The sequence below is a fragment of the Ictidomys tridecemlineatus genome, unplaced genomic scaffold (genome assembly GCF_052094955.1).
Source record: "Ictidomys tridecemlineatus isolate mIctTri1 unplaced genomic scaffold, mIctTri1.hap1 Scaffold_67, whole genome shotgun sequence".
In the NCBI taxonomy this organism is placed as follows: domain Eukaryota; kingdom Metazoa; phylum Chordata; class Mammalia; order Rodentia; family Sciuridae; genus Ictidomys; species Ictidomys tridecemlineatus.
In genome coordinates, this window is record NW_027524711.1 from 661487 (window position 1) to 733575 (window position 72089).

Consider the following 72089-nt stretch of genomic DNA (forward strand, 5'->3'; position numbering starts at 1 on the left):
AGGATGCTATAGCCCCCCAGATGTTATAGTTAAAGCTTCACCCCAGGGTTTCACAAATTGACTTCCAGACCACTCTTGTATAATCGAATCAAGCCTTTTTTGCAGCACACTAGTGGCCACTTAACAGAATATAAAGCTGTTCCCCTGATCAGTCCTGAACAATTGCAAGGGTGCTACTTATAACCCTGAAAACCACAAAAGGGATGTTTGGGGGTCCAGCCAATGCAAGCAAGCCAGGTTTCAGAAGCGGAAGAGTGCAGTCAAGTGGCAGGAAGCCTAACCAATCACAGTTGGCTCAGTCACCCCAGTTACAGAAACAGAGCCCTGTTACCCTAGTTATAGAAACCATGCCCCATTAGGTAGTTCCATGTCCTTAAAGGTTTTGATAAAAAAAGGAAAAGAACATCTTGACCCAGTCATGACCCTTCTACTTGGCATGGTCGTTTTATAGAATGGATGCACAAAACAAAATGGAGTCACATTTAATTTTACTATCACAGTATTAAATGGCAGGATTTGTAAGAATATAAGAAACCTACACTGCCTTAAACATTCTCCTCTAAAAAGCAGCAGCAAGTTCTTATTGCAACTGTCTGGAACACATTATGGGTTCTTATTTTATATTGCATATTTTTTTCTCATTCAAAAAGACAGTTCCTGAACTTTGGAGGGTCCCCCTCCATGTAGATGAGAGGAATTACAGAGCATGCTGGGCCATTTATCCATGCCACAGTTTTCTCCTTTGCCACTATGGGGCCACTTTTGCAGAAATAGCTGTTTAATGGTTAAAATAGCTGCTAGGAGTCTCTTGTACACTATTTCTTTTTCTACATGTTTCCCTCATTTTGGGGATGGTGGAGCATGGGTTGTATGACATAGAACACTCTGGCATGGGGCTGTGAGTATGACACATCTGAGTTGCTGGCCAGCCAGGCTAAAGGAGCACCAGCCTTTGTGGGTTTTCATACAAAGGAAGTTGATGCATGGGGGCAATAAACAAAGTGTGCTGTGACTGGCCACCTTGATGAACATGAGCATGCCTGGCTTTGGGCTACTATCTGAGCATCACAGTTGGAGAAACAGAATCAATGAGAGAGAATGGCCTGGAGATGATTCCTCAGTCATTCATTCCTCGCTGTAGCACTCAGAGGACATAAGGAACTCGGTCTTCCCTTTGAATCAAGGCAACCAGATTGTCTGACAACAGACTTGGGTGACACTCAACATGGCTCACATTTGTGTGAGGTAGAGGGAAGTCTCATTGTTTCAAAATGGTATATTTGCCATTCAACAGAAGGATATTATTACTGCTTCCAAGGATCCATATAAAGTCAATTTTCAAGAAGGGCTGGATGCTGAACTGGGAGCATTGCAGAGAAAAAATGAAAAACCCCAAAGTTTTATGACCAAGTTGTAAGAAAAAAATGTCACCAGAGGCTCTCAATGGGCCCTCTGTGATTGAATAGACTGTGTTAAGCAAAATCTCTTCATCAAAGTAACTTCAAAATATCACCCCCCTTTTTAGACTGGGAAATACTACATTAAGGAAGGGCCAACATACCAAAGAGACATGCAAATGAAATGCCCTGGCAGAATGCCAGGCTGGACCTTGCAGGAGCACTCAAGTCTGGGAATGTGTATTGAGTATAAACCTAATAATTGAGGAATAAAATCTCAACTTCTCTTAACTCATCATTATGACTTTGGTGTAAGGGAGTGCTTTCTAAATGAAGTTGGGAAAGATCGAATGTGCCCACTTTCTCACACTGTGAGTTGGAGTTGTTATATATCACCTACATGTTACCTATCTCATTGCCTGGTCCAGTTTCTGAGTCAAAGACTGGTCAGGCTCTTATCTATAGAATGACAATCATACTCACCTGGCTTTGTCTCAATTTATATATTTGAAACCTATTCATATGTGCTGTTTGAGAAGTTGGGAATTTCTGAGCCAACACCTTTGTCTTTCTTTGGAATGTTTCTGTACTACTGCAAGGTGAGTATGGTTGAGTTCCCTCTTTTTTCTTTGGCAAAAAGAAAGTACCAGTTTAATGCCATTGGTAAAACTGCACTTCTTTTGGAGGAAGTTCCCAGCTCTCATCCTTTTTGAAACAGTGTGCAAGCTCCACGCTGAGCATGGCCAGATTTTCCCTGGGGCTCTGCTGTTAAATTTTCAAGAGCCTCAGTGGAACAGCTCAGATCTCTAGTTCATCTGCATTGGATGCTCATGATGTTGTTCAGACTTGTACATATCATAAAGGGGATGTTTAATTTGCCTTTGCACATTTCCAGGAAATTTATATTGTATTTAATATTTGATCAAAAATCTGTGAAATAGAAGACATCAAGCACATTCAAACACTCGTATTCATAACTAGATTTCATGAGTAGCTATTTAAAAATGTTCATGGATAGATTTGAGACTAAAATTTCTTGAGCAATGCAAGTATTCATAGTTTGATAATTTACACATACATAATTTCTTAATGTCTAAATTTGTGGTTATTTCTATGGCACTACTCAAGTTTTACTACTGAAGGTACATTTAGAGGATTTGAGAGATGAAACAAAAGCATTCTGCATTTTTTATTATTCTCCAAAGATAATACCCCGTCTATAAATCTTAGAAGGAAAAAATTATGAATGAGATCAGACAATTTTTATCTATGGACTTCACATAATTAAACATAAGATGAGTATTGTTTTTTCAACAAAGGCACATTTAGTGATGTCAAATGAAAAAATTATAAATGAGATCAGACAGTTTTTATCTATGGACTTCACATAATTAAACATAAGATGAGTATTGTTTTTTCAACAAAGGCACATTTAGTGATGTCAAATGAGCAGAAATTGGGTGATTTAAATATTATTAAAATTTAAGTCAACTGAATGGAATATTCCAAAAGAAATGTGAAATTGTGGCTTGCATTTGGGACTAACCTGGTTAGGTATTTGACTCAAATCTTGATTACTGGACAGAAATTCATGAGCTCAAAATTAGAGGCCAGAAAAAAGGCTACACTCTGCTCAGATTATCTCTCCCAAACACTGAGGCTTATTTATCATATTCTAATTCTAAAATTCTGAGATCTAATGACCATCTGAGAATTTCATAATTTAGCTATTTCTGCTAAAAAGGCATTATTTTCCTATTCACGTTTTTCTGTTCAACAGTATACTAGACAGGCTGTAAGATCCACATAATTGGGGGTCTCCCTGTGCATCATAAAATATCACCCCTGAAACATAGCAACAAGAAGATTTATTTTTAAGTGTTAGAAGCAAAAACTTAGAGAACTTAATTTGCTGACTCCCATGGGTAGAGTGGCATCTCCCCATCTTTTCCACATTGAGCTGGAAAACTGGAAGGTGACCCCATTTTTTCAATCCATACTTATTCTTTCTCACTTTACAACATACATGAGAATCACTGTTATGGCATTGGTGTCCCTCAGAAGCTCATGTGTGAGGCAATTGAAGAAAGTTCAGAAATAAAGTGATTGAATTCTGAAAGCCTTAATCTACTCATTACAGAATTTCCTCAGTAAGGATTAACTGGGTGTAACTGTAGGCAGGTAGGATATTGGTGGAAGAGGTGGGTCTCTGAGGGCCTGGCTTCAAGGCATACATTTTGTCCCTGGTTAGTGGAGTTTCTGTTTGCTTTCTAGTGCCATGTCCTTAACTTTTTTATTCCTTTACACTCTTCTGCCATGTTATTCTGCCTCACTGCAGACCACAGCAACATAGTAAGCCATGTATGAATTGAGACCTCTGAAATTGTGAGTCCAGTGGTTCTTGTCAGGGTCACAGTAATGAAGAAGCCAATTAAACTAATCACATCAACATGGTTAACTAAAGAGGTGATTTGTGCCTTTAATTTCCTAATTTCCCCATGATTCTAGAAGGATTAATGAAAGAAATGAAAAAGATCTGGGGAAAAATGAGTGAAGTGTCCTTGAGAATGTCCCTGGGAAACTCACTCACTTTCTCTCAGTTTTGATTTTTTCACATCCAGGTGGAAGGAATGATTCAAAGTTGGAAGGATTTCAAAAACAGTTCATGCACATGAGAAAATGATACAGAAAACTAGATTTGCTTCATATTCCTACTCAAGGACAACAAGCAAAACTGTGGCACATACCTATAGTCCCAACCACTCTGGAGGCTGAGGCAGGAGAATTGCAAATCCAGGAGTAATCTGAGGACCTTTAAGAAGATATATCTGCCATTTGTCCCAGATATCCCACTTCTCGGACTATACTCAACATAGAGAACATGGCAAAATCTTATCTCAAAGAAAAAAGAGAATAATTACTTCAATATGTACAATACTTCAAGAAAATTCAAGATTGACTCTAAATTCCCTTTTCTAATATCTCTTTTCTTTTTTTCTGTTTTGCTTTTAGATGTCTTAGTATAAGATCTTCTCTCTAATATTCCCTTTTTAGCAAGAAAGTATAGAAGGTGGCATCACCATATTAGAACTTAAACCATACTACAGAGCAATAGTAACAAAAACAGCATGGTATTGGCACCAAGATAGACTGCTAGAACAATAGTACAGAATAGAGGACACAAAGACTAACCCACATAATTGCAGTCATCTTACATTAGACAAAGGTACCCAAATAAAACAAAAAGCACCTTCTGGCAAAATACAAGCATGACCTATGGCCCACATAATCACTGGGTCTTGTCCTTTCCATTGATCAGTCTGTAAGTCCTAAAGGGCCTGTTGCTGTGGAAGAGATGTGTCACTCAGTGCAGTGTGACCTTCTGAGTCATAATTTAGAAAATTTAAAACAAATACAGCATTATTGAGGTTTTTTTGGGGAGTCATAGTCCTATATCCCCCTTTTAATTTTTGTAATTGTAGCTTAATAGATAAACGAGCTCATTCTACAATGGCTTGACCTTGAGGGAATATGGAATATTCCTTATGAAATAACTGTTTTATGGTAAATCCAAAATTCTTGGTGAAATTGTTGAAAAGAAGAGCTTACATAAGCCAGTGGATTATCAGTTTTAATCTGTATCATAGTGAGGTTCTAAGCAACTTAGGAAGACTCTGTTTCAAAATCAAAAGGACTGGGTAACAAAATCAGTAAGAAATGTTAACAGATGCATTTTACAGATCTCTCAATAATGGTGAGCAGGTCATTCCCTGAATAAGGCCAGCCCGCAGTCCCACCAGGCAAGTTAGAAAGTCACTGGCCCACATAGAGGGGCAGTGTGCAGGCTTTTCAGGCTTTTTCAACATAACCCCATGATGCACATTTTGTCCTCACTGATTAATTCTCTCAGTTATCTTTGATTTATTGGTTTTGACCTCTTTTCCTTCTTGTTTTCCTGACTATTGGAATGATTCTGATTGCAAAATGGCTGAACTCCTTTTACCTCTGACTGTCTGCTGACTCATAGAATTCAGTGAATTCACATTTAGTAATAAATAAACAAAAGGTCGTCTGTGGATTTGTGTTTACAAGCAGTTCTGCAACATTTTGTAACTGTGTTGGGAGTGTTCTGGAAGATGTGGAAAGAAATATGTAACACATGTGAGGTTGAAACATCAACCAGGTTTTTTAGAAGGTCTTTTGAACTTTCAATGGAAAATGGAATTACAAGATTTTGCTCCAGGGCCCCACTTTTTGATGGTAGTAATTAGCTATGTAACTGTATGTGATGAATTAAAATTTCTGGGGCTTAGTTGCTCTTTCATAAAATGATAATTATAGCCATACATATCTCATAGAATTGTTGGATGGGTTGTGCCAGTTAATGAAAGAGAAGTCCTTACAACAACAACAACAAAACAACAACAAAAAGGTATTAGAAAAGAAAGTAGAAGTAATTGGATGTCACTTTCCTATGTTCATATATGCATACATGACCAGAAAAAATCCACATCATGTACAACAACAAAAATGGTATTTTAATTTGAATAAGATATACTCCACGTATGTATAATGTCAAAATACAATCTTCTTTCATATATATCAAAAAACCCCAAATAAAAATTTAAAGAGTTAAAAAATAAACACTAGCTAGTTTTTCTTGAGGTAAGGGGTGTGTGGAGGTGTGGTGTACCTCTCTCTCTGCACTCCCAGTTGAGAAAACTCTCTAGACTTTAGGACTCAGAGCTTCCATGGCAGCTGTGTCTTCTTTAAGATCCTGCCTATTCTACCTTTGTGCATCATGATCATAGGATCTCTTGGTTCCTGACTGGACTGCAGGAAATTATGGACTTTAATATACAAGATAAGTAGAATAATGAAGAAGTGGTGTGTTTTATATCAATCCTGAGAGAGGCAGGCGGTCCTGAGCAAGTCCTGTGATTCAGATAACAAGACCCGCGGACATCTTAGGTCAATTCTAGCCAATATCCATCACCTACATGAGGAAAGAAGTCTAGTTACACCCAATGGCTCACACTTCCCTTCTCTTTAGTTTTGTTGATTATGCTGTTTTTATATTTTTTGAAAAATGAGTAAATTTGAAAAAGGAAAAAATGAGTGAGTCAAATCCTGCTACAAGTTTCAGTAAAGTATTCTTTAACTTCACAGAACTCATCCAAATTTGTAATTCAAAATCTATATGTGTGGGGTTTTTTTCATCTTGCTGTTTAGTGTTTAATTCCCCCAACAATGGTTAAAATTCATGAAAGCCATGTTTCTGGATAGTTCATGTGTAATGCTTGACACAGGTCCTGAACACAGTGGGCATACATCACATTCAACCTGCAGTGACTATGGGTTGAGAAACATTTTTCCTTCAGTCCAAGAGGATGTGTTCCTGGACCTGACAGTCTTCACACCACTCAAAACACAAGGCCGAGAATACTTGGCTATTCCCTCTCCCCACCACAAAGCTTAGATACTTCTGCCTCTCAAAGTTAGCAAGATGAAAATAGTACCTACTTAAAAGAAAGAGCATTTGAGAGCTGAGTTTAAAAAATCATCTTACTTTTTTTTTCTTTCATTCCATTCTATTTTTTTGCATACTTAAGATTATGACCTGTGAGTTTTGAATGTAAAACAAAAGCCAAACCTATGTGCAATTTATTTGTCAGTGGAAGTGATAACAGGCTTCTAAAAACAGATATTATGTGGACTTACGATGCACAAGAGAATGGACTGTCCCATGCCAAGAAAGAAGCTCCACCTTTAAAATTGATAAGAATTTTTTTTTTCTCATACCTCTATGATTACTTTATTTGGCATCCTACAATTGCCTGTTCATGTGTGCCCCTCTCAAATCAGCATGGTATCTGGGGCTGAGTCTGTATATAACCAAATACGTGAGCAGATCTTCATACTTAACCTATGGAACAAATGTAGGTGTCCTTCAAAAGATGAATATATAAAGAAAATGTGATACACACACACACACACACACACACACACACACAATGAAATATGACTCAACCTTAAAAAAGAATAAAATGGCATTTACTGGTAAATGGATGGAGCTGGAGAATATTATGTTAAACAAAATAAGTCAATCCCCCCAAACCAAATTTCAAATGTTTTCTCTGATATCTTGATGCTAATTCACAATAAAGTGGGGTGTAGACATGATTAAGTAGAAATATGTGAAGGGAATGAAGGGGGTTTATGAGTAGAAAGTATAGTAAAATGAATCTCTTGGTTGTACATGATGTAGATTTACCTGGATTGTGTAATCATATATGCACATAAAGTAATACTGTATTATTCATTCTATTATCCTTCCCTTTTTATATTTTATTTTGAGAGAGGGTCTATCTAAGTGTCATAGGGCCTCAATCAATTTATGAGACTGGTTTTAAACTTGCAATCCTCCTTCGTCAGCTTCCAGAGTCTTGGAGATCACAGCAAGGAATAAGTTTTTCTACTGCTCAAGATAAATTAGGAAAGACTATACCAAAATAGGTGCTGTGGGAGCTGGTTTTTGAAGGGTAAGCTGAAGTCTTTTGTGAGGCACAAAAACATTCTAGGTGCAGTAACCTGTATAGCCAAAGATTTATGGATGTAGCTTGTTTTGATGAAGGCCTCATGTATTCTCATGTCAGCAGCTATGGTGCTATGAAAAATTAAGAAAATTAAATGCTAATGGCTTTGCTTGAGTTCAAAAATAAAATATTAAATAACATTGACATTATTGATTACACAGTGATATATTGATTTTTTCACCAAACATAAACTAAGCATACTACAGAAGTTTCAGGCCAGATACAAAATCTAGGTCTGGCCACTCACCCCCAAAATCAAACGCAAAGGGTAAATGTAAAAAGCAAGTAAAGAAATATAATCTGTGTATCCACCCCAGGAAGATATATTTTTAGGCATGTCTTCAAGGTGTGGAGTTGACCTGAAGGCTTTTATATAAGAATTAGAGCAGTGGGGAAGAAGTATGCATTGTTAAGCAATCTTGCCCAAACTGTAGTCTCATGGATCACTATCTCAGTTCTAGCACTGTGAGGTAGCTCCTGAGAAGTCTTAATCACTTGAAAGGGGTAAATTTTACTTATTGCTCAGGATGTTTATCTACCAGATATTGGATACTAGAAAGGCAATGTAGATGTCATGATATGATTCCTTTTGTTGAGGGAACATTCTCTTCATAGTGATCTGTGTACAAGACTCTGCCATTCCTGAAAGGAATTGAAAAATGAATGATAAATTCTAGGTACCACTCTGGTGATCTGAAGAAAAGCTGCTTTAAAAGCTGAGGATCAGGGCTGGGGTTACAGCTCAGTTGGTAGAGTGCTTGTCTTGCATGCACAAGGCCCTGGGTTCCATCCTCAGCACCAAACAAACAAAACAAAACAAAACAAAACCCCCAAAGCTGACAATCAAATGTCCCTTCAATCTTGCCTCAATCTCCAAGATGGTATCAGATTAGGTATATTTGGGACTAAACATTCTTATTTTGCTAGTTTTTAGATAAACACTCCTTAAATGATTAACATGTCTTGTGCAAAGCTGCATAGTCACAAATATTAGGTTAGTAAAGGATACCTAATGAAGGCAGAATACCAAGATTTATTCTTCTTTTAGTTACCCATTGGACAGCTGTTGGCCTCAAAGTTAGTGAAATTACCAAAGGAAATTTGTTTAAGTCAATAGTTTAAAAGATCAAAGAGGAGAGTGCATGATTCTTTGTCAACTGCAAAGAGAACACCTGACCTCTCCAATTCCAGGAGATGCATAGGTGGCCTTTCCACTGGCTGTATGCCTGGCCCCACCTCCTTTCCTAGCACATAAATTGGCCTCACTGAATTACAGCTTGACACATTTTGGCAAAAAAAGCCCAAATAGCAAAAAAAAAAAAAAAAAAAAAAAAAAAAAAAAAAACAATTAAGAAGACAGAACTGCTGAAGAAAAGTGGTGATGGATCTGATCTCCAATTCTTCCATAGAGACCTGGGTCCTCCTGGCTATCTTCCTGGTGCTCCTATATCTGTGAGTAGCTGTCTAGTCTCCTCTCCACTGTTACCCTGGAGGTGGGGACATAATCATGTTCCTCTTTTCTTTGTCTATTTGAAAGATCAAAAGAGATTATGGAGTTGAAATTTCTATAAACACTTAAAAAGTTTCTATTGAGCATGCCTGGCCCCATCTCCTTTCCTAACACATAAATTGGCCTCACTGAATTACAAATTGACACATTTTTGGCAAAAAAGCCCACATAGTAGAAAAAAAATTCAGAAGACAGAACTGCTGAACAAATGGTGAGTTCTTGTGGATAGGGAAATTGGTGTTGAGATTTGTTTCTGGGGGTTATCTGATTGGCTCTGTGTTTCACCTAGAGGAATAAACCAGAATTCAGCATATACAGATAATTAATAACTATTATCACATGCAGTGGGAACCTCACTCCCTTTCAAACTTAGGGAATTCTGGGGAAAACTAGTTTACTTGGGTTTTGTCTCTTTATCTTCTTGGATTTCTGCCTATTGCAGAAGACATGCAAGAGGACTATCCCCTGTGCATGTGGTGACTCCTGCCCCCTCTTGCCCCCAGCACCCTCTATATAACACACCAATTTCCCCTCAGACTCCCTGGAAGGTTGACTGCACAATTCCCTCTTTTTCTCCTGGCACTTTCCTCTCTTGTAAAACTCAATTATTTCACCCTGAAATTCACAGAACTGTTTTCTTGTAAATGATAAGTGTCTAGAGCAGAGAATACCTGACAGAAATTTTAAGAAGTTTTATTCTTTCCTTTTGTATTATTTTTGCTCTCTCTGAGATATTAGCATCAGTAAAGAGACTTATTATCCCTCAATATGAAACAGTCTAGCAGCGTGAACAACATCACAAAGCCAAATTGGCTTTACTTCTTTTCCTTTACACTCCAACATAAACGCATGAATGAATATCATCTAGTAGGGAAATTGCTTTTACTAATGGGATCCTGACATCATGAAACAGAGGGAAAGAGGTTATTTTGATTGTGGGTAGGAGAGATTCCACACAGGTCACATCTGACATTTGTCTCAATTTCACTCTTAAAAATAAGGAATCAAAATAGCATGGAAAATGAAAATATAGATCTGTCTTTTATTGTCTGAAAGAAAAGGTACTACTAATTCAGGGTGTTGTGGCAACATAATCCTCTCTCTGCAGACATTCTCTAGTGAATCAATGTAGTTTAATTTTACTGTATGTAATGACAGGATTTGTACAGAGTATGTGAAAACTATACTGCCTTAAAAATTCTCCTCCAAAGAAGCAGCAAGTTCTTATTCAACTGTCTGGAACACATTATGGATTCTTATTTTATGTTGCATATTGTCTGCTCTGTCATCAGGACTGTAACTAAAATTTGGAAGGTCACCTTCTATGTAGTTAAAAGGAATTGCTGGGCATGTTGAGCTATTTAAACATGCCAGACTTTTCTCTTCTGTGCTACTATGGGGCAATCTTTGCAAGACTGGTTGTTTCGTGATTGAAGTAGCTGCCAGGAATCTCTTGTTCACCATTTTTCCTTTACCTAGTCTTTTATCTATTATCAATGCTGATAGGGGTGAAGATTTTAGGATCCAGAACCCTCAGGCATGGGGATGTGAACATGACACATCTGTGTTGCAGGTTGGCTAGCCCAAGGAAGCACCAGCCTTTGTGGGTTTTCATACAAGGAGAGTTGATGTATAGAGGCAATACAAAAATTTATTTTATGATTGACTGCCTTGGTAAACATGAGCATGCCTAACACTGTGCTGCCATCTGAGCATCACCAGTTGGAGGATCAGACTCAATGAGAGGAGGAATGGCCTGGAGATGATTCCTCAGTCATTTATTCCTCACAGTAGCACTAAAAGTCTAAGGAAACTCAGCCGTCCTTCTTGCTCAAGTCACTTAGATTGTCTGACAATGGACTTGGGTGACACTCAACTTAGCTCACGTTGGTATAAAGCCAATGGAAGTCCCAGTTTTCTTAAATGTCACATTTGTCATTCAACAGAAATAAGAATACTATGACTGCTTCCAAATATCCATGTGAAGTCAAATTTAAAGAAGGGCTGAATGCTGAACCAGAGACATGGCATAGAAAGAAGGAAAAGTATGAAAGGTTTATGACCAAATTGCAAAAAATAATGTTACCATAGGTTCTCAGTGGACACTGTGTGCTTGAATGGATTTGGTTACTCAAAATCTCATAATGAAAGGCATGTCAAAGCATTGGCCCTTTTTTACTAGGAATCTCTACGTTAAGGAAAGGTTAACATACCAAATACACATAGCAACTGTGATGCCCTGGCAGAATGCCAGCCTGACCTTCTCAGGCGCAGTCAAGGCTGGGAATGTTTATTAAGAACAAACCCAATTATTGGGGCAATGAAGACTCAAGTTCTTTTACCAAATCATTGTGCCTCTTGTGGCAGGAAGTTATCTCTAAGTGGTGTTGGAAAACAGAATGTGCCAGTTGGAGTTTTTGTTGTTATGTATCACCGACATGTTACCTATCTCACTGCTTGGTCCAGTTTCTAAGTCAGAGACTGGTCAGGACCTTATCTATAGAATGACAATCAGGGTGACCCGGCTTTCTATTTCACTTTATAGATATGGAACCTACTCTCATGGGCTATTTAAGAAGCTGGGAATACCTGGGCCAACACCTTTGCCTTTATTTGGAACTCTTCTGTACTACCGCAAGGTCAGTGTGCTTGAGCTCCCTCTATTTTATCTCCTGAGTACAAATGCCAGTTTAGTGTCATCAATAAAAATGTTTATCTTCAAGAGAAATTTAGTAGTTTTTATCCTTTGAGAAACAATGTTCAGGCCCCTCCTGGAGCATGGGCAGGTTTTCCCTGGAGCTCTGATGTCAACTCTTCAAGAGCCTCAGTGGAACAGCTTGGATCTCTCGTACATCTGCATTTGATTTTCATGATGTTGTTCAGACTTTGAATTTTTCATAAAAATGATTTTTAACTTGCTCGGTGCACATTTCCACGACGATTATATTGTGCTTAGTATTTGAGCAAAAAATCTGTGAAAGAGGGCATGGTAAACACCTTCAAACATTCCTATTCTTTGCAAGGTCTCATGAGTCCCTTTGTAAATTAAAAATGAAACTACAATTTCTGAAGTACCCCAAGCATTCATAAGTTGACAATTTGCACATACTTAATTTTTGAATATGTAAATACCCTGTGGTTATTTCCATGGCTTCACCCAAGTTTTACTTCCTGTGACATATTTGGAGAATTTAACAGATGAAACGACAGCATTCTGCATTTCTTCTTATCATTCAAAGATAGCACCCTAGCAGTGAGTCTTAGCAACAAATAAGTATGAATGAGATAAGTTAGCCCTTGTATATGGATTTCACATAATTAAACACAAGATGTGTATTGTTTTTTAACAAAGGCAGTATCACATATAAAATGAGCAGTAATCACATGATTTAAAAAAATTTAAATTTTTAAACTAAATACAAGGTAACATGTTCCACAAGAAATGTGAATTTTCATCAAGCCTTTGTCATTAACCCGTTTAGATATCTGACTCGGGGCCTGACTCTTGACAGAAATTTATGAGCTCAAAACCAGAGGCCAGAAAAAAATGCTACACTCTGCTCAGATTATCTCTTCCAAACACTGAGGCTTGTTTATCATACTCTAATTCTATAATTCTGAGCATAATTATAGACCCCCCTGAGAATTATAGGCCCCCTGACACCCTGAGAATTCCATTCTGCTATTCCTGCTGAAAAGGCATTATTTTCTATTTACGCTTTCCAGATAAACAGTATACTAGACAGGCTGTAAGATCCACATAATTGGGGATCTCCCTGTGCATCATGAAAACATCATCCCTGAAATATAGCAATAGGAAGATTTCTTTTTAAGTGTTAGAAAAAAAAAACTTAGAGCAAGTACTTAATTTGTTGACTCCCATGGGTAGGAGTTGCATCTCTCCATCTTTTCCACTTTGATCTGGAAAAACAGAAGGTGACTCCATTTTGGCAATCCTTACTTGTTCTTTCTCACTCCACAACATGCATGAGAATCACTGTTATGGTCTTGGTATCCCTCAGAAGCTCATCTATGAGGCAATGTAAGAAAGTTCAGAAATAAAGTGATTGAATCGTGAAATCCTTAATCTACTCTATACTATTTCCTCAGTAAGGATTAATTGGGGGCAACTGTAAGCAGGTAGGGTATTGTTGGAAGAGGTGGGTCACTGGGGGCCTGGCTTCAGGGCATACATTTTGTCCCTAGTTAGTGGAGTTTCTGTCTGATTCCTAATGCCACATCCTGAGCTGCTTTATTCCTTCACACTCTTCTGCAATGCTATTCTGCCTCACCACAGACCACAGCAACACAGGAAGCGATGTATGAACTGAGACCTCTGAAAATGTGAGCCCAGTAAATCTTAGTTTTCTACATGGTTCTTGTCAGAGTCACAGTAGTGAAATAGTCAGCTAAACTACTCACATCAACATGGTCAACTTAGAGGTGACTGGTGCCTTGACCTTCCTCATTTCCCCAGTATTCTACGGAGATTCATGAAAGAAATGAAAAAAGATCTGGGGATGAATGAGTGAAGTGGCCTTGAGAATATCCCTGGGAAACTCACTCACTTTTTCTCAGCTTTGATTTTTTCACATCCAGGTGGAAGGAATGACTCAAATTTGGCAGGATTTCAAAACAGTCCATGAACATGAGAAAATGATACAGAAAACTAGACTTGCTTCATATTCATACTCAAGGACAATTAGTGAAACTATATCACACACCTGTAGTCCCAACCACTCTGGAGGCTGAGGTAAGAGAATCACAAATTCAAGGTTCATAGGAAACATGGCAATACCTTGTCTAAAAAAAAAAGAGGATAATTTCTTCAATATGTACAACACTTCAAGAAAATTCAAGATGGACTCTAAATTCCCTTTTCTAATATGCTGCAGTCTGGCTGGGCACAAATTAACCAAGCCGCCACAAAGCCTTGTAGGTTCAAACAGCAACTCTTTATTCTGGAACTCTCACCAGCACTCTACATACACTTCCCAGGAACACACTCCCTCCACAGGGCTCCACGCAGTCAATTCTCTCTGAACCCCAAGAGAACTCAATGGGAACTCAAAAGTAGCGAGCACCAGAGGCAGCAGGATCCGCTCTAATCCCAGAGCCACCCTAATCTCAGAGCAGGGTCATCTTTTAACCATTCCCTTCAGCAAAATGCCAGGCATCATTCTGACTAAACTGTGGCTCTCAACACTAATATCCCATTTATTTTCTCTTCTTTGCCTTTGGATGACTTAGAATAAGAGCTTCCCTCTAACTGCCAGTTATAGACCATATTCCAGTCTGATTTCAAGGGATTCTAATTATTGGTTCCTGAATTAAAAGCAGGGTTCAATATTTTCAAAATAACAATATAAATTCTCTTGTTTCTCCACCCAGAGTTTTTGGCAGTATGATGTCCAATGTCATAAAAAGTATGGGAAAATGTGGGGGTGAGTGCCACGTCCAGCTAATGGGAACCGAGTCCGGCGAGAGACATCGAGGTTAAAAAATAAAAAAATCAAAGGACACCAAGGTTCTTCATCCAGGAGGAGGCATGTGTGCGCTTTATTGCCAAATTTGTTCTCCTTAAATATCTTTTGTAACAGGGGAAATGACTCAAAGGCGAGGAGAAAAGAGTAATAACTGTGTCCTTGGGTTATCGTCATGTCCCCTTTCAGGAGGCTCGAACAGGTCAAGCTGTTCCGAGAGACACATATGCTCGAGGTAGATAAACTGAAAACTGCAAGCCTGTATCACGGCCTTGTGAGCTGGCCACCTGCATCACGGCCTTGTGAGCTGGCCACATTGACATGCAGAACAAGGAATTGGGGGCTGGGCCCCGGGGGACAGGGAAGGCCTGCTACCAGCAGGTGAGTATTTTGGAAACTTCCCTTGAGTAGACTTATTAAATGAGGCACTCCAGGGCAAGAGGACAATGCCAGCCCAGAGCTATTACTGGGAATTGATTACATAAAGCTTTTAGAGGCTCCTCCTCCTGTCAAGAGTCCCATATTTCACCAGATGTCATGGTTCATGGACAAGAATGTCATACTTTTTACTTTTCTCAGTCTCTGATGACCCAAAAACTCTTGGCCTCACCTTCTCTCTAGTGCCCAGCCTCTACCCCCTTTTCCATTTTTTTCTTCATTAGGAGCCTTTAATACTGCATAGGAGACATTAAGTCAGACCTTCCTAAAATGTTCACCACGCATGGCTTAATCTACTTTCAAGATTGTCACATTGAATAAAAGTGACCTTTATATAAATTTTGGGGTTATTATGTACATTTGAAAGAAAAGAGGAGACAGAGATGAACAGATTGGGAAATGATTTGACCTCTGCTTTCTTTTGTTTTAACTTTCTCTGCAAGTGTGAAGTCTTGGAGATTTCATTTGTTTTTCCCTGACAATTAGGAGTTTTCACTAGAAGTATACACAGGGATTTCTCTGCCTACCTCATTCTACTGACTTTCAAGAATAGACTTCCAGTACATTTTAAACCACTGTGTTTCCATGGGCTTATGTACTTCATAATCTGCTAGGGTGAAAACAGCTAATTTCAGTAGCCATTTTCTTAATAATTCTTGATGAAAGCAGCTCCAGAGGTATTATTGTAGTTCTTGTGTTCTATAAGCAAGTGGAAGAAGGCTTTGCCTCTTCCTCCCTCTTCATTGTCTCTCATCAAGTCCTCAAAACAGCAGAGCTGGCCACATCATCCTACCTAACTGGCATGGCTCATAAAGGCCATGTTGTTGATTGGAAAGAGCACACAGGGCTGAGTCCCCACTGATACAACCTTAGCCATCTCTTGTATCTTAAGCACTTGTAAGAACTTAATAATTTACTTGTCTATTTTTCTCTAATTTAATATACTTTCACATCAGAAGAAACAATTAAAGCATAAAAAGAGAACCTTCAGAAGTGGATAAAATCTTTGCCCCCTGAACTTCATTTATGGTGTTAATATTCACAATATTAATAAGCTTAACACCAACAAAACAAATAACCCAATCAATAAATGGGCAAAATGACTGAGCAGACCCTTCTCAAAAGAAGAAATACAAATTACCAATGAATATATGAAAAAATGTTTAACATATCTCCCAATTAGAGAAGTGCAGATTAAAACTGCACTGATTATAAAATATTTTTAAATACAAAATTATTAGAGAATGAGGTAGAAAACATGTACGCACCATTTAGACATCTCTGACCAGGCTCTTCTTATAAAGAGTTTCTTTATCTTTAAATATCCCTTCCCTGCTTCAGGTACATGACCTTCATTTTATATGTCCAGAATGTTCTTGTGTGTCATTACCTAACTTGAACTTGTATCTAGTGTCACTGTGCATTCTATAGTCAGGCATACAAATTATGGAATATCAGTTTGGATTCCTGGGTGTTGCTCTAACTGAAGAATATGTCTTAGTAGGTTTAATGAGCTCTTCTTTCCCAACACAGATTGTATGATGGTCAACAGCCTGTGTTGGTTATTACGGATCCAGAGATGATCAAAACAGTGCTGGTGAAAGAATGTTATTCTGTTTTTACAAATAGGGCAGTAAGCATTAATTTTTTTAAAATTTCTTTTTTTTAATTGATTTTTTAAAAATAAATTACAGCAGAATGCATTACAATTATTATCACACATATATAACACAATTTTTCATATCTATGGTTGTATATAAAGTATGTTGACACCAATTCATGTCTTCACACATGTACTTTGGATAATGATGTGTATCACATTTCATCATTTTTGCTAACCCCCGCCCCTTCCCTTTCTCTCTAACCCCTCTGCCCTATCTAGAGTTTATACATTCCTCCCATTCAACCCCTCCCTAACCCATCATGAATCAGCTTTCTTATATCAGAGAAAACATTTGGCATTTGTTTTTTTGTGGATGGGCTAACTTCACTTAGCATTATCTTTTCCAATGCCATCCATTTATCTACAAACACCATGATTGCATTCTCTTTTATTGTGGAGTAAAATTTCATTGGGAATATATCCCCCCCCTTTTTATCCATTCATCCACTGAAGAGCATCTAGGTTGGTTCCACAGTTTTGCTATAGTGAATTGCGCTGCTATAAAACACTGATGAGGCTGTGTCCCTGTAGTATGCTGATTTTAAGTCCTTTGGGTATAAACCAAAGGCAGGGATAGCTGGGTCAAATAATGGTTCCATTTCAAGATTTCCAAGGAATCTCCATACTGCATTACATATTGGCTTCATCAATTTGCAATCCTACCAACAAAGTATGAGTATGCTGCTTTCTCCCTATGCTCGCCAATATTTATTGTTGTTTATCTTCATAATAATTGCCATTCTGACTGGAGTGACATGATAGTGGTTTTGATTTGCATTTCTCTGATTGCTAAAGATGATGAATAGATTTTAATATATTTGTTGATTGAGCTTATATCATTTTCTGTGAAGTGTATGCTAAGGTTATTTTTAAAAATACAAATATTTATTGATTAAATTTGTGTCTTGGAGTAATCACAGCTTCACAGAAATTAGCTCCAAAACTGTTCAAGGAAGTTTCATAAAACTTTTCTTCTGTTTTTCCCAATTGACATGCTTTGAATATCATATTACTTATCTCTGAATGTAGTCTATTCCTGTTATTAGAGTAACCAGAAATTGACATTGATATAATCCACAGAACTTATTTAGATTTCACCAGTTTTATGTGCCCGTGTACATAAGAGCCTATGTACATTTGGGCAAAATTGCTGCTGTGGATAAATCCATATAATCATCAGCTTTTTTGGGATATAGTGATCCCCAAGGCTCCCTCTTGCTAGTCTTTTCAAGTCCTGATGGGTCACTTGTCTTTTCCTCTTAACAGGGTCTCCATAAGAGCAAGTATTGTCTTTTATGGGGGACGCTAATACATGAAAAGCTTTGCCTCTAACTTCTGTGTTGTTCTTGTTTCTCTCCTAAAAGTTATAGACTTTACAATTTACATAAAAACCTATGATCTATGTCATGCTAATTTTAAAACAAGGTGAGGGTTCATTTGTTGTTGTTGTCTTGTTTTGTTGGTCTGTGGCTGTCCAGTTGTTTCAGTACCATCTTTAGAAAGACTGTTCTCCCTCTGATCATTCTGTTTACACCATTGCAAAGCATTCATTTGGGCTGAGAGGGTGTGTCTATTTTTCACTCTGTTTTATTTTAGTTGTGCCTGTGCTCTTCTCTCCATTGTGTTTTTTCTTGCAATGAGTTTCATTACCACTTTAAGTACCAACCTTGGGGGATGGTGACTATGTTAATAAAGCAAAGGAAAAAATATGTTATCATCTTGGGGCCAGGGTTGTGTGGTTCAGTGGTACAGTGCTTGCCTAACATGTGTAAAGGGCTGGGTTCAGTCCCCTGCACCACATAAAAAAAAATAAAATAAAAATATTGTGTCCATCTACAACTATATATATATATATAGACAAAGAAGTTACCATCTTAACTTTTCTATGCATGCATTTGCCCCTTAGTTCAAAAAAATGTGACACCTCATCTGGGGGAGTCCCTAGTATTATCATCAGAACAGGGAAGACTAGTGGCCTCTCTCAGTGGGTTTTATTGTAATGAACTGGTCTTTGCTTCTGGCTTGTTGGTTTTTCTAATGAATTCATAGCCTCAGAATGCTGAGCTGACTTCTCAAACTCCTGTCTCCTGGTGTGTTAAGTTAGCATTAGAGACTATCATACTGTTTAACTCCTTATTTTCTGTTATGTTTGTATGTGGTGCTGAGGATCAAACCTGGACTGCATGCATGTCAGGCAAGCGCGCTACCGCTTGAGCCACATCCCCAGGCCTCCCACTTTATTTATGTTGGTTTTTTAATTTTTCATACAAATTCAGAATAAGTTTGTCTGCAAAAACCCACTTGGTGAGATTTTGATAAGAATTCAATCAAATCTATAGATTACTTTGGAGAAAATCTGTATCTTTTCTGGGTTGAATCTTTCAATACATGTTATGCTTCTCCATTTCTTGAGATTTTCTTTAATATCTTTGATCAACATTTTATACTTTTCTGCATAGCAATCCTGTACTTGTGTTTATATCTGTTCCTAATGTGTTTCATTTTCTTTGGAGTGACAGTGAATAGTATTGTGTTTTTAATGTTTTTTTTTTTTTTTTTACATTTCCCTTGTTTTTATATAGCTTGTTTTTGCATGTTAATACTGTATCTTACAACCTTGGTGAACCTATTTATTAGTTCTAGAAGTTTTAAAATATTCTTTGAGATTTTTCACATTGATAATTTTGTCCCCTGAAGACAGGGTCACTTCAGGTTCTTTCATTTGCAATTTTTATGCCTTTTTAAAAACATTGTCCCATTGCTCCAGTACAAATTTAGAGTATAGTAATATTGGATAAGAATGATAAAAGTAGAAAACTATACATTCTTCCTGAACTTAGGAGAATAGATTCACCATTTCACCAGTAAATGTTATGTTACCTTAAGGTTTTGTTGTTGGTTTTGGGTTTTTTAGTATATAGAGTCTGTTTCAGATTTAAGAAGTTTTTTTTTTTTCTTCCTAGTGTTTTGAGCTTTCATCATGAATGAGAACTGGATGTGTACCATTATAAATAAAACACAGTGTTGGAAGCTGAATGACAGCTTCCAGAAGGTTGGATTGACAGGCCAGTCTCAAGCTGGGAAACATAATTATCTTTCCTTTTCCTTCTGTCCCTCCATGTTTGTGTAGTGGGAGATGATTCAACAAATGTGCTTCCATATAATTGCATAATTTTTTCAGAATTCAGAAGAAGTTCCTAATCTTTTAAGTTATTAGATACTATATTTAAGTGGCTATATCCTGGCATCCCTTGCAAGACATTTATGCTGTACATATATGGAAAAGCATAACTGGTCTAGGCAACCTAGTTTTCCAAGGTTATCTGGATGACTGTCATCAATCAGTTTTTTCCTGTGCTGCCTGTATAGGATGCCCTAGGTCATAATGCTCTCTGTACCCTGGAAGAACAGTTTACCTACCATGAGGGGTCTTTGTATTTACACAGCAGCTGTAATATAAATACTGAACATGCATCTGGTGGCTGGGTACCCCCTCTACCCTCACAAAAGAAGAGGAATTTGGGATAAAAGTTTATGGAGCATCTAACACAGGGAGAGCCCCCTAGTAGACACTCAGTAAATAACTGATTAAAAAAACTGATACCTGTTTAACAAGTTCTCTACAATGTGGAGACTTCCAAAACATACCTCATACAAAATGTCTTTTTTTGTGTGAACTTCAGGTAGTTTTGCCATTGGGATTTATGCAAAAAGCTCTATTTGCAGCAAGGGATGAAGAGTGGAAGAGATTTCGAGTCTTGCTGTCGCCAGTGTTCTCCAGTGGGAAACTCAAGCAGGTAATAAACTAAGAGGACTTTAGTTAAAAACTTAAATAAGGATTTGGGGATAGGACATGTGTGAGAACATCATCGTTTTCCAAAGAATATTTCACTAAGTTTGAAATTTCTAATTAAAAAAAACTAAAAGTAAATATCAGAAAGATCAATACAGTAGAAGGAAGGGAACAGAGGGAAGAAAGAGAGGAGAGAAAGGGGAAGTATTGGGACTGAGTTAGAACAAATTATTTTTCCATGCTTTTATAATTATGTCAAAATGAAACTTATTCTTATGGATAAATAAAAAGAACTAATTAAAAATTTCAAATGACCTATTGTTTTTATATCTAGAAGAGATATTATTTTATTCATTATAAATATCTCATACTTTATAATCCTGGGAAAACCAGAGCCTCGGGGACTCGATTCTCCTCTAACTGTGGGTGAAGTTGTGTTTTGTGCTTAGATGATCCCCATCATTAACCAATATGGAGAAGCATTGGTGAAGTACCTGAGCCAGGAAGTGAAGAAAGGCAAGCCTGTCACTGTGAAAGAGTAAGTAGCAGGCAGCTCTGTGGTTCTGAGCTGTTTTAAGACCTTCCAGCACCCTGCCAGGGAACTTAAATTACCACTGTTGAGCTACCCCCTGACCAGACAAAAGTAAGTGTGTGCTGTCACAACCACAATGGTCCACACAAGGAGGAGAGGCTCCTAGGATGAGGCAGGGTGCTGGGACATCTGTGTACAAAAACAGAATTAGTTTATCTGCTTGATCGTCAATGTGGATATTATGTAAGTCAAAACACATATTTTACAATGAAGAACATAATCACTCAGAAGTTGAGGGTAGAGCCTAGGGAATGTTGGATGGGGGGAAGTTTCTGGTACCTATTGAGCAGGGATAGAAAGATATAACACAGAGCTAGGGTTGTAGCTCAGTGGCAGAACACTTGCCTAGCATGTGTAAGGCACTGAGTTTGATCCTCATCATCACATAAAAATAAACTGATAAAATAAAGGCATGCTGTCCTCTACAACTAAAAAAAATATTTAAAAAAAATTAAAAAAGAAAAATACCATGCAGGCCATGGAACAACAAATCTCTTCATGGTTGCACTGAGAATATCAGCAAAATACAAAATATGAAATATTCTCACCACTTGTTCCTCCAGTCTCAACAGAGATAAGGTCCTGAAAAGATATGGATTACAACTACCATATCATTTGTTATATAAAATGGGTTATTTTGACCAATGAACAACCACTGATACTTGGTGAAGGTGATCCCCCACTCACTGCTTGACAGGGTCACAGTGAGAAAAAGTGTTGGAAAAGCCGCTCTCCCACTGTCTTGACAGGGTCACAGTGAGGATGAATGCTGGCAAAGCCATGCTGGTTGGTGGGTAACCGAAACCATGAGACCTTTTTTTTATGTAATTGGGACTTTGCATTTTCATGCATATGCTTCTCACAGGAGGCATGAGTATGTTAAATGCCAAACAAATTAAATCTTAGATGGCTAGAACATAAAAGGTAGTTCATGCCTTGGAGGGTGTCCTACTACCCAACATATCAAGGACAATGTAGAAGGCTATTCTTCTATCTTAGTACATTGTGGACAAACCTAATAACAGACAACAATCATCTTTTGAAAGGTCATGAGAACTAGTGCTCCTTGACTGAGAAACAAAGAAACTCTTTGAGAAAGCAGCTCAAACAGTTTTATGAGAATAAATTTAGGAATTAATTAAAATAGATTTATAAGACACAGTTTTAGAATAATGTTAGAAATATTATTTTATTTAGATTCTTAAGTTTAGAAATTCTTAAGTCTTTAGTTGTATAGGTTTTTGATATGTTTTAAGGATAATTCATAAACTTTAGGATATTTTAAATATAATATTTAAAGGGACATTTTTAGATGGGCATTTTAGATTAAAAATAAAGTACAAGTGTACTTTAGGTTAATGATTGGTTAGGAGACTTAGAGTCTGGTTACGTAGTTTGACATTAGTTAATAAGAAAATAACATATCTTGGGAAAAATAGTAAATCTTGGGAAAATCTGCAAAAGTAAATTAGTGACATATTTTATTAATGATTCTGTACTTTTAATAATTATATAACTGAAGGTCATATCCTGGAAAAATGTAAATTAATGTACCCTCAATCATGGTTAAGGAAATGTCATGTCTCGGCAAAGTTTTAAATTATATAATTAATGACGTATTGTGAATCTATAATGATGAGAAAAATTGTAATAAAAGGGGACGCAGAGAAAGCTGCTTTAGCTCTCTCTCTAGATATTGCTCGAGGGAAGGACTCCTGTCTCATCTTATCGCGGACGCAACTCATCCTTCAGGACTCCCTGGACCCCGCTAGGGCAGGACCCCGGCAGATACTGTCTTGGGAAATCTGAGAGAATATGTTCCCCACGTTGTGAGATCATCCAAGTACATTTTGAGAAAATTTTCAATGTTTTAACTGAGGATATTCTTACTCATTTCCTTTTGTGAGATTCTGCCCTTGGGGCCACTTTGGGTCCTGAAGTTCAGGACCTCTCAGGAGCTGTAGCAGTGGGTGCAGAGAAGGGGGGGCAATGTTTCTGCCTCTCAGAACAGGGTGTTGCTTTTATGTGATGTGCTAGAGAGGAATCAGCTCTGGGCACAGACTGTGCTGAGGCAGGACCTAGGTCAAGGTCACCTATATTGGATCCCCTACCAGGAGTCAATTATAACACCTTGGTTTTGCTGAAGCTCCATACTTAATCATCTTTTATCATCTGTGCTCCACTCACTGAGGTAATTTATCTGATTATGGGTGTCTGTCTCTGTGACTGAACTCCTTGAGCTCACTACCCTAGTATCCCTAACTCCCCTGGCACAGGGGCAGCTGCCTCATGGCATTTGATAGGAGCATGGACTAGTCATTTGATCAACAGATATTTCTGACAGTGTGTGAATGTGCTCATATCACTTCTTCCAGCATGTGTAGTAGGAGAGTAAAGCAGTACAGATTGAAATTTTACATTTCTTTTTCTACTCAGAATTTTGGGGAGCTACAGCATGGACGTGATCGTTAGCACATCTTTTGGAGTTAATGTCAATTCCCTCAACAATGCACAAGATCCATTTGTGAAAAAAGCCAAGAAAGCCATTGGTTCAGATGTCTTCCATCAAATTTTTCTTATAATTAGTATGTGGATCACCGTTTCTTTTTTTTTCTTTTAAAATAACAACTTCATTAAGATATTATTTACATACTATATGCTTCCTTACAATGTAAAACTCCATAATTTTTAGGATGATAAATGATATGTGCAGCCCTCACCATTGTCAAAACTCAGAAAACTCATTATCTTTTAACTGTCAGCTTTCAAAATGGTTTATGCTAAACAAACACTACTGTATTTTCTATTTCTTTAGCCTTGCATATGATGCATACATTATAAAAATGGGGACATACAATATGTGGTCTTTTGTGATGTAAGGTGATATCATTTAGTATTTTGTTTCCAAGTAAAATATATATCAGTATTTCATGTTTATGGCCAAATAATATACCATTGTATAGATATACTACAATTTAGTTATCCTTTCATCAGTTCATAGACATTTATGTTATTTCCACCTTTTGGCTATTATGAATGGTGCCATTATGAACATTAGTGTGAAACTTGTTTGTGAACTCTAGTTTTCAATTTCATCTCAGTATATACTCAGGAGTGAAATTGCTGCCTTACAAAGTACTTCTGTCAGTGTTTTCCATAATAGCTGTACCATTTAATATTCTTACCAAAAGTGTATGAGGGTTCCAATTACTTCACTTATTTTCTAACACTTCCTGTTTCCATCTCTTATTTTAGACATTGTAGTGGATGTGAGATGTCTACTTATGTGGATTTGATTTGCATTTTCCTGTTGGTTACTGATAACAAGCAATGTTAATCACTTTTTTATTTGTTCTTTTCAGATATACATCACGTATTTATAAAAACATAAAGTATACCTTATTCTAATTAGGATGGCAGGCTTGTGGAGGTACATGATGTGGAGATTCACTATGAGGTGTTCATCTATGTACATAGGAAAGATAATTCAGATTCATTATTTTAAAGAACGTCTATCCATATCTTTCCCCACAATTACCTGAAGTATTTGTATTTTTGTTTTGAGGCTTAAGAATTTTACTGGTGTGATTCTGTACCATGTACAACCAGAGGAAGGAAATCTTGTGCTCCATTTGTGTACAATGTGTCAAAATACATTCTACTGTCATGTATAACTAATTGGAACAAATTAAAAATAAAAGAAAAAATAATTTCTAAATAATTTATTTGAAAAAATACTTCTTCATATATTCCTTACACAGTTTCTTATCAGATTATGATTTGAAACAAGCTTTTCCTATTCTATAAATATCTATTTACTTTCTTGATAGTGTCCTTTAAAGCACAAAGTTTTTAGTTTTTTGCAGTTTATTCCTATCATGGAAGGTATTCCATATCCCAACCATTGAAATGAATGAGCTGGATTTCAAAATCTTAAAATGTATTAATATTAAAGCTGTAGTGTTCACAAAAGAAAAGCAATTGATAGTAGATGCATGCAATTTGATGCCATTTATATAAATGTTAGAAACTGAACAGGTCTTGGAAACTTAATGTTTAAATCAGTTTCTTTTATTGTTTGTGCTCCAAGTATCAAATATAAGAATTGATTGAAACCATATTGACTTACATACTTTTTATTGTTTACTACTAAAAATTGTAGTTTAGCTCTGATATTAAGGTAGCCCAATGATTTTAATTTAAGTTTAACATTCAGGGCCAGGTGAGGACAACATGTTATTCTTTTGCATGTGGCTATGTAGTTGTTCCAGCACCATTTTTTGAAGAGTGTCTGCCCTGTTCAATGGCCAGGGCACCTTTCTCAAAATTCCATGGTCCATAGACATGTGGGTTAATTTCTGGACTCTAAATCCTATTCCATTTATCTATATGTTTACCCATCTTGTAGGACCACATTTTATTTTTGCTTTGGAGTAGGTTTTTAAATCAAGAAATGTGAGTCCTACAACTTCAATCTCATTTTCAACATTATTTTAGCTATTCTGTGTTCCTTTGAATTCTATGTGAATTTTAAATCAACTTGCCAATTCCTCAAAGGAGCCAGCTAAGATTCTGTTACAAAGTACATTAGAATCTGCAAATCAATTTCAGTACTATTGCCATTTAAACAATATTAAGTTTTCTGATCCACAAACCTGAGATGTTTTTCCTAGTCATGTAGATCCTCTTTCTTTTATTTCAACAATATTTTGTAGTTATTATTGTGCTTGTCTTGCACCTTTGTTAAATTGATTCCTATGTATTTTATTCTTCTTAATGTCATTGAATATAGAATTATTTTTTAATTTCTTAGTTTTTCTTTTGGGTTGCTTATCACAGTGTAGAGAAATGCAGTTTATTTTTGTGTACTGATCTTGTATCATAAAATGCTGGTGAACTTTTTATTACTTACAGTATTCCAAGAGAAGTGGTGAGAGAGGGATGCTTGTCATGTTCTTGATTTGGGGTAAAACTATTACATTATTAAGCTACAAATTTTCATAGATATCATTTATCAGATTTACAAAATTTCATCCTAGTCCTAATTTGCTGAGGGTTTTATCACAAAAGAATGATTTTGAGAATTATTTTTCGACGGGGAATGTTGGTTTTGATTTTATCAAATGTTTTTTTCTGCATCAATTGAAATAATCCTCTGTGTTGACTTTTTTATTTCATGGATTTGGTGTATTACACAACCATTTCCTGTGTTGTCTTTGCTTGGTATTAGTATTAGGGTAATACTGGACTTTTAGAGTATATTCAGAAATGCTCTTTTAATTTTGAAAGTGTTTTTGAAAAATTGGTATTAGTTCTGTATTTTGTAGAATCTACTATTAAAACAATCAAGATCTGGGTTTGTATTTGTGAATAATTTTCTATTACTAATGCAATCATGTTACATTTTACAAGTTTATTCATGTTGTATATTTACTTCTCAATCAATTTCTGTAGTTTGTGTCTTTTAGGATTTTCTGCACAAATATATGAGAACAAGCAAATTGTTAGAATTCTTTCATAATCCTTCTCCAATGGTAGTAATAAATTCTTTTTTCATTTCTCTTGCTATTCATTTCTTTTTTAATATTTATTTTATCTTTTCATTAACATGTATGAGTTATGCAAATAAATGGAGTTCCATGTGATGTCTCAACACATATACACAGCATACAGAAATGAAATAGAGCCTTTCTTTATCCACCTTCTGCCATAGCCCTTTCCAACCTTTAATAATCACTATTATACATTCAGGTCAAATATTTTTACCTTTCACACATGAGAAAAAACATGTGGTACTTGTACTGATGTGTCTAGTTTAGTTCATAAGCTGAATGTCCTCTAATTCCATCCACTTTTAGCTACAAAATACAGAATTTCATTCTTCTTTATGGATGAATGTTCCATTGGGCATATATGTATGTGTGGGTATATATATTTTTTATTTTAATATATATTATAAATACATAAATTTTATATTATAATATATAATAAATAAATATATATATATATATATCACTTTCTTTATCCATGCATTGATGGATACCTAGATTTAATGCACATATCAGGTATTCAGAATAATATAGAAATAAATCTGGATGTACAGATGTTCCAATCATATAGAAAAAATATATTAATATAAAATATGTTTTATATATCTATAAAGTATTACATATATAAATGATATATATTTTCATAATATAACAAATTTTTAAAAACATAATGGCCAAACACCCAAGTAATCCAGTTTAAATATAGAAAAATTCTCCAAATAGTTATTTCTCAAAAAAAAATGACTTAAAAATACATGAAAAAACTATTCAATATCACTTGGTGTAAGGGAAATGCAAATAAAAACTACAATAAGACATCATCTCACCCTGGTTAGAATGACCATTATCAAAAAAAGAAAGAATGAATGAAAAAATAACAAATGCTAGTTAGATGTGGAGAAAAATTTCTCTTACATACTGTAGGTAGAAATGTACACAATTCTGGAAAAGAGTGTGAAGGACTCCAAAATAAATAAAAGTAGATATACCTTCTGATCCAGATGCCCATTTCTAGTACATATTGAAGGAAATATCATATGAAACTGTTATGCCTTTGTATTTCTTGGTCAATCTGGCTAATGGTTTGGTGATTTTTATGACATTTTCAAAGGGGTAAGGTGACATATACACACCTTTTGTTTTTGTCGATTTTATTTCTTTTCTATTTCATTTGTTTCAACTTGGGTTTTATGATTTTCTTTCTTATGCTTCCCTTTTGTTTAATTTCCTCTTTTCACCATTTTATGATTTAACTTAGACTATTGACTTGAGAACTATCTTTTATAAAACCTATACATCTGTAGCTATATGTATATGAGCGCTGCTTTTGCTACTTCTCCTAAGTGTGATATAACATGTCATCACCTTAATTCACCTAAAAACAACTTCTAGTTGCTTTTGGATTCCATCTTTCATGCTTGACAGTTGTGTCTGGAAGTTTTATAGTTAATTTGTATTTTTGTCTGAGTTTCCTGATTTTCCATCTGTTATTGATTTCTGGTTTCAGTTCTTGACAGCTGAGAAACATAGGCCAACTTGTACCTATCCTGCCTACTTTTCCTTGAATGCATAATTAATTATAGCACAGAGTATAAACTGTTTTACCCAGAGACCCTATTCCAATACACAAAAGGGTAAGGAGCCAGGGAATTTAATCCTCTTCCTTTTATCAGTCCAGTGGCATTGATGGGGCCACTGATCTCCTGCTATGGTGGCTGCAACCCCATGTATGAAATGCCCTTGCTCAGCCATGAACCAGACACCAGGTACTGGCCACAGAGGCAATGGCTTCTGCTGGAGGAAACTGATGATTTTTCTCTTCTGTATTTTTTATAAAATAATCAATGCTCCTGGGATGTTGCCTTTTCATCAAGGTTTCTCTTTATTTTTTCTTTCACTTTTTTTCTAGTGATATTTCCATTCCTTAGACCAGTGTTTCAAGCATTAAATGTCTACAGGTTTTCAAAAAGTGCTCTGGATTTTTTTAAAAATTTTGTAATGAAGGTGAAACAAAAACCCCTAGAAAATAAAGAAAAGGTAAAACCTGGTGGTGGTGACATGACAATGTTCACTTTTTGATCATTTATTTGCTGTGTACATCTGACTTGTGCATATACAAATGTACATGTAATTTTGTAAGTGGTGCTGGGGATTGAATCCAAGGTCTCATGTATGCTAGGCAAATACTGAATCACTGAGCTTCATTCCCCAGTCCCTCTCTGTACATTTTTTAAAGTTGATGGAATACTTTAAGATTTGCACTGGAGAATTTTTACATTTTGGTTAGAATGAAGATCAAATTTAAAAAAGTTAAACTGATAATGAGTAAGATTGACAATTTTTGATACAATAATAGACATGATGTTATGTCTTGAAAAAAATATCATTCAAATAAAAACCTTATCATTTCCCTCTCATTCAGTAAACTGTCAAAATAAAAATCGTATTTCAAAATGATTTTACTGTTAAAAGTATTCCCCAAATCTTAAACTGGTGAACAATCATTACAATTCAAAGCCCTTTACATCTTAATTGTCACATTCTTCAAAGGAAGGTCCTATTGGGCACCTGGTGAAGTATGTGTATGTTAAATCTGAGTCTTTTCCTGTCCACAATCAGGCCGTGCTCTTCAGTTACCATCAAGGTAATATGCTAACCCAGGTTTGCCTTCTGCTTTGCCTGGAGGTCAGCACAAGAATGTCTCCAGGTCAGGGAGGCAGGACAGACATCCCCAAGTGTGACTGAAGATTGAATCATGTACCTAATGGGTGGAGGATTTGATGATACACAAACAAAAGCTAGTAATCATCTTTGAAACTACCAAGTGTATTCAGTGTGGTCATTGAATAAGAATTAAGGCAAAATAAAAGAATTGAAGTCCAAGACCACTTCCTGGTCAAGCAAGTATGACAGGAAAAGGAGACAAACCCAGCATTATGGGGAGCAAAGACCAACAGATATTGGACACCATAGCTGGATTTCTCTCAGGAAAATATCCTGTTTTCCATGGTTTATACATGCATATTTTTTTCACTTGTGGGTTGTGTAACCCTAGCCAGACTTCTGGACTTAAAGGACCCATATTCTAAGAAGGGAGGTGAAATGCTACATTCAAGATGTACTTCTGACTTTATGACTGATTTTGTCATTCCCATTTCCATTTCTAATTCCAGAACCGCATTGATTTTCTCCAGTTAATGATTGATTCCCAGAATTCCCAAGACAAGGAGCCCTACCAAGGTAACCAAGAATGTTTCATGGTCCATTGACACGGAAATTCAAATAAGCAAATTATCCTGAAAATATACACATTTTCTAGAGAAAATAGATTTCCACCAAATTGCAGGAAGATACACATTTGGATATTGCAAATGGTGCCCACATGTACTGTCTAGAATCATACAGATGTAACAAGGCTCAAAAATTGAAGGGAAACTAGGAAAACGCATTTCAGTCATGAAGTTAGTCTGTTGTCTTTTTACCATCAACATCAGAACAAATGATGATTTGAAGCCTCATTCAGATACACTGAATCAGAACCTCTGCCTGGATATTTGCATTTGTACATCCAATCAGGAGGCTCACTGTTCCAGTAGTGGTGAGGGTCAATGGCAGTACTGGGTGAAAATGTGTTTACTAGCTTCATCTGATATTAAGATTAACTTTTCCCATGTAATTCATAAGAATGTTGTGGGGGAAACCTCCGATACTGTGTAAATATCCTATTCCTCAGCATACTTTCACCAACTAGTTTTATCATACATGAATGATTTTTGATATAAAGCATTTGAATTATGATGTTTACAAACTGCTGTCTTTATCATTCTATTGTCTACTGTACATTTATGAGTTGGTATTAGATTGTCAGAGAGTTCCATTCTTATTTATGTCAGTATGATGTTATATACTATGAATTTATTCTCTTGCTATCATTTTTTATTTTGATGGTCAAATTCTCTTGGGCTTAAGTCTTTTAACAACTTATCCCTTCTCTTTCTGTTCCTCGTCCCTCTTCTCTTCCTCATCTTATATTTTGATTGATAAAATTGACTATATTTTATAGCAGTTTAGGTTCATAGCAAAACTGAGAAGAAGGCATAGAAATTTCCCATATCCATTTTTTTCTCGAAATTCATCTGTTTCCCCCATTACAAAGGTCCCTCACCAAAATGATATATTTGCCACAATCAATGAACCATCACAGATAAGTCACCTTACCCCTAAGTTCATAGGTGAACATAAGAGTTTTTGAGTTTGTACATTCTATCAGTTTTGATTCCTATATAATGATATATATCCACATTGTAGAAACATACACAGTATTGCATGTTTTCTCAGATTGTTTTGGGAGAACATTCTTGCTTTCTGGTGCAAGAAACTCTAGGTTCCTTGTCTATATCCTTTGATCAGGCCTGGAATCACCCATTTTTTCTAGAAGCCCTGGCTTTTTTAAGTGAGAGATGGTATTAGAAACCAAAATCTGGAAGTGTAATGTGACCATTACTACTGTAGTTTCTTTGAGATCGTTTCTCTGAACAGAGATATGAAAATAAAATATATTAGTGCAGACTGAGCAATATAAATATTTCTATGTGAGTCCATATACATGGTTGAAACAGTAATCCTCTCCCTGATTCCACTACAACTTTCTGTGTTGAATGAAGTACTAAATATAAGTATTGTTCATACAGTAAGCACTGGATACGTGGCTATGTAGCTTTTGGCATGTAGGTAATGTTACTGAAGAAGTGTACTTTCTATTGTTATTTAGATTTAATTCATTAAAATTTAAATTTAGATAGACACATATGGTTAGTGGCTACCACTAACTTAAGTGTAACTTAAGTTTATACTCCAATTTCATTTTAGTATCATTGGGTTTATGCCAGTAGTGGGGAAAATTCGGTTTGAGTTTTCCCACAATAGCATCATAGAAAGCTTCTGTAAGCTAGAATTCCATGTAGATCTTTCTCACACTCATTTTGTATTTTTGTATTATTTTTTGTTATGAATTACATCGTTGGAATGTATACCATATTTCGTTCAGGTATTTGAGTATCAACAAATCCTAATCATTTCTCCAATCAATGAGATGAATACTTGAATGTGACATTTTAGGAGAAAAGTCAAGAGAAACAACACCTTCTATCACAAAGGCTGTTTGATGATTATGAAGTTCAGCAAATAGAGGGGATGTGTACTAAGAAAGATGACATTCAGCCCAAGATTGATAAGCAATGTTAATTTCACTCACTGAACCCCATCATCCTATGGCTTCTGCCTAATGCCCTGTATCAACACATTCTTTCTTGTGTGATTTTAATACCACTCATTAGGCTCTGGTTAATCACTACTCTTCTGGGTTATTTTTCTCTGTATAGTTTCTGCACACCCTGAGATCATCCAATTTGAAAACTGGTGCCCCAGGTCTTCTATTACCTGATGATTCTTAGGCTAGTTTGTGAACAGAGTTTACTACATCTCATGGAAGTTCAGATTTCAGTTTGGTAGCTTGAAACTCTGTGTTTCTAATAAGCTCCTTGAAGCTTTTGATGCTGCTGGTCCATGGACCACAGTTTGTGTAGAAAAATTTCTCTGTGGCTCAGTATAGTTCTGTCAATCATGGCCTTTATTTTCCCTGCAAAGATGCCAGTATTGCAAATGCTTTCAAGGTTCTTCAAACTACATTCTAGATAGAGTAAGTTTATTTTTTTCCCAGGAGAAGAGTGCTACCCACTATTTATAGCTAAATAACGTTCATGATATGCAAGGCACAGTTGAAAAATACTGTTTGTTTGACATCCATACTGTCTCTTGAAATCACCCAGTTGTGTTCGTGGTGGGGGGTGGCAGAATGAGGAACATTATGAATTGCTCTTCCAGTTTTTCCTCATTGGATTTTGGATCATCATTCTGATTTATGTTCATGTGAACTGTAAAGTGTGCATGTACATGCTTAGACTAAATTGTCTTTCCTCTCCTTTTAGGTCTATCTGATCTGGAGATTGCAGCCCAGTCTATTATCTTTAATTTGGCTGGCTATGACACCACTAGCACCACTCTTTCATTTATTATGTATCTACTGGCCAGCCACCCTGATGTCCAGAAGAAGCTTCAGCAGGAGATTGATGAGACTTTGCCAAATAAGGTTAGTGAATGGCACCTGGAGGAGAGAGGAGAGTTAAAATCTCTGGGAATCTCAGTGTGTTATTGGGCAGTTCTAAAATTATGATGGTTATTAAATACTTTGCAAATGCTATGGTATTTTACCAATATGAGTTATTTGAGGAGCTCTGAAAACATCAGTGTACTGTGTCAACAAAGTTTTAAGTTATTTCCAAATCTTAATTTACAAAAAATTTCTTTCTTGCCAGGCACCTGTTACATATGATGTACTATTTGAGATAAAGTATCTGGACATGGTGGTGAATGAAACTCTCAGATTGTATCCAATTATTGAGAGAATTGTGAGAGTCTGTAAAAAAGATGTTGAACTCAATGGGGTGCGCATTCCCAAAGAAACAATCGTGGCTATACCAACATATAGTCTTCATCAAAACTCCACGTACTGGCCAGAACCTGAAAAGTTCTACCCTGACAGGTACAGGGCTCCTGAGAAAAAAATCCACCCTTAAGAGGCTGTTTCACACATATTCTGAGGTCTTTTAGTGCAGATGGCATACATGTGATTTTAAAATTTTCTTGTTTTAAGAAAATTTTAAGAAGTCTTTTACAAAGTGGTAATTGTTTTAGAAGACAAACATTAGAAAAAATAAATGACTATAGCAATTTAAGGCCCTAGAACATCAAGATAAGCCCTATCTATTATTAATGTGATTAATTCAGTATGGAAATTTTTATATAAATGTGTAGTTTTTAAAAACTGAAATGCTATCACATTTCATTTGATGTTAAACTGTTTTTTATTTTATTTAACAGTAATCTATAAACCTTTCTGCCACTTGACCAGTCTCTTATTTTAGATGCTTATCTTTTTTAATCATTTTAGGATTTTTGTCCTGTTCACTATAGCTCCTTGAATTTTCTACCAGCTTTAGGAAGCCCTTCTATCTTCCACTTGATTAAACATTGCTTCCTGGTTCCTCCAGCACAATTGTTAAATACAAGTTAAGGCCTAAGAACCACCCCCCACCCAGATAGTTTAAGCAGCCTCACTGAGGATGGAGAGAGCTCAGATCCTCAGAGTTTTGTCTCTGGAGTGTTCTGGGCCAGCTCTTCATACTATCCACATTTGATGACTTTTTCAAAGCCAAGTAACCTGCCCCCAAGACACCTGAGATATTCATCCTTAAATATGTCTTGACCTTGGTCTTCTGAAAATTTTGATCCTTGACCTTGGTCTTCTGAAAATTTTGATCCAACCTCACAGTTTGCACTCTAGAAAGAGTTACTGTTTTCCTGTTGTTGTACTGAGGAGCAAAATAAAGAAAGTTTTCAGGGTAGTGTCTGGGGGGTCCAGTGGCATGGGATCAAGACTAATCTTGGCCCCTAATGTTACACTTCTTGATTAGAGTGACCTTGTCTTGTTGGTTATGAGTTCCTCAATGCCAGTTTCCTCCAATTTCAGCACTTCCAACTTTTGAACTTCACAGATACAAAATCAGAGATTACACATCTCTTTGATTCACTGAGGCATGATAAGATACTACATGCTTAAAGTGCATCAGGGACTAGACCAGGATGAGGAAAATTACAAAGATGTGTGGTATAGAGGACTCTTGACATACACACAAGCATAATCTACAGACAGTAGTTTGGAAAACGCTTTCAATGCTTCCGCATCTGCTCATCATCTGCTCAAACAATTATCAACTAACCTCATCAGACCCTTCACACACCACAAACCCTCCAATAGATTCCATATTACTTTGATTCATAATCACCTATAAATTTGCCAAAATGTTCTCAAATATATAAGAATACATTAAAAAAAATCACAATGTCATTATCACTTTCTCCAAATCAACACTTTCTCCTTAAAGTAATCAAAAAACTAGGGCTCAATTTGAATACAAACTGGGTTCAACTTTCCAGATATTATTTCTAAACTTATGAGACAGACTCAGAAGACAATGATAATATTCTATGGAGAGAGAGGCAGAAACAGAAGGAGAAGGAGAAAATAGATGAATGAGGAGGAGGTAGAGGAAGAGAGGAACTGGGTAAAAGAAGGGAGAGAGGAAGGAAGGGAGACAATAAGATCCAGATAAAAAGGAGTATAGAGAAGAGAGGTAATCATGGTGGGAGAATTTTCTCCTCCTTCATCAATAAAAATATGAAATGCAGGAGTGGAAGTTATGGTAGAAACACACTTTGCTTCATTTATATGCTCATTTTCTAATTTTTTAAAGAGTGTGTATGGATCACAATCCTGAATATAATTTCAGTACTTAAAGACATATTTTCTTTTAAATAGCATTCATCACATCTTAACAAGACAGAGAGCTCCTCTAGTGTAAGGAGAATGAAAAAGTTCTGTAGGTTTCAATTCTTATAAGAAAAGTCACAGAAGGATTTCAGTGACCATTTCACAAAAGAATCCTGTGCCTTGCTGCTTATGAATGTTTAGGAGACAACCCCAATTATGTAGGTTTCATAGATTTATGTCTCAATAACTTATTTTCATCTACTATTGTGAAATTAGGTTCGGTAAGAAGAACAAGGAGAACATCAATCCTTACATATACAAGCCCTTTGGAAATGGATCCAGAAACTGCATTGGCATGAGGTTTGCTCTCATAGGCATGAAACTTGCTCTCATCAGATTACTGCAGAACTTCTTCCATTCTTGCAAGGTAACACAGGTCAGGACACTTTATGAAAAAGTAAGGTCTTGTGGGTAGTTACATTTAGTTGAGGAACCTATTTAAAGAAAAGTATCTGCTCACTCAAAGACTCTCTTTTGAGACACTTGTGCAATGTTAGGCTTCTTCAGTTTTAGAGCTCTATATCTGTGGCTTTATAAAAAACAAGAGATTAAAGATCAGGTAGCTAAGGAATCCCAGACACAAGAGGCTGAAAGTATTTTTTACTTGTTTGTATAGCTTTATTGTCTGAAATGTACTTTTTCCGATTCTTTCTGTTGTTCGAGTTTCATTTACTACATCTAAATATACTTGCTTAATGTTTGCAGATTCCTCTGAAATTAAGCAAGAAACCATTTCTTCAACCAGAAAAACCCATTGTTCTAAAGGTTGTGTCAAGAGATGAGCCTGGAAAGTAGAGTCTAAATCTCCCTGAAAATCTATGCTATGTTCTTCAAAGAAGATGTATCTCAGAAGAAAAGACATATTGATTTTCTCTATAAATAAAAAATTGGTCTTGAAAATAGATTTATGAGTGGATGATGCTCTTGAGTTACTAGGAGGCTGGACCTTTGCTGGGCTTGTTCATTGTCTGTGCAAAGAATTATGTGTTGTTTGATGGAAAGGAGGTGACCATCTGTGTGACAGATATGAAAACTCAGCCTCTCTGGTTTTGGAGGAATTCTATCCACCCACCTCTGCACCCTCACCTCTTCATATCTGCCCTTATAAATTCTTAAACACTGATTCAGTAACTCAAAATATCTGAGTAGAGATATTTTATCATCAACTTTCTCTTTCAAAACACGCTTTATTTCACAGGTTTCTAATATTAATCAACACATTCTAATTTTATACTCCCTAAATAGTCTTTGTTGTCATGATTTACATATGTATTTTCCATAAAAATAATGATAGAAAAGGTCTTTATATATTTATCTTAATATTTTTAGAGTATCACTTAACTTCATATGTCTACTTTAAATGGGATTGGTAAAGGTTTTTCCATAATACTCTGAAGGATTTAGACACATATACAATGCTACTTGAATTTCTGCAACTCAGTTAAAATAGTGAAGGTATACATAAACCACTTTATTCTTTGGATAGTCAAAGTACATCATGGATCTGGAATCTTGAAAATTCTTAGAGTTTTACCCATAATAACGCTCTATACTTGGGCCAAATACAGGTGTAGTCATTGGGTGATAATACCTCTCCTCAACACTCTCCTCAGAGCCTTAGCTACATCCTTATTCAGGAGAGTATAAATCAGAGGATTCAGTGTGGGAGTAATGATGCTATAGAACAGAGAACCAACTTTGTCTTGCAGTGGAGTGCGCTGGGACCTGGGCCTCATGTACGAGAAGATGCAGGCACCAAACCAGAGAAAGACCACAATGAAGTGGGAGCTACAAGTGGCAAAAGCATTTCTTTTACTCCCAGCTGAACTCATCTCAGTGACACTGTGCAGGATGAAGCCATAGGATGTGGAAACCAGAATGATGGGGAGGAGGAGAAGCACGATGCTACAGATATACACTGTGGTCTCATAGACGGTGACATCACCACATACCAACTTCACAACAGCTGGATACTCACAGGAGAAGTGGTACATTTTTTGAGATCCACAGAAAGGAAAGTGCATCCAGATGACTGTGTGAATTAGGGAGTTCAGAGATGCCCCCAACCATGAGGTGAGGGCCATCATCAGTGCCACCTTTCTGCTCATGAGCACAGTGTAACGCAGAGGATGACAGATGGCAAAATACCTGTCATAGGACATGAGAGCTAGCAGAAGACACTCAGCACCACCCAGAGACAAGTAGAGAAAGTGCTGGGTGGCACATCCTAGGAAGAAGATGGACTTGCTGCCAGACAGGTAGTTGGTAGCCATCTTGGGGATGGTTGTGCAGATGTGCATCAGGTCTATGAAGGAGAGCTGGCTGAGCAGGAAGTACATGGGGGTGTGAAGTCCACGATACACACAGATGAGGAGGATGGTGAGAGTGTTGCCACTCAGTGCAACAAAGTAGACCACCATGGTCCAGGCAGAAAAGGAAAAGGTGCGTCGGGGAGTCATGGAAGAGCCCTTCAAGGATGAAGTCTGGCAGAGACGTCTGATTCCTCAGCCACATGGTCCCTTCAAAGTCCTTGGGGAAACAGGGTGTGGAGACAAAGTGTGATGCCAGAAATATGGGATCCTGTGTACAGGGTGATAAGCTCTCTTGATCCAAGAAAATATTTGTGAAGAGTTTTTTCTCTATTTGTAAGTATCCAGAAACTGAAATTATTGAAATTTATTTTTTTTCAAAGCAAGACAAACCTAAAATTTGTCATCACGATCATGGTCATTTGAAATTCCAAGACTCTATTAAGGGCCAGAATTTATGACTCTTTTTACTAAATATAGGCCTATGTGTGTGTAATCATGTGTATGATTTGTGTGAGTGTGTTTCTGTGTTTTTATGGTTGTTGGATTATGTTTCCTGTTTTACCAGGCAGGTTCTAATAAGAGTAGCTGAACCACTAAGATGTTGTTAGTTATGCATGTAAATGTTAATGGTTGTGTTACAGAACTTTGGCTTTATTTCTTTGTGGAAGCTGGTTAAGGAGTTGGTATACTGCTGTCATGTTTAAGTCTGATGTGGAAATTTAAAGTCTACAGGACAAGCAGTAGAAAAGGAAGACAGTACAAAGCAGGGCAGACAAAAGAAAGACAAAACCCCAAAGCATGAGCTGTGACCCCACAAGAGAAAACAAAAAAAGTCAGTCTGTTTGTCTATAGAATTAGGCACTAAGGTTCTTCTTTTTGTATTGGCTCTTTTGAGTTCTACAAAATATTAGGAATTCTTTTGACATAATTAAAAAGCATAAAATAGGCCTCAATTCAGTCTCCATACTTCCCATTTCCCTCTCCTCCTCTCTTCCTCTGATTCCTTCCCTCTGCTCTGCTGATATGCTATTTATTTATGGTTTTTTTATTAGTTACTTGTGGCTATACATAAAGATGAGATCCATATGGTATGTTCATACAGGCACATTGGAAATTTAGGTCAGATTTCTAATGAAGCTGAATGCACACCCCTAGCCCAGAATTCTAAGAGCCTAAGGGAGAATCATGGGGAAGATTAAGTAACTGCAGGCCCAGCCACTGCTCCTTACCAGTGAGGTGTGAGCCAGCAGACCAGCAAAATGTATTAGTACTACACGATGGCTGCTTCCCTTCTGCTCTCTAATCTCCCAGGAAGCTCCTCTTGAGACCCACCTTAAACAGAAACGATGGATTAGACGAATTTGGTGAGATGTAGTTCATCCTGGAAAACATCACACATCACAAAGTCACTGCAGTCCATCTTCTGTCTTTTTGGTACACATGCACACCTCCATAAGTCAGGTTAACCTTCAAATACAAAAATGATACCTGTGTAACTAAATACAATACATGCAGCATGAAGGCAAACACCTTAACCCTTTCTCCAGAAGAAAACCCAAAGTTCTTTACGTTGCCTACAAGAGACATTCATTCCTCTGATACATGTGTTCCCTTTATTATCCTGGAAGTACAAAATTTTCTGGATAATATATATGAAAAAAATATTCTTATGAAAACCACCCATGGGATAGAGATTCTTATTCCAAAAAGGGTTAACCAGTAGTTTGGATATCAGCCCCTGTTTCCTCACTCAGTCCTGGCATCTGCCCAATATATCCATGAACAAACTGGACATGGCATCTGGGGTAAAGTTTATCCCTGGATTCATCATGATAAACTTACACTCACCAAGGCAAATCTGTCTGAAGCCACTGCTGAATACCCATGGTTAACAGCAAAGACAATCGTGAGTTCCCAACATCACACCATTCCCTGGGATGATCAGCCAGCCACTGCATAGCACATTGATGACATTGGACCACATTCAGCATGAAAGGGACACTCCTTTTTTTTCTGGACTGGACACTCACTCTTGGTATGGATTTTGCTTCCTCTCCTGAAGTGCTGCTGCCAGAACTACCATCTCTGGACTCACAGAATGCTTTATTCACCATAAGGGTATTCCATGCAGCATTGCTTCTGAACAAGGAGCTCCATTCACAGCAAACAAGTGTGTAATGTGGCCTGTGTTCATGGGATTTGTTATAATTAACATAGGTCCTCCATCTTCCTGAAACACAGAACCTGATAGAATGGTAAAATACCCTTGGAAGACTCTGCCTCAAGTAACACCTAGATGACAACACCTCTCATTGCTGGAGCAATGTCCTCCAGGATGTGATACATGCTTGATGTCTGCATCTCATTTATGGTATTGCTTCTCCCACAGCGAGAATTCATAGGATCAGACCCCCAAGAATTCAGTGGATAGAAATGAGAGTGTGTTCTCTCCCTATAAGATTGATTGATTCTGGGTCTCATTTCTCCAAATGAATTTTATGATTGATTTTTCTAGAATGTCATTGGGAATTGCATTAAATCTGTATGACAGTTTTGGTAGTATGGCTATCTTGACAATATTAATGCTGCCTATCCAAAAGCATGGCAGATCTTTCCATCTTCTAAGGTCTTCTTCAATTTCTTTCTTTATACACTAATATTCTTTGTATGTTTGTATAAGCCCACCTCCTTTATTCTTCAAGATTTTCTTGCCTATTCTTGGCTTGTTGAATTTCCATATAAATTTTAGAATCAACTTGTTGTGTTCTAGTGTGAGGGGGGGATTTACTGGGAATTTATTGGAATTGTATTGAATCTTTAGAACAATTTGGAAATAAGTGATATTTTTAGTTTAATATATACCACCAAGTAGATCTTCTTTACCCTGGGATGTTTGAAGTTCTTAATAGAGAAGTCTTATACTTTTTCTGTTGGCTTTATCTCTAGGAGTATGGTATATTTACAATTATATGATCAAACATTTGTCTTCTTGGTTATTTGCGGCAAACCCAAGGCCAACATCTTACTGAACACAGAAAAACTGAAAGCATTTTCCTCTAAAATTAGGAGCCAGACAACAATGCCCACTCTTATCACCCTATTCAACATAGTCCTTGAAACACAGACAGAACAATTAGGCAAGAGAAGGAAAATAAAGGGATACATATAGTAAAAGAAGAGGCCAAATTATCAGTTTGCTGATAACATGATCTTATATTTAGAAGACCCAAAAACCTCCATCAGAAGACTTCTAGAGTTAAAAAAAGATACAGTAAAGAAGCAAGATACAAGATTAACTTTCCCATATACTCCATTACTGATAATGAATCTGCTGAAAAAAAAATTAGAGAAATTATCTCATTCACAATAAGCTCAAAAATACAATAAATTGCTTGTGAATTAATCTAATGAAGGAGGTGAAGGACCTCTACAATGAAAACTATAGAATACTGAAGGCATTGAAGAAGACCATAGAAGATAGAAAGACCACCTGTATTATTGGATAGGCAGAATTAATATTGTCAAAATTGCTACACTACCAAAAGTGCTATACAGATTCAATACACTTCCTGTTAAAATCCCAATGACTTTCTTCATGGAAATAGAAAAAAAAAACAGTCCTAAAATTCATTTGAAAAAATAAGAGACCTAGAATAACCAAAGCAATCCTGAAAAAAGAAGAGCAATGCTGGAGGCATCTTAATAGCAGATCTCAAATTATATTACAGAGTTATAGGAAAAAAACAGCATGGCATTGACACTAAAATAGACCCAAAGACCAATGGACTAGAAGACACAGACACAAACCACATACAAATGGTCATTTTTTATTTTTCATTTTTGTATCAGGGATTGAACCCAAGGGTCTTTAACTACTAACCAAATTCCCAGCCTTTTTATTTTTTATTTTGAGACAGGGTCTTGATAGGTTGTTTACAGCTTCACTAAATTGCTGAGACTGGCTTTGAACTTGTGATCCTCCTGCCTCAACCTCCCAAGATGCTGGAATTATAGGCATGCACCACCATGCCTGGTTATACAGTTATCTCATACTACATAAAGGTGCCAAAAACATATTGGTTAAAAGATAGCCTTTTAAAACCAATGACGCTGGTATAACTGGATATTCCGTGTGCAGAGAAATGAAAATTGACCCCTATTTCTCACACCACACAAAAGACAAATCAAGCTGATCACAAACTTAGGAATTAGACCAGAATATGTGCAATTGCTAGGAAAAAATGTAGGCCCAACACTCCAACATATTGGCACAGGTATTGATTTCTTTAACAAGTCTCCTAAAGTGTAATAAATAAAATCACAAATTAAAAAGTGGGATGGCATCAAATTAACAAGCTTCTCCACAGCAAAAGAAACAGTGAAGAATGTGAAGAGAGAGTCTACAAAATAAGAGAAGATCTTTCCAGCCATTCCCTGGACAGAGGATTAATATCCAGTAAGAAAAAAGAAATTTAAAATCTTGACACACATACATACACACACACACAAAAAAAAAATAGCCCAATCAATAAATTGGCAAAAGAACTAAAAAACAGACTCTTCTCAAAAGAAGAAATATAAAAATACAAATGGCCCACAAATATATGAAAAATGTTTAACATCTCTATCAATCAGAGAAATGCAAATTAAAACTACATTGAAATTTCATCTCACTCCAGTCAGAATTGCAATTAAAAAAAATACAAATAAGAACTGTTGGTGAGGATGTAGGAGGAAAGGTATACACCAATATTGTTGGTGAGACTACAAATTAGTACAACCACTCTGGAAAGCAGTATGGAGATCCCTCAAAATACTAGGAATGGAACCAATATATAACCCAGCTATCTCACTCCTCAGTATATCCAAAAGATCTAAAATCTGCATGCTATAGAGATGCAGCCACATCTGTGTTTATAGCAGCACAATTCACAGTAGCCAAGATATGGAACCAACCTAGATGCCCATCAACAGATGAATGGATAAAGAAAATGTGGTTTATATACATATGAGAGTATTACTCAGCCATAAAGAAGAATGGAATTGTGGCCTTTGCCAATAAATAGATGGAACTTGAGACTAATGTACTAAGTGAAATAAGCCAGACCCAGAAAGTCAAAGGCTGAATATTTTCTCTGACATGCAAACGCTAGTCAAAAATAAGGGAAAAAATAGAAAAGAAAAGGGGAAGGATTTCATCAAAATAGGATAAAGATCAGGAAGGGGATTGAGGAAGAAGCAGGAGGGATGGGATAAGTGAAGAACAGTGGAATGAACAACTTTCCTAGGTATATATATGAATATACCTCAGTGACTCTCACCATTACATATATTCATAAGGCACTAATTGAAAAGAAAAAATACAAGTAAACAGCAGAAAGATCAGTAGAGAAGAAGGAAGGGAATGGGAGAAGGGAGGATGGAAGGGAAAAGGGGGAATACTAGGGACTGACTTCAAGCAAATTATATTTCAGACTTTTATAGTTACATCAAAATGGATCCTAATGTAATGCATAACTAAAAAGAATTAATAAAACTGAATAAAAATTTCTCCATGTGTTTAGAGCTGCTATAGCTGATTTTTAAAAATTAAACCTGCATTTGATAGGCAACTTTAATAAATATCATCATTAATTTTAATAGATTATCTACAAAGTATTTTAGACTTTCTACAAAGCATATGCAAATAGTAACACTGAAAAGCTTCTAATTTTAACATAGTTTTAGACTTACAGGAAAGTTACAAGAACAATGGAGCCTGTAGATTCTTTAAGTACCTTTCCCAAATGTTAACATTTCAATATAGTTGCTTTCATGTCTCTTTCAATATATAAAACTACTTTCTATTTCCTGGACCACTTGTGAATAAAGTGCAGACATGAGAATAAGTAATATTCACTCCTACATATTTCATTGTACATTTCTTAAAAACAAGGCAGTATAAGAATCAAAATCAGGGAATGAACATTCCCACAATACTATCAGCTAATCAAAGTACAAATTTGCCAGTTGTTCCACTATTCCTATCACAAATTGCATTAATCAGATATAGGTCTCTAATCAGAATCAGGTTTCCCACCTTTACTTATCACTCATGCTCTGCATTTTGAAGTATACAAGCCAGGAAAGATGCTACTCAGTAAATATTTTGAGGCTAAGTAAATATCCTAAAACTTATTATACTTTTATCCCACTAATTATAGCATTTATTGGTGATTCTTGTCTAAATGACCTAGTATATGTACCGGAGATTTTTGAAATCTATTCTCTCTTCTGAGCTCATGCAATGCAATTCTACTGTGAGCAAAAGGTTTTCTTCATTTATTCATTAGTATTTAATTTTTTTATAATTACATGGGCTTGTGGTTTCTTATTTTACTCAATGTTATGACCTATTACTATTGTCAACTTATATGCTCAAAATGTCCTCAGATTTGGCCAATGGGAGCCACTTCAAGGTGATAAGTTCATTTCGATGTGCCCCACCATTCTCTGAGCACTTTCTTACTTTTTGGCATAAGATGCCATAAGGCTCATCTCATTCATTCCCAGCCATACTCCTGGAGTCCATTAATTTTCAAAAAATTCTAGTTCCTTTTTGGTGGAGAATGATATTAAGAAATCAAGATCTGGGTGCCAAGGGTACTCACCAGTACTCAGGTGATACTGCTGCCAGGACCTCTCAGTAGACATATCCAGGAGTTCATAAAACTCAATTCCAATTCAACACCACAGAGTTTGTTTTAGCCTTCCTCCTTTGCACATTCTGACCTTGTTATCCATAACATGTGTAGTTATTTTTCAATTTTTCAATCCTATTGCAAAAGTTATTCCAGGCACCTTCTGTTGGGATGATTACATTCTAGGAAATCCTTCAAGGAGGGTTTATGGCTACAAAATTCCATGAGTTTTAACATATTTAAAATGATTTTCTTATAACCTTTATAACTAAAGGATAACTATTTTTATTTTTTACAGTGCTGGAGATCAAACCCAGGGCCTTTCACATACTGGGTAAGTGTTCTACCACTTTTCTTTTCCTTTCACTTTTTTTAAAAAATATATTTTTTAGATGTTGATGGACCTTTATTTTATTCATTTATTTACATGTAGCACTGAGAATTGAATCCAGTGCCTCACACATGCTAGCCAAGTGCTCTACCACTGAGCCACAACTCCAGCCCCTTTTCCTTTTAAAGTAAGAAAATACCAAGGCTTTATATATAAATCCTTGGTTATATATATATATATAATCTTCTTATTTTATTCTCTTTTATTGCTGAGTAATATTCTATTGTGCATATACGCTACATCATCTAGGTTGGTTCCACAGTTTAAGCATGTGTGTGTGTGTGTGTGTGTGTGTGTGTGTGTGTGTGTGTGTGTGTGTGTGTGTGTCAGGAATAAAATAAGAAGATAGTACTAAGTGAAGTTAGCCAATCCCAAAAAAACAAATGCTGAATATTTTCTCTGATATAAGGAGGCTGACTAATAGTGGGGTAAGGAAAGGGAGCATGAGAGGAATAGACAAACTCAAGATAGGGCAGAGGGGTGGGAGGGGAAGGGAGGGGGCATGGGGTTAGAAATGATGGTGGAGTGTGATGATCATTATTAACCAAAGTACATGTATGAAGACACAAATTGGCGTGAATCTACTTTGTATACAGCCGATATATGAAAGATTGTGCTCTATATGTGGTAGTAAGAATTGTAATGCATTCACTGTCATATATAAATAAAAAAATAATTTTTAAAATAGCTCTACTTGTTAGGTAAGTGGAAACATTTTACACAGTTCTCATGAGTAAATAAGATTTATCTGCTTTTGAGGGGTATTTCTAATCTAAAAGAAAGCCCCTCTTGTTTAATTGGGTGGAAACTGTTTCTTTTTTTTTTAAACTAGTTTGCTTTTTTGTAGCAATTTTGAATTTATAGAAAATTGAGCCGAAAATAGAGTTCCCCTGTACATGTTCTTGCCCACAAGCAGTTTTTCGTATAAAATGGTGCCCTCCACCAACTTCATTGATATATCTAATTAATTAATGATTGCTTACAGTATTCTCTTATGACCTTTATATGTCTATAAAATGGTTAGTATTATTATTTTTGTATTGTCTCTCTGATTTTTTCTTTCCTCCTTCTAGCTTTGAGTTCAATCTTCTTTTTTCTAATTCCTTACAGTTGAGTTATTGGCCTGAGATCCTTTTTAATTTATAGCCATAAATTTCCTGCTGAATCCTTCTGACTTTGCTACACCTCCTCCTAAGTTCTATTACATTTTCACTTTCATTCATCTTAAGTATTTAACATTCATCTTTAAAAGTATTTTCTTTGTAATTCGCGTGTGCTGTGTAATTGCTACATGGAGCATGTTAGAACATGTTAGAATTAATGAATCCATACTGATACATTATCATGGAGTCCACAGTTGACCTTAGGGACTCAGCTTCATGTTGTGAAGTTCCCTGAGTTTTAACAAATGACAGACATGAGTCCACCCACACAGTATCATACAGAGTAGATCCACTGTCTTAAAAACTCCCTGTGCTCCACCTCACCATCCCACTTCCTACCCTCTCCCCTCACTCCTGGCAACCCCTGATTTCTGTCTTTGTAGTTTTGCCTTCTCCACAATGTCTTGCATTTGGAATCACAGTCTGTAGCAGTTTCAGACTGGCTTCCTTCCCTTAGGAAACCTTAGGTCAAAGGTTCCTCCATGTCTTTTTGTAGCTTGATAACATTTCTTTTTACCACTGAATAAGATCTGAGTAGATGCACTGAATGTAGGTGTATGTGTACTATAAACATTTTTGTGAACATTTGTTGTTGTTGTCTTAATTCAGTTGGGTAAATGCCAAGAAAGGAGAGCAATTGCTGGATTGTGTAGTAATGCTGTATTTACTTTTGTAAGAAAACAGCTTTCCAACGTAGCTTGTCACTGTGTACTTCTGTCAGCAATGAATAAGAGTTCCTGTTGCTCCCAATTATCACCAGCATTTGCTGTTTTCAGTGTATTGGGTTTTAACCATTCTAATAGAAATTTAATGGGATCTCATTGTTGTTTTAATTTGCAATTCTCTAATGATAGAAATGTTGAGCATCTTCTCATATGTTTATTTATTATTTATCATCTGTAGTTTTGTGTCTATTTAGATCTTTTACCCATTTTTAATTAAAATTTTTGTTTCTTTCATGGCTTGTGCCTTTGGTGTTGTATCTAAAGGGCCATTACAAAACCCAAAGTATCCTATAAACTTGGTATAATTGCTTATTAGATTCAGCAGATTTTGTTTGGGGGTACTGGGAGTTGAACCCATCGGCATTCTACCACTGAACTATATCCTCAGCCTTTTATTTATTTATTTATTTATTTATTTATTTATTTATTTATTTATTTATTTAATACTTTGAGACAGGTTCTCAATAAATTGGTAAGGATGGGCTTAAACCTCCTGCCTCAGCCTCCTGGTTCACTGGGATTATAGGTGTGTCCCATGGTGCCCTGTCAGCATGTATTTTTCTGTTGATTATTTGTGATTTTCTACCCAATGATGTCACCTATAAAACGTTTTACTTCTTCCCTTCAAAGCTGTATATTTTAATTTTCTTTTTCTTGCCTTTTTGCATTAGTTATATATAAAGCAAAAACTATTCTAAGCCAGGTATGGTGGTGCACACTTGTAATCCCAGTGACTTAGTAGTTTGAAACTAGAGGATTGCAAACTCAAGGCTAGCTTTAGCAACTTAGTGAGACCCTGTCTCAAAATAAAAAATAAAAAGGCTGTAGTTCAGTGGTTCAGCACCCCTCGCAACTACCAATAATAAACATAAAAAAATAATAATAATTTTAAGGTTGGTGCTGTTTTTTAAATGATTAGAAGAATGCATTCAAGTTTTGAGCCTAGAGTTTTCTTTATGGAAAAGCATTTAGTTAAAATGACAATTTAATATTAGGTAATTCAAATTTTATTTCTTAATGTTTTTTTAAAATAAGTGTTTTTCAAAAAATTTAATCAGTTTATCTTGATTGTCAGATTTGTTGGTGTAACCTGATCATCCACCTGTTATCTTTTAAAAATCAGTAAGTTCTGTAATGTATTTTCTTTATTCCTGATATTATTAATTTGTATTTTCTTTTTGACTTCATAAATCTGGTTTGGATTTTATCAGTTTTATAATCTTTTTAGATAATCAATTTTTGGCTTTGTGGATTCTCTACTACATACTTATACACTATTTCATTGATTTCTTCTTATTAATGTACTTTCTTTCTCATAAGAAAATATAAAGCTTTAATTGCTAGATTTTCTTTTACTTTCCTCAAAGTTTAAACTGATAATTTGAGGCATTTCTTTTTGCACATTATACATTCTGAAAGCTGCTTTCTACAAGATTTTAGAAATTTTTCTGTGACATAGCATAAAAGTCATCATTTTAACTGTTTTAAGGTGTCCAGTTCAGTGGAATTAAGTACATTCAATGTTGCAAAACCATCACCACCATCTAGTTAAAACATTTTCTTCATTTCAAATTAAAATTGTGTCCATCAAGCAGTTTTTCCCTTTTCTCTTCTCCTCTCTGTCTCTGCCAACCAGGAAGCTCTTCTGTCTATGGATGAGCCTATCTAGATATGTCACACAAATGGAATTATAAAACAAATGTCTTTTGTGCCAGTTCTCAAGGTTCATCTACATTGCAGCATGTATCTTGTTTCCTGCAATTCTACAGTGAGTTTTGAAATGGAAATTTGTGAAAGACCTCCAACTTTCTTCTTTTTAAAGTTGAATTTAGCTATTGGGATGCCATTCAATTCCACTTAAATTTTAGAATTAGCTTTTCTGCAAAAAAAATGGCCATTGGGATTTTGATAGGAATTGCATTGATTCTGCAGATCACTTGGGTCATCTTATGGACCAAATGTGCCCTCTCCCCAGTCCTATGTTGAAATGCTAACCCCTACTGCCATGGTACGGGGCGGGGGGTGCTTCAAGAGGTAATAAGGTCATGAGGGTAGAGTCCTCATGAATGGGACTAGTGACCTTATAAAGAGACATGCACTTACTTTCTCTGTTCTTCACCATATGAGAATATACAATGATTGCTCTGCACACCAGAAAGTGGGGCCTCATGACATTGCATCTATTAGTATCTTTGTCTTGAACTTCCAAGCATTCAGAAGTGTGAAAAATGTTGCTTGAACCACCTAGGATTCAGTAGCCCAAACTGACTAAGACAGTGAGTACTGCCATCTTAACAATATTGAGCTTTTCAATTCCTAAACATGGGGTAGCTTTCAATTTATATTACATTGATTTTCACTTTAATCCAATCTGAATTCCTGGAACAAATCCTACTTGGTCATTGTGTTAGTCAGATTTTCATTGCTCTGACAAAATAGAACTTGGGGGAAGAGTGTCACTTTGGCTCAGTTTCAGATGTTTTAGTCCATGGTCAGCTAGCTACATTGTTCTGGGCCTGTGGTGAGGTAGAGTTTCATGGCAGAAAGGTATGACACAGCAAAGCTGCTCACCTCATGGCAGCTGGGAAACACAGAGGGAGGAAGAGGCCCTGGACAAGATACAGCCCTCAATGGCACACTGCCAAGGACCTACTTCCTCCAACTAGGTCCCACCACTGTCCAATAACCCATTCAGCTATGGATTTATGGATTAACCCATATAAAAGGTCAGGATTCTCCCGATCCAATTACTTCCCCAAAGACCCACATCTGCACTGGGGACAGTCTTCAACCCATGAGCCTTTGGGGGGCAATTCAGATGCAAGCCCTGACAGCCATGGTATCTATTCCTTTACCTTACAGAGTTCTGCAGCCACAGTCATCATTGATATTGGTCTATAGTTTTCTTCTAAAGTTTTTCTTTGGTTTTGGTATAAGGCTAATACTCTCCTAAAAGAATGAGTCAGGAAATGATCTTCTACTTTTTTGGCAAGGTTTGGAAAACATTTAATAGAGTTTGCTCGTGAAGCCAGTAGGTCCCAGAATCTTATTCTGAAAGTTTTTTAAAAAATATTATTTATTTTTAAAATTATTATTTAAACTATTGACTGTTACAATCTCTTTTTTGTTATGCCACATTATAATTTTTTTTCTTCTTAGATTTTGGTAGTTTTTTTTTCTAGGAATTTGACAACTTCATTGATATATCTAATTAATAACTGTTTACAGTATTTTTTTATGATTTTTATGTCTATAAAATGGTTAGTATTGCCTCAATTTCATTTCTAATTTCATCAATTAGAGTCTTTTCTTCTTTTCCATTGGTTTGTCTAATTGAGTCTGCCAATTTTATTGATTTTTTTTCAAAGAATGAACGTTTTGTTTCCATACATATATCTTATTATTTTTGTATTGTCTCTGATTTTTTCTTTCCTCCTAGCTTTGGATTCAATCTTCTTTTTTCTAATTCCTTAAAGTTGAGTTATTGGCCTGAGATCCTTTTTAAACACAGGAATTTACAGACATAAATTTCCTGCTGAGTCCTTCTGACTTTGCTACATCTCCTTCTAAGTTCTATTACATTTTCACTTTCATTCATCTTAAGTATTTAAAATTCGTCTTTAAAAGTATTTTCTTTGTGATTCTTTGACCCCACTGGTGGTTTAAGCATGTGCTGTGTAATTGCTAGTGATCATCAGAGATCTCCTTCAATGCCGACACTCAGGCTGATTTTTTTCTTGACTGTTCCCTCACTGCTATACATTCTTGATCAATCTCCAGAGTTCCTGCAGTCACATTATGCTTTCTACAATTCCTTAGTTAATTGGCTAATTTTGTAGAGGAACGGGTGGTCCATTGAAGCTCCCTGTACACCATTTTTCTCTGACATCTCTCAGTATTCTATTTTTAATCTAAGAAAGGAGGTGAAAAGTTTATCTACCTATTTTGTCTACATAAAAGTTAGGGGAGAAAAAGTAAGTCATACACAAGGATAAAAGCAACCTTTCTTATAAATATATTTTATTTTGTAGATTATGGATCTACATATTATAAATAATTATAAAAAATAAAATATTAAAAAAGCAATACACAGGAGCTCTGGTTATAGTTCAGTGGTAGAATGCTTGCCTAGCACGTGAGGAGGTGCTGGGTTTGATCCTCAGCACCACATAAACAAATAAAATAAATGTAATGCAACTATTAAAAAAAACTTACAACTATTAAAAAAAAAAAGCAATACCCAAAGCAACTGTTCCCAGAGACAAAGTTGCCCAAGTCTAACTTTATGCTGAGAAGTTGAGATTTGGGTTCAGATATCCTAGAATGCTACAATCTTATTATTATGCTAAGAGAAGCAGAACATAAAATATCTAGCAAATCAAACATTATTCCCTTCTACTAACACCTTTCTCAAGGAGAAAAAATAGTTTTGCCATCTGTACTCCACGTTCTGTCTAATAGTGAATAAACCAAGGCTACTTTTTGGAGTAATGATGAGGGAGAAATGTGCCTGTTAGAACAAGGCTATATGTTAGTTCACACTTTCCTTTCAAAATTAAGTTTCAATAAAAAAACTTACTTTTGCAAATCATACACACTATGGGTGCTCTACCACTGAGGTACATCCCAAGCTCCTTTAATTTTTGAGACGGTGTCTTATAATCCTTCTGTCTTAGCTTCCTGAGCAGCTGGGATTATAGGTGTGCGCCATTTTGCCCAGCTCCCTGCATGTACTTGAGTAAAAGTGTCCACTAGAACTGAATCCCTCAACTCCTACATTCTATTACCACCACCATTTATCCACTAATATCTGAGTCCCACATCTCATTTTCAACACTTATTGACCATTCTGTTCCTTTTAAACTGTATCTCAAATCCAACTCTCATTTTATATTACTCACCTACTGCCTCAGTCTCATTGTGTATTTAACTGTACTATCCAATGACAAACCTTGCCATTTCTGGCCTCCATTCTTAGCTTTTTCTAAATCCATTTTCCATTATGACTTCACAAATCTTTTACTAAAATAAATTGAGTGAGGACACTATTTTGTTTATATCCATTATTTGTTTCCCATCATCTACAGCAGTGATTTTTCAATATATTCCTAGAAGATTCAAGATCAACAGAATTGCCTCAGTTTCTAGGGATAAAGGCAGAGCCTCAATGTATGAGATTACCTTGTTGACCCAGTTCTTCAACCTTCAATTGGCTGCTTAATTTCTTTAAATATTTGTGCAAGTCTCTTTGTAAAAAACATTTCCCAAACTCTTTGTGTGTTGCTCCTAGATTTCTATTCAGACTTAATTTACTAAATGAAACATTTCTTATTCAGTACATTGGATTCAGAAATGCTTGTGAATATGAATGAATGTGAAAATATGTAGGTATATGTACATGGAAGAACCCTAATTCACCCACCTATAGAAAATATACATGAAATTGCTATGAACCAATCTATATTCATTTAGAAAGCTTAGCATTAAATCTTAACATATAGGTATATATTCACAAAATATAAAGTTATATATAACATACATATATTTATATGTAAGATCATAGGTATCAAGGAATTGAGAATCCCTGAAGTTTCTTTTTTTGACCACACCTTTATTCTTTTTTGATAATATCCTGTTATCCACACAGAATAAGAAAACACAAAGAGGAGAAATTGTTGCAATTTTATTTCATATTTTAAAATTATTTGTCTCATATGCTTCAGTCATAAAGTGAACATAAATAAAGATACATATAGGTGCTTTAAACACTGACAAAATCTATAACAATATATATTTTCAAATCAAATTTCCTATTTTTACAATACAACGAAAAACTAAGTTCATAAAAAGATTACATACAAAAATATAATAGTATATTAGTTCATTCTCTGAATATATGGCTCTGAAGGTAGGTTAAAATATTCACTTCACTTGAAAAAAATCCAGACACTATACTGCATGTAGATTTAAGTTAAGTATAGTCTTCCTTCCGTTAACAGTTTATTCAGTGTGAATCACAGAAGATCCATGAAGGGTCATCACTTAAGAAACTCTCCTTAGGATCACAATCAAAATTGAAAGCCTGGTTGAGAAGCATGGAAATGCCGGCTCTTGATACAATGAGGAGACATGAGTATTTGGAACTCTGGTACCACTCTGGCTCTTAACTAAACTCCTCAGTAACCTCAGGGCAAGTAGTACTTCCCTCTGATAAGAGAGAAGTCCTTACTGCTGAGGACACTGGGTCTCCGGAGTGGATTTGGAGGACACGTATACAATAGGGTGTGATTTCTTACAAGGTTCTTTTTCCAATTTGCTTGCAGGTTCTTTCCTTTCATTAACGTCTGTTTGAAGCATTGACTCAGCGGCTAACCTACAGGCATTAAAGCATTCACTCTGAATTCAAATGTAGTTAAGGAAAAAAAATAGAGAAACAAACCCGTAATATATTGAGTCTCTAAGGAGGAATGGTGCTATTTTTTTTAATAAGAAAAATATTAGTCGACTCCAGTACCATTAAAATACTAAATGACTCTTGAAATGAATTATTCTTATCAATAGACTTGATTTTTAAATGTCTAGTAAATATGTTAAGGTTGATAAAAAAGGCCTGTTAAGGCCTAGATTAAAGAATTAAATCTTATGAGATATCTATCATGATAAGTACACATAACACAAAAATTGAAATGCTGGAGCAGTATTTTAAAGATAACATGACACACAAGAGGCCCATGCACAAGATGAAAACACCATGGGATCCTGGCTGCACAGATGTCTGTCTCAGACAATGAAAACACACTCAAACTGAGTTTCAACTAGGAGAATAGTTAAAGGAAAATATAAACAGTGGGGAGATAATAAAATAGGCCTGCGAACACTTTAAAGAAGCGCATCAATTAAATTTATAAAGCATGCAACAGTGAAGTTTCAAATAAAAGCCACTTGTTATAAAATCATCTTCAGATTGTGTATCTAAGTTAAGCATGCAAGACACAAGGTTGGAAATGTCTGCAGTGAGCAGATGGACTCACACACATGCAAAAAAATAAATAAATAAAAATAAAGTGTTTTGTGGTATTTTATTTGTTTTTGTTTAACTAGCAAGGCAAATAGTTTCCAATATGCAATTTGAGTCAAACAATTTAATTAGATACATTGAAGCAATATTTTTTTCAAGCACAAAAAAGCAGAAGAAGAAATGAAGGCAACATAGCTGGCAAGATATGCACTGATCGGTTCTGGAAATCCACCTCTGGAAGACCATACAGGCCACACACACACCCACACCATGAGCCACGCAAACCCGCACTGGCCATATGCACACTCCCACAGTGAGCAACACACACACATGCACAGCCTGCAGAACAGTTAACACTATGGGTACTGTCAGGTAGCATCCATTTGTCATTTCCTCAAGAATATCAAGCTCTTATTTTATGTGACTTACAACATTATAAAAAAACTCAAGGAAGGAAATAATTAATTAGTTTTCCTTACAATAACAACAGCATCTTGAGTTTTATCATTGTTGAGTACATTTAGAAGCACTGAAAATTTAAAGAAAAATCAGATAAAACATACAAGGAAGTTCTTTTACATACGATGGACTGTTTTACTTTTTCGATCAAATGCACACAGAAAATGCCTGACTCTGTTCCCTTCTTTCTAATAACAAAGTAGCCCTAGTAGCACCTTAAAAACCTCACTTCATTGGAGACAACCCAAGCTGGCTACTTTCACAGAAACAAGTTTGAATTTTACATGTCTAAAAATATTTATTTTTAATATACCTGCCATTGCATTACACAACCTTCATCTTGATTTCCCCTCCATTTCCCTCACTCACTTCTGTTTATCCTACCCAGATCCTGCTGTGCATGCCCAGTACTCCAGCTGCAGCCAGTTACATCCTCTTCCCTCTGTTCACTTGCTCTTACCTTCTCACTTCTATTTCTTTTAAAGGACAAGGCCCTTCAACTAGTCCTTCAGATACACATATCTGACACTTTCTCTTTTAAGTCACAAATTCAATTATGCAGAAATTGGAGGCTTTGATGTTTTAGAAAAAATGGAAACAAATTACCTTGGATATTTAAAAATGTCAAAATAATTAAAAGTAATGTCTGAAGGACTGGTATAAACATCATCAAAAGCCATAGAAAACTTCACCTACATTTTCTTAACTAAACTGTCTTCAGACTACTGTAAAACCTTTGAGAAGGTAAGTTGATTGTTCCTTCATGGCTACTCCTTTACCAGGAGAAAAGTAATAGCACATTTATTCAAACCAACAAGAGAGATGTGTGGCTTTCTAATGACTCCCTTCTTCAGGAGTCCTTTCCCCTTGCAATCATTTTTGTCTTTCTCAAAGTTTTAGAGAAGTTGAAGGCAAGCAGATGAAACTAGGGGATTAGACTGCATGCAATATTGAGAAGACAGATAAAGAGACAAAGAGCATAGCTCATGCAGCGAGAAGGGAGAGAAAGGGAGGGCTGCTGGCTGACATGAAAAGAGGACACTGACCTGAGAGAGCCAGGCATGTTCTCACTTTTTTCACTTAAGGCTTGAGCAAGCTTCACACATTTCTTCTCCTTCTTTGGCTGCTGCACATCCACGGGCAGATTTTTGTGAGGAGAGAGAGGGGCAGAGGGAGTGTTTGCAGATACTGACTTTTCTAACTGCAAGTCACCTTCTGAAGGGTTAGGACAGGACTGTGTCTCCTTGTGAGGTGGGAATCTAGAAGTTCCTTCCCAGGCAGCACCACTGGCACATTCGTCTTCAGCAGGGGTCAAATCCAGAGGTAGCACCTCCCACCTCTTTTTGAGTATAGGAACTTTGATTTTCTCTGAGAATGAAAACCATTAGAAAAATCCAGTCAATAAACAAAAGACAGACCAAGGGAGAGCGGTTATACATAAAGTCTTTTCCTTTTTTCTATTCTTTCAAAATCCACTCATCACCTCACTGAAATCTATTTCTTTTTCTTTCTTTTTCATAGACTGCATTAATAAAAGCTTTTATAGATTATTTTGAGCATAAATTTTTCCTTGGGAACTCAATACAGGAATTCTAGGAATGAATAAAATGTTCTTTTGTGGTATTTTGATAAAAAATTCTAAGGGGAGATGGTTCCTAAGGGTGACCTTGGTGCCATGGAGATAAAGATGCAGTGGCAAACAGTCAGGGAGTTTAGGGTCAAGTCTGGCACTTAGCAGCTGGATGACCTTAGGAAAGTATTTAATCATCCTACATTTTAAGGTTTCTAAATCTGCAAAATGCGGATTAAAAATACTTACTTTGCTTTGTCTGTTACAAGGATTAAATGAAAAGAACAGGTCAAACTCTAAATATTGGATAACCCTTGCTGCTCCTCTGAAACCCAGATCATCTGGATTTACTAACCATCCTCCTGTCCCTTTGCTGTGTTCAGTTCAGCACACTACCCCTGAAATTCCAAATGGGTAATTTTTACTCACAGGAGCTTACTAGGATCAGGGAAGAGAAAAAGGACAAAAGAAAGAGAAGTCTTTTAAAACAATATAAAAAACTTCTCATTGTTTACATTTTCCCCACTATTGACCACAATGAACAGAGTTCAGCCTGTCAACAGGGCGGGGGCAGAAACCCGTTGAGAATCCTTAACCTAAAACATGTTGACAATACCTTTTGGGGAGGGGAGGGAGTTAGGACCATCACATTCATGGACTTCTTTACATTTGCCCTTTTATTTTAAAATTTATACATAGTAAAGTTCATTTTTTGTAGTATACAAGAGGCAGAGGGTGTATTGGGCTATTTTTTCTCGGTGATGTGACTTGCTCTAATAACTGTCCAAACATTTTTCCTTAAAGGCTAGAACTGTAAGAGAAGAGGTCGGGTAGAAATCTCCAGTGATAAATCCCCTACAGAACGACCAAGCTAAATAACTATATGCCACAAAAATACATTCACAAGAACTAAGAAAACTAGAAAAGGTAAGTTAGACTGTGAATCCCACAAGGGGAAAGGTTCCCTGTTACTGCAACACTTTGTCCCCAAGCTTTCATGGTACCACCTGCAGAAAGCCCCCAGAACTCAGTGTATATACTAAAAAAAGTAAGCAAAAAAAAAAAAAAGATATTTGACTTCCTCACCACCAGAGTCCCTCTGTGGGAGTCTCACTGCATGGGCTCACAGCAAGCACTGAGAATACTCCATGGGATGCTCCTGAGACCAGCTAGAATGAAGGAGAAGTAGGGCTCGAACTAGCACACAAAACTTGGCACTGGCCCTCCATCCCTGCCAGAGGAGACATGCTAGCAGACAGAATGTTTAGAAATGTTTACTGCTGGAGGAGGGGTTCATAGATCCTCTGGACTCAAGAGCCTGACTGGCTCTCCCACATGCCTTGAGTGTACTCCATGAATCTCCCATGGGTCCATCCAGGTTGGAAGCTGCACTAGCAGCAGAGTTGTCAAAAAACCTCCATCTAACCTGAGCTCAGGGTGCCCTCTAATGCTGAAATGGAATACCATAGGCAGTCTGCTAAAAATGTCTAAACAAGCCTACTGGAGTAGAATAGTCACAAACAAGTCCAGATTGGAAAAAAAAAAAGAGATACCTAATTCATCAATGAAGAGACAAAGATATATGTTACAATAACTAAGAAGAGCCAAGGAAAGATGTCTTTATCAAATAGACAAAACATATTGCCAAAGATAAACCCAAAAGACATTCATATGCATGATTTGGCAGACAAAGAATTTAAAATATCTGGTTTAAAAAAAACTCAAGAAACTTCAAGAAAACAGAGGACCAATTAAGAAAAATTTATAAGGAGACATTTAACAGATTGAAATAATTTTAAAAAATCAAATTCTGGAGCTGATAAATAAATGAAATAAAAAAGCCACTGGTGGGCATTAATAGCAGAACTGATCAAGAAGAGGAAAGAATTGGTGAGCTTGATAACAGGCTATTTGAAAACAGAGGAGAAAAAAGAATGAGAAAGAATGAAGAAAATTCATGAGATCTCTGGGACACCATTAAAACAGCAAATCTATGTCATTGGTGTCCAAGAGGATCTAGAGAATGACAAAAGGTTAGAATTAAGTTTATCCAAATCTAAGATACAAACACCCAATTACAGGATAATCAAAGGTTGCCAATCAGATTCAACCCAAATAACTCTCAAAGGTCAAAGACAAAGAGGACTATGAAAGCAGCAAGAGGAAAGAAAGAAGAAAGTGACACAGAAGGGAATTCTAATATGACTGGTGGACTTCTCAGCAAAAACCCAAAGGACATAAGGGAATGAGCTGATATCCAAACTGCTGAAGGAAAAACATCTGCCAACCAAGAATAATGTACCCACCAAAGCTTCTTCAGAAGTAAAGGGAAGACAGACCTTCCCAGACAAAACCTGAATGCACTCATGGCAACAGACTATCTTACAAGAAAGGCTGAAGGGAGTTCTTCAAATGCAAAGAGAAAAAAAAGATGAAAATGTCTAATATGAAAACATCTGAAGGTATAAAAACCCACAAGTAAAAGTGAGCATTCAGATACATCCAAAATAACACGGGAATTAGGGGATGTAAACCATTTATATCCTTAGTAAGAAGCCTAAAGGACAAAACTAATACAAATACAGTAATCTGCTAAGGGATATGTAATATAAAAAGATGTAAATTTTAACATCAAAAACTCAAAATATGGGAGAGAAATGGAGTTGAAAAGTAGAAGGCTTTTTTTTCTTTTTTGCTTTTGAAATTAAGTTGTTGCAGCTCAAAATAACCTGTTGTAATTATAAGATGTTCTGTGAAAGCCTCATGGTAACCACAGAGCAAAAACCTTAAATAGATACACTGAAAATAAAAAAAACATGGGATCAAAACATGCTGATAGGAAAAAAAAATCACTTAACAAAGGAAGACAGGAAGATAAGAACAAAGATGTACAAAACAACCAGAAAACAAGTAATTACATGACAGTACCCAAATCTGACTCTGCTGCCTACAAGACACTCACTTGTAAGGAATAGATAGATTGTGAACAAATGGAAAAAGATATTCCATTGAAATGGAAACCAAAAGAGAGTAGGAGTGGTTATACTTAAATAAAATATGCTTCAAGTCAAAAACTAAGGAGACAAGGCCATTACAGAACAAAAAAAGAGTATACAACAATTGTAAATATGTCTAAATACATAAAGCAAGCATTATTAAATGTAAATCAATAGGCAGCAATTTTTTTGTGGTGATAAGGTACTTTAACAGCCCACTTCTAGCAATGGAAGAGCATCTAGCCAGAAAACTAGCAGAGAAACATCAGATTTTAAACTGTACTCTAGACCAAATGGAGCTAACAGAAGTTACAGACCTTTCCATGCACCAGCTGCAGCACATTCCTCTCAACTGCACATGAAATGTTCTCAAGGGTATCATGTCAGGCCACAAAAGAGAACATCAGAAACTGTACAAAGATGTAAAACTTAAACATACTTAGAAGCAACCAATAAGTCAATGAGGAAATTAAAATATTTCTTTTCACAAGTAAAAATGAAAATATACCAAATATGCCAAAACTTTATGCTTTCAGCAAAAGCAATTCTAAGAAGGAAGTTTATAGCAATAAACTCCTACTTCAAAAAAAGAAGGAAGAGAACAGCTTAGTGGTGGAGTGCTTGCCTAGCACGTAAGATGCACTGGGTTCAATCCTCAGCCCTGCATATAAACAAAATAAAGGTTCAAAAAAAATTTAAAATTTTTTTAAAAAAAGAAGAAAGATCTCAATGTCTCATCTCAATAAACTAGAAAAAAATAAGAAAAAAAAGACCAAAATTAGTAGAAGGAAGAAATGGTAAGGATCAGAGCACAAATAACCAAAATAGAGGAAAAAAGAAAATAAAAGATAAATGAATAATTGGTTTTTGAAAAGATAAACAAAATGAATAAATCTTTAGCCAGACCAAAAAAAAAAAAAAAACTCAAATAAATTTTAAAAAATCAGAGGTGAAAAGGGAAACCTTAACTGACCTCACAGAAACAAAGAATTTTAAGAACTAGTAAATACAAACAAATTGGAAAACCTGAAAATAAAAAATTCTGGAAAGCAGAAGGCAACAGCATATCAAAATAATTAAATATCATGATCAAATGGAATTCACCCTAGGATCAAAGAATGGCTTAAAATACAAATCAACAAGCTGATATATCACATTTCAGACAAAAGGACAAACACCATAGGACCATTTCAACAGAAAAAAAATTGATAAAACTTAACATCCTTTTTTGATAAAAACTCTAAATAAATTAGGCATAGAAGAAATACATCTCAGTATATTAAAGGCCATAGATGATAAACCCACAGATATCATACTCAACAGGGTCAAAATCAAAGTGTTTCCTTTAGGATCTTGAACAAGACAAGGATGCCACCAGCATTCACTGTTATGACTCAACACAGAACTTGAAGTCCTAGCCAGAGAAATTAGATAAAAGGAAGAAATAATAGGCAGCCGAATTGTAAAGGAAACCGTCCCTGTTTTCAGATAATACAATCTTTTACAGAAAATTCTGAATACTCTACTTAAAAACTATTAGAACTAATAAATACAGTAAAGATATAAGATACTAAAGCCAATATATAAAAGTCAGTAGTGTTTCCATTCAAAAATAGCAAATTATCTGAAAAAGAAATAAGGAAAGTAATCCCATTCATAAAAGCTATGGTTTTTTAAAAAAAGTGAAATAAAATACCTAGGAAAAAATTTAATCAAGGAGATGAATGAGCTCTATAGTGAAAACCATATAACACTGGTGAAAATTGAAAAGACAGAAAAACATGGCAAGATATCTCATATTCATGAACTAGAAGAATTAATATTGTTAAAATATTCATTCTACCCAAAGCAATCTACAAATTCAATGCAATCCTCATCAAAATTCCATAATTTTCTTTACAGAATAAGAAAAAAATAATCCTAACCTGTCTTAAACAATAAAATTTCAAATAGTCAAAGAGCAGAAAGAACAAAACTAGACCAATCCTAGTACCTGACTTCAAAATATACTACAGTGCTAAACTGACCAAAATAGCATGATACGGGCACAAAAACAGTGAAGAGAGCAATGGAGCTCAGAACACATACTGGGGAAAGGACAGTCCTTTAATAAATGGTCCTGAGAAAACTGGATCTCCACATGTAGAACCATGAATATTCATTATTTCTTCATTGAGAACATTCTCAACTTCTACAAAATCAACCTTTTTTAAATTTCACAGATGAATAGGATCATGTAGTGTTTGTCTTTTTGTGCCAGACTTCTCTCTTATCATATACAAAAATCAACTAAAAACTATAAAATTACTTGAAGAAAACATAGGGAAATGCTACATGACCTCGGTCTGGGCAAATGTTTTTTAGACAATCCCTTAAAAGCAAGAGAAACAAAAGCAAAAACAAGCAAACCAGATAATATCAAACTAAAAGTTTCTATAGCAAGGGAAACAATCAACAAAGTGAAGAAAAACTACAGAATAGAAGAAACTGCTTGCAAATTATACAGCTGACAAAGCATTACTATGTAGTATCTATAAGGAACTAAAAGAACTCAATAGCAAAACCCTTAATATAATCTGATTTTAAATATGGGCAAAAGACCTGAACAGACATTTTTCTAAAGAATACAGAGGTTTACGAAAAAATTCTCAACACCACTAAATCACTAAACATCAGGAAAAATGCAAATTAAAACCACAATGAGAAACTATTTCACCCAAGTTAGAATAACTATTATCTAAAAAAAAAAAAAAAAGAAAAAAAATTCTGGTGAGGATATGGAGAATGGAGAACTCTCATATACTGTGAGTGGATATATAAATTAGTAGTCATTATGGAAAATAGTATGGAAGTTTCTCAAAAATTAAAAATAGAATTAACATGTGACCCAGCAATCCCAATACCAAGTGTTTGTGTGTGTGTGTGTTTTTCCAGATATCTGAATTCCCATAAATGGAGAAAGAAAATGTGATATGTATAAGTAATGGAATACTATGCATTCATAAAAAAGGTATGAAATCCTGTCATTTGTGACAACTTGAATGACCTAAGGATCTTGTGTTAAATGAAATAAGTCAGGCACAAAAAGGAAAACACTACACATTCCTATTCATCTGTGGAATCCAAACCAGGTTGATTTTGTAGAAGTTGAGTGTTCTCAATGAAGAATGAATATTTAAGGTGATCACATGCTAATTACCTTCATTTAATCATTACACAATGTATATATAAATAGAAACATAATAAATGTCCAATTATTATATGTCAATAAAAAATATAGAATTCCCAATATTTAGTTGGAACATGGCCCCTGAGAATCAAGATTGAATTTTCTCAATCTTGCCTTGCTGTGACAGCAAGGCCACATAAATCAACTCTGCTCAATGGGATACTGGCAGACAAACACAAAAGGAGTTTGAATCCTGCAATGCCTCCTAGACTTTCATCGGCGGAAGAATAATCACAAGCACTTAAACCTAAACTGTGTTTAGATCTTCTATAAATAATCTGAATTAGGATAACTTCCAACATTAGCTGCTTATTTAACTTTTTGGTATGACAATATGCTACGATTTTAAGTGGATAAGCCTCAAGTGACAGTATGATGAAACCTAGACATCCAAAATAGCCACATATCACATTCATTCATACCTAGTTCCCTTTGAATTTTTCAGTTGTAAATTTCCCTTATTAACTACAGATTGATAACCACAAAATTGGTTTGTAATGAGATTTGCTAAAAGCTATAGTTTGAAAAAAAATGTTGATACACTTTCTCAGTGCTACTTAGGACTTAAAAGAAAAAAACATACGAAACTTGCATACCTTCAGGTTCATACTTCAGCTTTAATTCATCTAGCTTAGCTCTCAGTTTCATATTTTCACTTTCTGCAAGCTGAAGGCATCTTTCATTTGCAAAAAGTTTTTGCTCGATATCCAGGGTTCCGCTGGCTCTCAAACAATGCTTTCCTCCGCTGTATGGACAATTCACTTTTGCTGCTTTCATTTTCTTTGCTACAGTAACAGAAAAGAAGAACCAAGGAATGTTAATATATAATTTTGTGAATAACTTAGTGGGATGAATCTCTAATTTTATATTTGAACACTTGGTTAAAAATATATTTCTTTGGGATTTCTAGTAACAAAGAAACAACAAATAATTAAAGTTTAACAATAGCATCCCCCGCTGCCAAAATTCATACATTATTCCAAGGTGATTCATGCATAAATTCCCTTTAAGTTATGAGATACTTATTCTTGAGAAATTTGGATTATAAGAATATTTTCTACATGAAAGTCCTTTTTACTTACCAATCTAAAAAGCTAAACACAAATTATTTACTGAAAGTATTCTTCAGTAATTAGTAATTATTAAATCTTGCATAAAACTCATGTATTACACAAAGACATGTTATTGACTTTCTTTTCTATGGAAATTTCTTTTGGCAATTTGAACTTAAAAATTTGTTATTATTTGAATACCATCTATTAAAATAAATAAAAAGTCTTTAACTTCCATCTGCCAACCCAGACACCTACTTTAAGTTCTCAAGCTTTAGCTGAAGTAAATCTGTATAATAGGTGTTATCTTCCAGAGCACCAGAGTTGCCTGAAGGTTTTAAATCCATACTTTCATATAAATTCTAAAGAAAGAAAAAATTCTTATTACTTACATAACAAATTAGGTTACTGTATGCTTATTAACAGTGGCAGCAGCCACATGTTAATCTCTCATCCTTTGACAAATACTCTTCAAAGATCCACCCACTTACCTGAGTGCAGTAGGTACAAGAACCACCAGTCCTTCCTCAGGTAAGAAAAGTGGCTCAAGGTACTACCGGCAAGTAAATCAAGAGCTAGATTCTGAATCCAGATCTAACTCGCACTCATATCTCTGAGTCCCAACTATACCTGTCTTAGGATTTCACTCTCCTGGCTTTTAGAATGAGAGAAGCAAATGCTTTTGGGGTTGAATTCTGGTATGACAAAGCTATACAATGGAAAAATACGAAAAAAGAGAGGAGATTCTTGAGGTTATTTTTGGTATCCACGCTTTAAATATTCTGATTTACTCTTTGAATATTTTCTTTACTGGAAAAAAAGCAGATGTTTAAAAACTTGCAAAGAATTTCAGAGATTGCACTTTTTAAAATCCTCCTAATTTAAGGTCACAATTTTCAAAGCACAAAGCCCCAGGGATAGACTACATATACCTGCCAAGTGACACACTGCAAATTTAGCTAAAAGTATAATACTTTTAATAGTTTTTAGAAGAAACAGAGATAAAGTCATATAAACAAATTTTTCTTCAAAAATGTCAAAATAAAGAAAGAGAAACTGTTCCAGATTAAGGAAGATTGAAGAGACTTCATGGTAAAACATGCAACCTTGGATTAGGCCCTAGAATTGAAAACACTAGATTTTTTTTTTCTTTTAATATTTGCTAAGGGTATGTTTTCATCAGCTATTTTTTTTTTTTTTTTTGTCTCGGTGACCAAAAGATCTAACAAGAACAATGTAAGGAGAAGTTTACTTGGGGTTCGTGGTTTCAGGTCTCAATCCACAGATGGCCAACTCTATTGCTCTGGGCCCAAGGTGAGGTAGAATATCATAGTGAAAGGGGGAGGGGAGGAAAGTAGCTTAGAGGGGGGAGGAAATAGCTTAGAAAATGGTAATCAGGAAGCAGAGAGAGAGAGAGAGCTCTCTGCTCACCAGGGACAAAATTCCAGTCACTCCTCCAGTAACTTAACTCCTCTAGTCACACTCTACCTGCCTAAAGTTACTACTCAGTTAATCCATTTAAGTGGATCAATCCACAGATCAGGTTAAAGCTCTCATAATCCAAACATTTCTCCTCTAAAAATTCTTGCACTAACACAATAGCTTTTGAAGGACAGCAGAAGTCAAATCACATAGGGATGTATAAACCCTCAGACTGTCTTTTGTAAATACAATTGAAAGCCTTATGCAGATTGAGAAAGGAAATGACATGATCTCTTGTGCTTTTCCATGAGAAAGAATGATTCTACATTGAGAAAGAATGATCTGAATGGCTATGATGGAGCAGGCAATCTGGTTAGAAGGCTGGGAGAAAGAAGACAGTGGCCTAGATAGATGTTTTATAAATCATGTCCCTAAGAATTTGTGGACTAAATGTGAGACTTCTAGATCTTTGGGTCAAGCAACTGAATGTCATTCAATTTACTAAATAAATAAACTAAAGACAGAGAATGTTTGATTAGTAGACAGGGAATTAAATATTCTGTTTGTTTATATCAAGTTTGAGATACTCTTAAGTGGGCAATTGAATACATTAATTAAGAGTTCAAGGGAGAACTATTGCTCCTCCCTTGAACTCTTAATTAATTGTTAATTAAACAGTTTAGGTCACTAAACTACTGGGGGCATTTAAATGATATTCAAAGCTCCAAAATAAGTGAGGTCACCTATGAAGAGTGTGGACAAACAAAACTTAGTGATAAATATGGTAGGTAAATTGTGGTAGAAAGAGTAAACATAATTGAAACTCAGAAGACACTGCTTTGGAAAGAATATCAGGAATTCATTAACTTATTCACCTTTAATGAAAATGGCATAGATAGGAAATTAGATCTTCAGAAAATAAAATAATTACTGCTAGACAAAATAAACCTTCAATAGCTAAGCACACCCTCACAAACAGAGGAATCCATAGTCTTACCTCAGTCATGGTCATCATTTCATTACGACATTTATCTAATTGATTTTGCAATTCACTTTGGCTCTCCAATAGTTGTAAACCATACTGTGCAGCTTTTAGTCGCTCTTTTTCATCCTCTTTGAGCTTGCTTCGAAGATCTGCAATATCTGCCTCCATGTTCTTTTCCTGTTTTTAGACTATTATAAATAGAAAAAATACAATTTTTTGAGCTTAAACAAAAAAGCCCCCTACAATAAAACCAATAATAAAGGAACCATGTATCCCCAGTGCTACTATCATATAAAAACATAATATTGAGATTTTATTCCTGACTTGTAAGGAGTCAAATTTGCATTCTTGTTCTAAGAGCAAAAATTGTTCTGATAATTTTTTTACTTGAGTTGAGACCAAACCAAAAAGAACAGAAAAAAAGAATACACTCAATTGTGCTCCTAAGAAACTCAACATTAGGAAACTATTCAATTGTTCAATTGTTATATGTTAAATGTCCATAATTACTAAGGTAGAATTAGTCTCATAATTGTGTTACTGTCAAAATAATCAAAGTAAAAAGAGAGCAATGACAGAAACCAAGAAACTTTATGGTATACATGCATGACTGCTACTTAAGAGTATAAAAAGACAGTTTTAAATCAGACTCACAAGATAAAGTAAAGAATATCCTGTCTTATTTTTTTATAGTAGTACTACTTTGCTTAATGTATTTGTTTCATTGGAAACAGATTCACAGTATTTTTCTAATTACTCTTAACAGAGTATGTAAAATAGAAACTATGTTCAGAGCAATTTCCAGGCTAAGCCTTACAAGTTTATACATAGGATAACTGTACTTTAACTTAACCTCATTTATTGTCCCTTCCTCTTTGGCCCTAGTCCCTTTAAGCCAAACTGAAACTGGACTTTGCTTTCATAGAGCATCAGATGATTCCCTATGTCTTAATTTTATAGAATCATGCATTTAACAAACATTTACTGAATGCCCCATTAGCTAGGCTTCATTCTGGGCACTTCAGATCATTATGGCGCAAAACTGGCAAAGTTACTCATTCATTAAACTTACATTCCAAGAGGGGAAAATAATAAGTAACAGCATAAAAATTAAATACATTAGAAAATAGAATTGGAAGAAAAACAAAAGCTCAAAAGAGATAGGTGGTGTAAATAGGAGGCAAAAGATGGGAAATAGGTATGCATCATTGTGTGGAAGAAATGTTCCAGGCAGATGGGAAACCCTAATATGGAAAAAGAGTCCAAGATATGAGCTAGAATTTACGTCACAGATAATAAAGGAGCCGGCAGATCAGTCCATTATAAAGAGTTTGGCTTCTAGCGTGTGTAAAATGGGAAGTCACTTCAAAGTCTGAAGTAGACAATTTGGTAAAATTTAAAGAGAATCATTTCACTGCTGTGTTGAATAGTTAGGATGAAACAAAATTGGAAGCAGAGAGACCATCTGAGATAATGCCTCATGCTAGGTGGTGGCATAGTAGGTGAGAAATGCCCAGATTCTACCTATATTTTAAAGGTAAAGCCAACATGATTTTCTTATATATGGAATATAGCAAAATAAAAAATGCCTTTAAAAAGTAAAAATACCTTCAAGGCTCTGCCCTGAGCAACTAGCAGAATGGAGTTGCCCTCATTTGAGATATTGATGTAAAGTTTTGGGGGGGCCAGGGGGACCAGGATTTCAAGTTTTGCATGAAAAATGTCAAGCAGGCAGCTGAATGAATATATATGTAGGAGAGGGGTATAGGCTAGAGATATAAATTTGGAAGTTATCAGCACAAGTCCTTCAGATTGAGTATCAACAGAGGATGAACATAACAAAGAGAAGAGGACGAAGGACTGAACCCTACTAGAAGGTGAGGAAAAAGATGTAAAGTATATTCAGGAGTTAACAGTGAGGTAAGGAGGAAATCAAGAGCATGTGCTGTCTTAGAAGCCAATAAACAAAGTGTATTAAGGAGGTAGGAGAGCTCATATCAAACGCTGCTGCTAAGTCAAATTGGCCACTGGATTTTGAATTTATGGAGGTCACTGGTGACCCCAAGAGAATTTTGGTGGGAAGATGGGGTAAAAGCCCACTTGAAATGAGTATGATAGAGAATGGTAGGAGATGAAAAAGTGACAGAAAATACAGTTTTGCTTCAAAAAGCAAATAGGATAGTAGCTGGAATGGAAGTAGAGACAAATTTACTTACTATTTTAAAGATACAAAACAATATGTGTGTATACCCTAGGATAAATTCATGACAGAAGATGACATAGGAGATACTGGAGAACTGCCAGAGTGATGTCCTTGACTAGAGGATGAGGTCTAATGTACTGAGAATGTAGCATGGATATCTTCTCTGAAATGAAAACAAAGCATACAATATAGATACTGATTAACTAGGGAGATATAGTAGGGAGTATATTGAAGTAAACCTAGTTGGTTTTTTGTTCATTTATGTTTTGGTAGCAGGGTATTGGGGATTGAACCCAGGGCCTGCCTGACCCATGCTAGGCAAGTGCTATACCACTGAGCTATATCCCCAACCCTAGTGTGACCTTTTAAATGCCTCACTTATCACTGAATTAGAAAACAAAGTTCTTAACTGAGAATCAGTAGGTAGGAGATATAGGGTTTTATAATAGGGTAAAATAGATACCATAAACTAACCAGTGCAGACTACTTTAAAATGCAAGACCTTTTCAAAACCTATATACAGTGAAGCTAGCCAGCTAACTGTTGCTTTATTAACAATAACTTATATTTGTTGGGGATTTACCATCTGCTAAAAGAAGTGCTTCAAATACATCATCTCATTTAATGCTCTTCATGAGCCCATGTTAAGCCATTATTATTATCTCCATCTATCAAAATAAAAATGAGGTTAACCTCAAGGCCTCCCATTAAGGAATACACAAGGAAGCCAAAACATTAGTTTTCATTCATTCAAAAAATTTGCTGGAATTTTATTACATGTCAGACAATGCGCTTAGTGTTGAGGATAAAATAATGATCCAAACACTAGAAAATATTTTGTCTTCTTGAATTTTATAGTACATTAGTAGAAAGGCATCAAATCAAATAACTAAACTATAATGTTACAAGTGTGATAAGTGCAAAAGGGAGAGCTGTAACTAAGGTGGTATCTAAGCCTATAACAAGAGGGAACAGTTCCCTGATTACGTGACTTTTCAGCTGAGCTCTAATGAGTGAAAAAAGAATTAATCTATCAACCTGCAAAGAGTTAACCTATCCTTTAGCCATGGATGAACTAAAACTAATATGTGCCATAAATTTTGCTTGGTATCTATGTACATTTTCTTAGCAATGTTCTCAAAGATCTCATAGTGTAGAAGAACTTACATTTTAAACATACAATCTTAATGTGGCACAGAAAGGTTAAGTAACTTGCTCAGGGTTATCAGTCACTCAGGACCTAAATGAGATGGGAACCAGAGTCCATTTCCAAAGCCTGGTGCTCACATTTCTGTCTGGCCTCTCAAAACAGCATACAAGCCATGCGCAGTGGCTCACGCCTATAATCCCAGTGACTTGGGAGGCTGAGTCAGGAGGATCCCAAGTTCAAAGCCAGCCTTAGAAACGGCGAGTCCCTAAGCAATTCAGTGAGATCCTATCTCTAAATAAAATACAAAACAGGGCTGAGGATGTGGCTTAGTGGTTGAGGGCCCCAGAGTTCTATCTCCGGTACACCGCTCCACCCGCCCCCCCCCAAAAAAAAACAGCATACAAAAAACATTGGAACACAGGAAGCTCTAGAAGTCAAAGCTGCCTGGGCCCTTCCACCTCCATCCCTTACTAGTGGCACGAATTTGGACAAGTAACTTAACGCCTTGTTTCATCATCTTCAATACAAGGAGCGTAATGACCATCTTACAGGCTTATTGAGAACATTAAACATGATAATGGATGGAATACAAATAGGGCAGGGAGACACTCATGATTTAAAAGTTTTGAGTAACGTTTTAAAAAAGTAAACAAAGGACAAAATTCATCTTGACGTTTTACTTGACCCAATGCATCCAAAATATCATTTCAACTCGTAATCATAATAATTGCCAGAGATACAGCTCTTGTGGGATACTACCTTTAAAATCCAGTGTATAATTTACATTTAATTCGGGTTGCCACAGTGGCTAGGGGGCCATCGTACTGGACAACGCACCTCCAGGGGCCATCAGTCTGAGGCTCCCAGCAGCCTCCTGGCCTTCCATATTTAGCCAGAGTTCCCCAGAGAAGCGAGAACGTCCAACCGAAGACTGGGGCCCGACTGGAAGCCAGCTTATAAGAATTTAGGGTTCTGGCATCGAAGGCGTTTGGCCAAAGCCCCCGCCAAGACCCAGGCCCCAGGCTTCCTCAAGCCCTGCTCCCCGCCGCCTACTGCTCCTCTCCACTCTCACTAGTCATTACCTCTGTCGTCCTCACTCCTTCCCCCAGCTGCTGGCAAGAGCTGAGAGGTCTGGGCGTCCAGATCTGTGATGCTAACCTCAGCCTGCCAGAGAGTTGCCCTCCCATTCATTTACCTAGTAGTCCTGTAAGCGCCAGGGCTTTTTGAACACAGTTCCCGCGAGAACTCTCACTTCTCACAAAACGTTCCTCTAACAGCGCGAGAAAAGCCAACGCCTAGGAGCGTTTGGCAGAAGCGCCCCGCCCACCCCCCCCTGCAACAACTGCACAGGTGCGAGTGGCGAGCCCTGGGCTGGCGCAGGCGCAGACCTGGCCTCTTGGCGTATCAGTTTTACCTCAGGTGGTTTTCCAGGCTTTCGTCTAGGTGTTTGCTTAAAATTGCTATGTTTGTGGGGCTTGTGGTTTTATGACAGGGCCTTCTGGAGGGACAGTGTCGGTTGGCAGGGATAGGTGGGACTGACCTTGGGGGGCCGTTGTCAGCGTTGTCCACCCACCAACGGACTGCGCGCGTGCCCTCGGAGGACCTTCCCGCAGAATCTCTTGTGGACTTTTCATAGTGGAGGGCCTTCGTCCCAATACTTTTTGGAGACTTTCTTATTTTTATTCTGATAACTCATGACATGCCCTATCAGAGCCCAAGTGAGAAATACTTAAGACACTTAAATCAGAGTCATTCGAGCAGAGAGAAACCAAAGCACATTATACCTCAGATATAGGGCCGGAGAAATATATAATGCGGGAATCCCATTATATACACAGATGGACACAGATGCCTGCATTGAGTCAGAGCCCCAGAACACAAACGGGCTGCAGTAATTCTTCAGAGAAGCAAAATTAATAGGCGATGCCTCTCTGTATCTCCCAATATATAAAACATTATATTATATATTACAGTAGAGAGATTTATAAGATTCATTTAAGAAATTTGTAAGACATGTAAATATAGACAGCTATAGAGATAGATATAGATGAGATATATAAAGAAATTTATTTTGAGGAATTGGTTCATGCAACTGTGGGGGATGGCAAGTCTGAAATATGCAGGGGAGCTCAGCAGGTTGGAAACTCAGACAGGAGTGGATGTTAGAGTCTTGAGTGTGAAATTTGTAGGTCAAGCTGGCAGGCTGGAAGCTCAGGTACTATTTCTGTCATATCACAGAATTCCTTTTCTAAGAGGCCTCAGTTTGGGCTCTTGAGGCCTTCAACTGATTGAATGAGGCCCACCCTCTCCAAAACGGTTAATCTTGACTAAGCTCCCAGTGATGTTATGTATTTATTCCATCTCCAACTACCTTCATAGCTACATCTAGACTAATGGTGCATAAAACAACTAGGCACGGTATCTTAACAAAGTTGACACATGAAATTTAATCGTTTCAACTACCTGGACCCCTCTCTCCTTCCTTCTTTTGGTCTCCTGCTAGAGCCTCCTATTATTCAACAGGAATATCAACTATCAGTCAAGGGTTAAGAAAATCCCCCGATATAATCCAGAAAGGCTAGGATTTTTAGGACATACAGACTCATCCCTTCCTCTCTGCTACCACTGATTCCATCCACCCATACACAGGGAGGAAAATTTTTTTGAAAATAGTGTTTGTTATTGATAACACTTTACATCATTTTTTTCTCGTAGTTTTATATTCCAAATTTTTAAATTTTGTTTTGTTTTGTTTTCAACATCAGGCCCTGTTAAAGCTCTATGGTAGTTACAAATACATAGCTTAAATGGGTGAGATTAGATAATTTACTAGAGTTAAAAAGCCAGAGAGTGGTAGATGGTAAGATTTGTTCCCAGGTCTTCAAGCATTCATTTCCTTGGTGTGTCATCTCCTTCCTATCAAAAAATCATGCACATAATTCTAGGGTATCAACAGAATGAATTGGACTTAACGCCCCTGAGCACATTTGGAATCAGCACATTAGGAATCAGCAGGAATGAGAAATTGCCTCAGAATCCAAAGCTTTAATTCTCTATTTCAACAATGTCTCTTATTAATGAGTAATAAAACATGAAGTAGGTGTTGACATCTGGATTTCATTTGTACAACCTATTATGTTTCTTCACAATAAAGTGGTATATCAGTATGTGATCACTGATAGCAAATGAGGATTTTTTTTGAAGAAGGTGTTCTCCTGATTAGTATGATTATCTGCCACTCTTATCTTAGCTATTTCAGACTTA

At 36.2% G+C, this 72089-nt stretch overlaps 2 protein-coding genes and 2 pseudogenes across 4 annotated transcripts; 1 reads left to right on the forward strand and 3 right to left on the reverse strand.

Moving 5' to 3' along the window:
• Nucleotides 1-9307: 9307 nt before the first annotated feature.
• Nucleotides 9308-36608, forward strand: LOC144374396 (cytochrome P450 3A9-like). 3 transcript variants are annotated; one of them, XM_078037244.1, is made up of 13 exons: nucleotides 9308-9445; nucleotides 12049-12142; nucleotides 14895-14947; nucleotides 16958-17057; nucleotides 20771-20884; nucleotides 21330-21418; nucleotides 23909-24057; nucleotides 28931-29058; nucleotides 30195-30261; nucleotides 33009-33169; nucleotides 33396-33622; nucleotides 35687-35846; nucleotides 36176-36608. In XM_078037244.1, exons 1-13 carry the CDS (start codon nucleotides 9375-9377, stop codon nucleotides 36263-36265), a joined length of 1503 nt encoding a protein of 500 aa, XP_077893370.1. In that variant the 5' UTR covers nucleotides 9308-9374; the 3' UTR covers nucleotides 36266-36608. The 3 variants fall into 3 exon arrangements, with proteins under 3 accessions (XP_077893370.1, XP_077893368.1, XP_077893369.1); XM_078037242.1 differs by lacking the exons at nucleotides 14895-14947; nucleotides 16958-17057 and having other exon boundaries at nucleotides 9309-9445; XM_078037243.1 differs by lacking the exons at nucleotides 14895-14947; nucleotides 16958-17057 and having other exon boundaries at nucleotides 9309-9445; nucleotides 35687-35837.
• LOC144374398 (olfactory receptor 2AE1-like) lies at nucleotides 36458-37984 on the reverse strand (annotated as a pseudogene).
• Nucleotides 37985-53782: 15798 nt separating this feature from the next.
• Nucleotides 53783-62661, reverse strand: LOC144374385 (protein Spindly-like; annotated as a pseudogene).
• Nucleotides 62611-70038, reverse strand: LOC144374404 (protein Spindly-like). Its single transcript, XM_078037247.1, has 4 exons — nucleotides 69908-70038; nucleotides 65485-65660; nucleotides 63324-63427; nucleotides 62611-62798 (listed from the first exon to the last, which is right to left on the reverse strand). Exons 2-4 carry the CDS (start codon nucleotides 65638-65640, stop codon nucleotides 62693-62695), a joined length of 366 nt encoding a protein of 121 aa, XP_077893373.1. The 5' UTR covers nucleotides 65641-65660; nucleotides 69908-70038; the 3' UTR covers nucleotides 62611-62692.
• Nucleotides 70039-72089: the final 2051 nt, after the last annotated feature.

Coding starts and splice junctions, on each gene's coding strand:
- LOC144374404 (XM_078037247.1), bottom strand. CDS start 65,640: ATGGAGGCAGATATTGCAGATCTTCGAAGCAAGCTCAAAGAGGATGAA. Junction 63,428..65,484: donor AAATGATGACCATGACTGAG/GTAAGACTATGG, acceptor TTCTTTCTTTAG/AATTTATATGAAAGTATGGA. Junction 62,799..63,323: donor CTAAAGCTTGAGAACTTAAA/GTAGGTGTCTGG, acceptor CTGTTACTGTAG/CAAAGAAAATGAAAGCAGCA.
- LOC144374396 (XM_078037244.1), top strand. CDS start 9,375: ATGGATCTGATCTCCAATTCTTCCATAGAGACCTGGGTCCTCCTGGCT. Junction 20,885..21,329: donor CCAGTGGGAAACTCAAGCAG/GTAATAAACTAA, acceptor TTTTGTGCTTAG/ATGATCCCCATCATTAACCA. Junction 24,058..28,930: donor TCAAATTTTTCTTATAATTA/GTATGTGGATCA, acceptor CTTTTTTTCTAG/TGATATTTCCATTCCTTAGA.